The 68,462-nt window shown below is 34.9% G+C and overlaps 3 protein-coding genes across 6 annotated transcripts; 1 reads left to right on the top strand and 2 right to left on the bottom strand.

The window, feature by feature from the left end:
- Positions 1-8,040: 8,040 nt before the first annotated feature.
- Positions 8,041-11,587, bottom strand: LOC148652972 (G protein-coupled receptor 68-like). Its single transcript, XM_088647369.1, has 2 exons — positions 11,392-11,587; positions 8,041-9,452 (listed from the first exon to the last, which is right to left on the bottom strand). The coding sequence occupies exons 1-2, from the start codon at positions 11,453-11,455 to the stop codon at positions 8,440-8,442; spliced, it is 1,077 nt and encodes a 358-aa protein (XP_088503495.1). The 5' UTR covers positions 11,456-11,587; the 3' UTR covers positions 8,041-8,439.
- Positions 11,588-28,384: 16,797 nt separating this feature from the next.
- Positions 28,385-53,070, bottom strand: LOC148652971 (potassium channel subfamily K member 10-like). Its single transcript, XM_088647368.1, has 7 exons — positions 52,236-53,070; positions 47,957-48,279; positions 40,022-40,139; positions 38,916-39,076; positions 37,946-38,132; positions 36,284-36,426; positions 28,385-35,239 (listed from the first exon to the last, which is right to left on the bottom strand). Exons 1-7 carry the CDS (start codon positions 52,288-52,290, stop codon positions 34,622-34,624), a joined length of 1,605 nt encoding a protein of 534 aa, XP_088503494.1. The 5' UTR covers positions 52,291-53,070; the 3' UTR covers positions 28,385-34,621.
- A 3,711-nt stretch (positions 53,071-56,781) lies between these two features.
- spata7 (spermatogenesis associated 7) lies at positions 56,782-67,454 on the top strand. 4 transcript variants are annotated; one of them, XM_088647366.1, is made up of 13 exons: positions 56,786-57,008; positions 57,422-57,493; positions 58,167-58,198; positions 58,463-58,555; positions 59,048-59,095; positions 59,782-59,915; positions 60,911-61,392; positions 61,688-61,736; positions 63,276-63,403; positions 63,804-63,854; positions 64,393-64,470; positions 64,786-64,843; positions 66,252-67,454. In XM_088647366.1, the coding sequence occupies exons 4-13, from the start codon at positions 58,504-58,506 to the stop codon at positions 66,753-66,755; spliced, it is 1,584 nt and encodes a 527-aa protein (XP_088503492.1). In that variant the 5' UTR covers positions 56,786-57,008; positions 57,422-57,493; positions 58,167-58,198; positions 58,463-58,503; the 3' UTR covers positions 66,756-67,454. The 4 variants fall into 4 exon arrangements, with proteins under 4 accessions (XP_088503489.1, XP_088503492.1, XP_088503490.1 ...); XM_088647363.1 differs by lacking the exon at positions 58,167-58,198 and having other exon boundaries at positions 56,782-57,008; positions 57,422-57,505; XM_088647364.1 differs by lacking the exon at positions 58,167-58,198 and having other exon boundaries at positions 56,788-57,008.
- Positions 67,455-68,462: the final 1,008 nt, after the last annotated feature.

The raw sequence follows: 68,462 nt of genomic DNA, 5'->3' as shown, positions 1-68,462 counted from the left end.
GTTTGGCAAGTGATGTGTTCTTAAAATTATGTTTAATTCACCAATTAACTGTCTGGTTTCTTCAACTTTCACTCAGGAGAAAAAAAATCTGCCTTTAAACTTGAAAGAAATAATGATTTGACATTTATCGTGATAATTATCGATATCAACTGATATGAAATTTTTTATCGTGATAATGTTTTTGGCCATATCGCCCAGCCCTACGCAGGCGGGACTTGAAATTCAATAAATCTAGGAGCTTTTTTCATAGCAACATAAATTTATATTAAGTGAATCATAATAATAACGTTAATTTTGAGGGACAAGCAAGGAACGTCCATTACGGGATAGACAGGACACATACGAGTACATGACGGGACAGACACGCATGCTTCTCGCCGGCTGCCCGGGGCCCGTCTGCCTGTATTGCGGAGACTCAGAGGGCAGTCAGTGCCAGGCAGGCTGGGAGTGTACACGTTGCGAAAGTGTTAACACACTGTGTTTTACGAACTGCGGGATGAAGTCAAGCAGTTCATGGAGGTGAAGGGAAAACCTGTCAGGGAACTCAATGATAGCAAGTGGCTGTTTGATCGACTGGGCTCCAGACTGACCGACGCAAACCTGGAAAAGCAGTTGCGAGTAGCAACATCATCAATACCAGCTAACATCACACGCCTCACCAAAGAGAGGCAGTTCCAGCCATCACATTAGGGGTGAGTTAATTAAATGTTTGACCAAATATAGCAGGCTAATTTTTAAATTGATAATTTTTTATGGCCCGCGAATGATGTTATAAATATCCAAATGGCCCTTGGCAGAAAAAAGGTTCCCCACCCCTGATCTACATGCTGCAAAGGGCCTACTCACACCTGGACAAGGTTGGCAACACTGTAAGGATTATATTTTTCGAATTCAGCCCTTTCTTCAAAGGAGGAAGCTGGAGAAGGTGCAAGTTGGTGCCTCCATGATCTTGTGGATCACTGACTATCTGACTATCTGACAGGCAGACCACAGTCTGTGAGACTTCAGAACTGTGTGTCTGAACAGGTAGTAAGTAACACAGGGGCTCGTCAGGGGACAGTTCTTTCTCCATTCCTCTTCACACTCTATACTTTGGACTTTAAATACAACTCAAAGTCATGCCATCTGGAGAAGTTCTCAGATGACTCTGCAATTGTGGGATGTATCAAGGGTGGGCAGGAGGAAGAGTACAGAGGACTGGTGTGCAGCTTTGTGGAGTGGTGTGGGGATAACCAACTGCAATTGAATGTAACAAAGACGAAGGAACTGGTGGTAGATTTCAGGAGGAAAAGGGTCAAACCTACTCCTGTCTATATCCATGGGAGTAGCATGGAGATAGTGGACTCGTACAAGTACCTGGGAGTGCACATCGACGATAGACTGGAATGGTCTAAGAACATCGAGGTCATCTACAAGAAGGGTTAGAGCCAACTTTACTTCTTGCCCTCAATGGGAACTACTCGGGCTCAGGTCCTTCAATGTATGTAGTAAGATGCTACATATGTTCTATCAGTCGGTGGTGGCGAGTGCCATTTTCTACGCAGTGGTATGCTGGGGCTCTGGGATTAGAGCAGTGGATTCTAACAGGCTGAACAAGCTCATCAGAAGAGCAAGCTCCATCATTGGTTCTGGCCTGGACCCCCTGGAGGTAGTGGCCGAGAGGAGAATGGTGTCCAAACTAGAGGCCATCATGGACAACGTCTCCCATCCCCTCTATGACATGCTTGTAGAAATGAAGACCACGTTCAGCAATAGACTGATCCATCCACAGTGCGACAGGGAGCGCTACAGGAGGTCATTCTTGCCTTCTGCCATCAGACTGTACAACACATCCATGTTGCGTCTGGGCAGAGGCAACATTGACAGTGACCTGTTTCTGGACTAAACAGTAAACTGCTACATCTGTTCTTTTTCTTTTTCCCATTTAAAACCATTTTTGGGCAATATATGCCAGGGACCTGTGCAGTACATTTATATTTATATCTATATTGTGCAATACGACTTTTTTGTGTACTGTTCTGTTCTGGTTTGTTCTTTGTGTGTTCTGGACTGTGAGTAACTCTTCTTAGTGCACTTCTCACTGTACTGATTGTATTGCATGTATTGCATTATTATTATTGTATCATTCGTTACACTGTTGCTGTGTTGTCTGTGTTAAGCTGATGTTGCACTGCAATTTCCCTCACGGGATCAATAAAGTATCTATCTATTGACAGTAACAGCAGTTTCTTTCTGAAAGTGCAATGTTGTCAGAGTTTAGAAAATCTAAAATATCTAATCTCATTCAAGACAGAAATGATTGTAAATTAACAAAATTAATTTTGCAGTTTTGTTGGTGTTATTCATATTGAACACCAAGACTTCCTTGCTGATTTATATGGTGCTCTATGGTGCAGATAGTGCAAATATTTTACAAGAAAGGCTGGACATTACAAAATAGTTATCTACATAATTTTTAAAATGTCAGCTTGAATCTCATACTTTGTGTTTGGTGGCAAACAATGTATTTTAGAGGAAAAATCAATATTTATTGACAGATGAAGCCATGGAGAGATTCAGATACAGCAAGCATTCAAAGCTTTCTTGAAAAAATCTAAACAAATAAAAATATTTTAAGTTAGTACTGTCATGTGGTTAAATATTTGTATTTTATTTTGGTTTAATCTCTTCTTTTTGATTGACATATATATATATTGGCATCTTCAATAGTCGATATATCTTATATATATTTCTTATATCTTAACTACAACAGAACATATGAAAATGAACATTTTTGTCACAAAGTACTGTATATTACCATGGCTATTTATAATGAGAATGAAAAAAAGAATGAAATCAAAATGCTTGGAAACTTAAGTCAGATTTTTTTCAAAAAAGGCTGCAAGGTTAAATAATTCCTTATGAAGCAGCTGATCTGAACACCATAATGTTGCCAAAAGCAGTAAAACAATGTATCATATTTAAACTGGTTTGGACAGTCATGGAAGTCATAAAAGTAATGTAAAAAAAATTAGATTATGGCTTATTGTGTGTGTTACTGTACTGTATATAAATGGCTGAAGGAAATGAGTTGGCTGGCAGATTAAATGGCTCTGCATAAACATCATTCAACATAAAAAATCTCTTACATGTGCTTATTTTGTATTCCCGGAGAATGTTTCAATGTTCAAACCCTTCAAAACTGAGATTAGCTGTGTTTAATTACTGCTTGTCAAGTTACACTATTGATATTTTTTCTCACTTGCTAAAGAAAATTTGAATCCTAAAATAGCACTTTATAATTTTGCATTTCTTTAAATATAGGAGACTAGGGAATTTATCATCAAATGTAATCAAGAATGTATACCTGTACATCGATGCATGTAAATTCTTGCTGGTCTGATCCTGGTCTTTTTATTTTATTTCATGCTCTTTCTGTCATTGTGTTTTTGTTTAGAAGTGAATGCTAAACAATATTCCAGCACTTTAATGTTTTATTGATGGGGATAAATACAAATTCTTACTGATAAATTAGATTTTTTTTAAAATTTTGATTCATATTGAACCAGCAGTGCAATTAAATTGTGTGACATAAAGTATAACATTTAATTATTCTGGATTTTAAAGTAATGTCTTGTAGGAACATTGCTGTAAGAAATTCCTGCACTGGAACAATACATTTAAAATGTAAAATGCTTTGTAAATTACAATGTCTATATTTGTGCTTCATAGTTCAGAATAGTTCAGATTGTGAAGTTGTAAAAAAGGTAGCAAACCATTCACAGAGCACCTTTATCGTCAGTGAAAGGATCAGAGGCAGTGTGTGTAATCTTATTTACTGTGATCTGAGACATTTCTTCCTTTTTGTACCATTTCCACAAAGGGCTGGTTTACTGACCACCCAAGTACAGTCTGGTTATTTTTGAACTTTTCTCAATCTGCATGTCTGTCTCCATTGAGGATGCCACAAATGATCATATAAAAAATGTCCTGGTATATGATTCCAGTAACTAGCATTCCAGAATTTACATGGTTATGCATTAAAAATTTAAAAAGCAGATATTGGTAAAAGCAGCTTGTTTATCCCTGTTGTACACAAGAATAAAATCCAACAGCATATTTTTTACAACTGTACTGTATGTCACAGCTATAAACCTCTTGACTGCACATAAGGGAGAATGAAGACACCACTCATCATTTACCATGTCAGAGGCACCAGAGCCTCATGTGATTTCATGTTTTTTAGTTTGGAGGACTATCACCTTCCTCGCCTTCCTCACTGACAGCTCTACATGTCTGTAGGTGTGCTAAGGTTATAAGGGGCACATGTATTACAGAGATCCAAGACAGCCATGACTAACTAAACCATACTGTCCTTTGTGGCACTCCCAGTGTTGTGCACTGCCAAATAATGAAGGCCAGTCACAGGGGACATAACACAGGCTTGAACCCATGATCATCAACTTCAACCTGTGCTCAAGCAAGCACCTTTACAAGTTGAACCACTTTGAAGGTTTATGAACATTTATACCTTTAATTATAGGCTTATTGGTATAACTCAGGATTGCAGAAGAAACTAATAAAGCAAAGGATAGGCAATATATTGTTATAGCTTTAGGTGACTGAGAAGTGTGTCTTAGATTTTAGATAAAGTTTGTGACACTGGGAAGAGTAAACACTTCAAACTTCAAAGGTACTGTCCTGTTGATGTTGTCACTCTGACATAAATCCCAGAGTGCCAGAGAATTTGCTCAAATTTGAAAGAGAGTGACACAGCTGTACTGTATGCCACCTCAAACAAATTTGAACTGGAGAAATACAATGTTTTTTTTCAGTTATCACATTGTTTAATAGTTAGAAATATCACTTTGGTGCTACAAAAAATAATCAAATACATACTACAATAACATTATGTAGAGTATGAATTCAAGCAAACATTCAACAAATAAATAAAGAAAAAATAATGTTCCTTTTCGAGTATTCTAAAAACATTACAAAAAGTTAAATGATCCCATTGTATTTTATATCATTCCATAATTTGTGAGTTTAGTCAATAGACATTACTTATTAATTAAGACTTTTAGCACATTTAAAACTCTTGTTTTTTTATTGTGTATCCTTAGTAAAATAAATAGAAAAGGAATAAAAATAAATAGGATAAACTGTAGCCATGAGAATGAAATTCAATAGTTATTTAAGGCCAGCTAGGACTGGGGAGGAAGTCTGTTGCGTGACTATTAACAGCATTGGATGTTGACTTTTGAAATACACTGTACTCTGCTTGTTGTCTTCTGTTTGCATGGTGACGTACATTATTAATCAACATAACTCCATCTCTTGGTGTTATATTTAAATATTTCCAAGAACTAGAACTGATCTGCCTATGTTAAGTGAGACACATTTTAACATGAACAAATAGCTGTTTTAGGACAAACATTTACTCTTTGAGTAAATTAAAAAGTTTTCCAGTAACTAATGTATTATTAGCCCACACGTGAATGTTGTCTTTCCCATAAATGTGGGAGTGATTAAAACCCCCTTTAGTGATTATCGAGTCCTGCAGGTCTTCTACATTCTACTCCTATTTTAAATTTTAAATCTAATTTCTTCTGGGCACAAAGTGCTGTTGATAAACAGCTGACAGATATGGATTTTATGGTAGGTTGCAGACCTAAGTCTGTCACAATTAAAAAAAACAACATGAAGTCCCACGAAATGCCAACGGGAACATATACAATATTCTTTAAATATATTAAAATATACTTTTCATATATCCTTCACTATTTATTTGAATCTCCTAATTTATAACTTATCTGAAATAATTATGAAAAGAGCAAAGTGGGCATTTAGATTTTATACCACATAGCTTAATAGTTGTTGTGAGTACAGGTTATATTCTATATGTTTATATTTTAGAAGTATTTTGTAATTATTACTAGTGATTTGTACTAAATGTTCTTAATATGGGGCGGAGCGGTGGCTCTGTGGCTCTGTGGCTAAGGATCTGCACCTGTGACTGGAAGGTTGCCGGTTCAAATCCTGTGGCCGGCAGAGGAATCCTACTCCGTTGGGCCCCTGAGCAAGGCCCTTAACCCTAACTGCTCCAGGGGCGCCGTACAATGGCCGACCCTGCACTCTGACTCCAAGCTTCTCTCAATGTCTGTGTCTCCATGGAGAAAAGCTGGGGTATATGAAAAGACAAATTCCTAATGCAAGAAATTGTATAGGGCTAATAAAGAAACATTATTATTAATACCTCTATTAAATGCATTGTCCTTAGTAAATACCTTCAGGGTTTATGGATGATGGGGACTTTTGCACATATGATACACAGAAAACACAGAAAAGGTCTAGGGTTATTCCTGGAATTATTTAAATGATTATTTTTACCAGAAAACAAAATAAAAAGAACAAACTGAATGACTGTAAAGAACTACTGTACCTTTTCATTACCCATTGGTGACCTCTAGTGGTGAATTCATGTTCTCTGTGCTCTTCAGTCTAACTCAAATCAGGCAATTTGAGTTAGACCAGACCTAGTATCTGTGTCTATAACTATTATTAATTATTTCTGCTAATTATACCTCGATGGTGCTTAAACACAGTAAAGGCCCTGTGTGTTTGTTGATTTTTCTGTTTGACTATTTGTGGTTTTGAGTCCAGAGCCTCTTACGCAAGAAGCTATTCTTAATGGTTGTTCTCTTTTTAATATATTGTTATTAATAAATTGATTTACTGAATTAAAGCAACAAGATTAAAATTTCAATCTGTTTATTTTAAAAGGAAGAGCTTTTCAGATTAGTGGAGATTATTAGGAGGCCATGATTGGTAAGGGCCAATGGGAAATGTGGCCAGGATGCCGGGGTTACACCCCTACTCTTTTCAAGAAACACCCTGGGATTTTTAATGACCACAGAGAGTCAGGACCTCAGTTTTACATCTCATCCAAAGGATGGCACCTGTTTACAGTATAGTGTCCCCGTCACTATACTGGGGCATTAGGACCCACACAGACCGCAGGGTGAGCGCCCCCTGCTGGCCCCACTAACACCTCTTCCAGCACCAAACTTAGATTTTTCCCAGGAGGTCCCCCATCTAGGTACTGACCAGGCTCACACCTGCTGAGCTTCAGTGGGCTGCCAGTTGTGAGTTGCAGGGTGATCCCAGGTACTGCTTTTATGTTTCTTTTAAGCAGAAACATACTGACAAATATGTTTATAAATGCACAGTTCATAGCCCTATTACATTGACAAATATATTTGCATTTACAAACATATTACAAATTTCAAATTATCTATCACACTTTCAAAAGAAGCTTTAGTGAACTTGTTTAGGGTGCTATATCAGGAACAGCCTAATCACATGAAGAGAAATTAGAAAGACTGAACACCTCACAGGCAATTGAATCACAAAAATGTCCGTGTCCTTTTCATAAGGAGTGGGATTAGAGGTCAGAACAACAGGACCAAGAGTCCAGGTCCAGGGGTGGATCTTGTGTATACGCAGCTTCTATCTCATATGTCACTTTGTGAGCACAGTTTGAGCCCAGTGGTAACAAGGGATACGATCTTTGTGCAGTAATTCCTCACTTACAGTAAGTATTCTATTTCTCTGTGATTGTTATTGTTTTGGGCACCTTTACACAGCCTGTAGAGTGCTCTCTTCAGAATTTCTCCATGAATTATTTGAAGCCATATTTTCATAGACTTAGACTTAAAACATAGGAATGATTACAAATTATTAATAAGCCTTTTGATCTGAGGATCTCAAGCAGCCAATTGTTAAAGAAGATTAGCTTCAAGAATATGACTGGGTAGTCTGTGCCAGGCTCCCACATACCATACCATACCATACCATTTGTATAAACAAATGTTCAATGTTTTCCATTTGGAATACCCTTTCCATTAGTTTCAGGATGAATGTACAGTATTTGGCCCTTTAAACATACATGTTTGATGTACAGGATAACCAGTTGTCTATTCACTCTATATCCTCCTGTTTACAAACATTCTTATTCGCAGTCCACTTTTCCAAATTATTATATAAACCACAACTTTAGACTCAGCCTTATCATTTTAATGTATACATCAAATGTTACCATATTACAATAAAAAATACAATTTAATTTAGTATATTCAATTATAATTATATTAATTTATTTAGTTTATTTTATATACAGTATATAAGCCTGGCTATAGTAAGTAGGAAAAATGTGAATTTTTAATTTTTAACAATGTGACATTACAAAAAAAGGTATCAAAAACCATAATGAATAATAAAACACAACAAAGAGTTAAAAAAAAAAAAATTCAATGGACCAATTCAGTTGACCAACATTAGAGACCATGACAACAGTTTTATGATGTTTCAAAAGGGTTAAGGTACATTATACATTTTATACATTTTAATATAAATGACGCCTGACTTATTTTACAGAACATGAACAAAATAACATGCGTTTCAAGCTGTGGGCTCTAACTCTTTCCCTTGGCTTGAGAAAGAACATTTTTTCCTAAAGAGCACTATATTTAGAACTTCCATCCTGCCATGGGTGCTTACAAAACAGTAGAGAAAAGGATCAACAACACAGTTCAAGGCAGAGAGAGCCACAGAAATTTTGTGGGGATAAAACAGTATGTGGGCAAAATCACAGTTTTCTGGTTCCAGTGCACTACGGATCACCATAATTACATGAAATGGGGCAAAGCAGAACAAAAACATTATCATTATGCTGAAGAGCAACTTATTAATTTTTCTCTTTTCACAATCTACTGTGGCTCTGTTGCTTTTTACGGCTTTGTAAATTCCTTGGCAGCAGAACATTATCAGCAATGATGGTAAAAGGAAGCCTGCGAAGAATCGGATAAAATTAAATTTTGCTTTCCATGCAGGCAGAGGGTGTAAGTCAAAGCAAATTAAATAAAACTCTTCACAAGTATATGTCTCCTCAATATTCAAAATTAACACATTGCACAAGAGTCCTGTTGCCCAGATGATAACACTGATGTACCCCGCGTTTTTCACTGTCCTCAAAAAGAAATATCTCAGTGGGTGAACAACAGCCAGATATCTGTCTAATGAAATGCAACACAAAAAGGCTGCACTACTGTAGATATTGGTATACATCACAAATACACAAAGCTGACAAATGAAAATTCCATAACTCCAAACATCCTTCAGAGCAAAATCCACCCAAATTGGCAAAACCATTGTGTACATCAGGTCTGCCAGAGATAAATTAAGAAGATAGACCCCCAGTTCATTTTTTCTCTTAATTTGTTTGTAAGACACATACAATGAAAATAAGTTTGCTGGAATGCTAATCAGAATGATTGTAATATAAAAAGAAGAGAACAAGGCATTATTAAAATGATAATGAATAGTGCAACTGTTATAGGAGCTCGGAATCACAAAGCTGGAATTTCTTGTGAGGCATGGATTGTCCAGCCGGTTTTCTGTGTCATCTTGTGGAGCTAAAACAACAAAAGTAAGTATATCAGATTTGCATTATATATGAAGAAACTGTCATGACCGTAAACCCCTCCTCTTATGGACGCTCCAGCCCTTCCTAGTTTATTATTTATCTCCTGCTCCTGCCTCTGGTTCCAGCCCCCCTTCCTTAAAAGCCAGGCGTTTCTGCCAATCTGGGCTCAGCTTTGGAAGATGGATGCCCGGAAGTCCAGGAGTGACTCAAAGGCATAGGCTTCACAACGGCGTCCTGACCATCTGGGTCCGGGGATTGGAGTGTTTGGTCCCATAACCCCCTTTTATTCCCCCAACCCTTCGCCAGATCCTGCTCCGGCTTTTAACTGTTTGTCTGTGTCAGGATGGATCACCCGGATTTGGCATTGGCTTTCCCTGGATAATCTTATGGACTCTCTTGGACTTGTTTGCCCTGGACACCTCCCGAACACCAGCGCACCTTGGACATGCCCCCTGTTTGTCTTCCAGCCCCTAACCTAGTCTTTTTCCCTGTGTTTGTCTCACTCCCTTCCTGATTGTGCTGTCTGCATATGGTCCTGAAAGACGCTTTGTGACAGAAACATAAGAAAGACTGAAAATAAGAGTAAGTTTGGGCAGCACTGGAATTATTGTTGTATTTGCATTTTAAGTATTTCATTTAAGAAATTTAGAAAAATTTAAACAAAACTAACAATAATAAGAAATGTAAAAATGACAAAATTACATCAAAACACCTAAAAAAACAATGCAAAGAAAAAACAGCAGCCAGAGAAAGAACATACAGGTAAAAGTTGCTTATGTCTTTTTACAGTATTCTTGTTTAGATGAGAATAAAGTTAAAATCTAAGACAAAAATAATCACAGTATAATTGGATACACAAAATAATCAGGGATATGTACAATGTTCAGTTTTTTTTCAAAGCTTTCAAAAAAGGAAACCCAGATCCAATAAGGTGCCTGTCCTATAGAATGATTCTTCATTGTTGCAATTGTAAAGAATATATAATTGAGCCAGCTCTTGAAACAGGGCAAAGTTACAGAATTATATTCTTCAAGAATACTTTTTATGGCCTCAGCCATTCCAAACATCAGTGCTAATTATCGTTCCTTACTTAGTCTGAGAGTTGCCTCTGAATAACTTAAGAGGCTAGTTCAGGATCTGGGGGTACAGTGAATTTTACCCAAAAACTTGAGTACATTTTCATGTTAATTTGAAAAGTAATCTGGTAACCATTTTTTAGTTTCTCTTACTGGAAGTACCCGTCATTTCATTTATCCTTGTAACCAAGTATTGTTTTGATTTTTGTCTAAATTCTGACTTGGTGGAAAGTAAGAAATATGAGTCTTAAATACTTTACAGAAACATGATTCACCCTTTAAACATTATACAAAAACATTTTATTATGCTATATAGTTTATTTATAAACTGATAACACTTTGAAAGTTTATAGTAAATTTATCACTTTCACACTTTAATTTTAGACACTGTTTTAATGTTTCAGTTCCAGTTTGTTTCAGTGCCACAAATTGTTTTTGAAATTCTCCTTACAAAACCCTTCCCTATCGAAAGCATTTTCTATTTTAAACACAGATCTTTTGATAATTCATTTTGCATGTTCCTGATGATAAAAGCAACTTTAGTAAATGTTTATCCTTCTAGAACCCAAATTATTTGCGAGTTCAATTCTATTTAAATCATTAAATTGTTTCAAGAAAACAATTTCTAAATGATTTCTAGATATATAATTCATATATGCAGTATATACAGTATAAGTCACACAGGGTCAATTGCATTAAACAATATCAGTTATTTAGAGTAAACGTAGAAAACAAACCAAAATATTATAAAGCTTCAAAGAAAGATGGTAACTTTTTGACACAGCATGTACAACTCTTTTGATAAGCTCCTTGAAGCAAAGCACTGACAAACTGAACTCCAGCAACACTTACCTCCTTGAGTGAAAGACATCAGGAAATAGATATCTAGATTATGTTTTTGAACTTGTCTTTTCATATAAAACTGTTTTGACTATAGAGAATACAGTATAAATAAAGAAAAGAACTGTACAAAAAGTCTAACAAGGCAGTATTAAAGAACACGGAAGAGACTTGTACTGTATGTGATCAAGGATGTTTCCTGTGTGGTTATAAATGGTATCTCTCTTGAATAAGGAAATGATCATCTTCAAAAACATTTCACACGTATAAAGTTCTTAGCACATCAAATTGAGATTATTTCACCTCTGCAATGAATCTTTTGATCAGTTACTTCAATTCCCATCAGAGATTAGTAGATATTTCACACTCATTGAGGAATGGAGGATTTATTTGAATACAAAAACCCATTCTTCCCCTGTGAATCTGCAGTGTGCTATTGTGATTTGAGGATGTTTTGATGGCTTGTTCATCTTTTTATATATATATTTTCACTCAACTCTATGAGAATAAGTAAAAACTCCATATCTGTATCACATAGGATACTTTTGTACTGTAGCTGAGAAAATACTGTCCATTTTTGAGTTTGACAAGTGAAATACTCTAGCTTAGATGAAGAAGGCTTGAACTCAGGAATTCACAATTACTGTATTGAACTTGTAAATGGTAATTTGTGTGTTTAGATTGTACTTATGTTAAATTAAAAAGCCATTTATTTTTTAAGCCCACACCTCTTCATTCCACTGCAGTCATAAGGTGGCAGGAAAACAAAGACAAAAACCATGTGATACACTTGGTCCATTTTCATTCTTCACTGTGGGCTTTTTATCTTATATTGTAATATGTTATGTTGGATATTACACAACATTGGCAATCTCTTACAATATGCTAAAGCCTTGCGCAATACATAACATGTCTAGTTCAGACTGTTGTTGTTCCAGCTCACAGACTTGGCCCACATGTAAAACCTGTATGTCTTTCCGAGAAAAGAATGATAAAGATACAGCAAAGCCAGTATTCCAATGAAATAACACCCTCTTTAAAATCTTTATTGCAATTCAAAAATTGAGATTTTTTTCTTGGCTGAGGTAGGCTGCAGTGTTATAGTGATGTCTTGCTGCTTTTTTTTAACAGAAAATAACAACGTTTCAGGAGAGAGAAGGAAATAGTGTTTTCTGCCTAGAGGATAAATTAATTGTTGTTTTTATATATTATGTTAGCCTGTTAGCAACTCGGTTGTTACAATATGTATCCCTGTTCTGATTGTGAAACAAAAAGTAATGCAATACCCATCCTCTGAGTCATTAATGGATACATCTGATATACCACACCCTGAACAAAATTCTCTTCTTGTATTACAAAATATTAAAATTTACAATTAAAAGTATTTCTGCTGCGATGCTTTTAGATCACTTAAAATTATTCCATGTAAGTTTTTAACCTGTTAGTGGAGAAGACCCTTTTAGCCTATGTCCGCCTGGAATTTCCTCCCCTTAAACATTTTGTTATATCTCTGCAATAGAACATAGCAGGAGCCTGGTTCAGGTCTTTAATTGAAGCTAACCCCCTTGGCTTTGAGTGTGAACAGTTTCTTAATGTGTCCACTCAGCAGACAAACGTATGAAAAACAAACCCACAAAAACAGCAGGCGGAAAGTTTGTTTTGGTCTTCAGAGGTCAGAAGTTTCAATTCTAGGCCTGTCAGGTAGCTGGAAATGCTTTGAAAACCTTGTTCTTGTGTCTACTTGCTTGGATAAAAATCTGGGACAAATTGATCAATTTGAAAACATTCTATATAATGTTTTGTGAAGACTGGACCTGGAATGAAATTTCTCGCATATAATAAATAAAACAAAAATATTGAAATTAATAACAATAAAAACCATTGCAATTGCTATAAAAACCTTTAGACACTACTAGAGAGTTTTTTTCTGCTGTAAGGCATTGAAAAAAAAAACCTCAGAGTTGCCTTCTGGTGTGAAAAAAAGGAGCACTGATAAGAAACTGACTGATTACCCCTTCTGAGTCAATGATTGACAGCTAGAACGCAAGTGGCATGCAGGAAGTCTTACCCCCTAAGGGTTCTGAATGGCTGAAAATACAATGAATGACATCTACTACATAGTCAATAATCTATCAGTAGCCTCCAGGTCTGGAGGAGGGTTAGTCTAGGCTCTGTGAATATATATCGTGCTTCACAATAAGGTAAAAACATGGGATATTTTTTTTTTGCTGGTTTTTGCTTTTGCAGTCTTATTTTGCTGGCTTATTAGATAGATACTTTATTGATCACGTGAGGAAATTGGAGAACTTTTTATTGATTACCTTATCGATGCATTTTGGAAGTTTGGAATTGTATCATCAGATAAAAAGTGACTTTGTGATCGATCATCTTGTTTTTTAAAAATAAACTGTTTTTTTTAAAGCTCCGGTTGTCCTTTTTCAATTGATAACATGTTTTTGTGATTTTGTTGGTAAAAAACGATTACAAATGATGCAGGAATCAAAAGTAGGTATTGATTTACACAATGGACGCTTGTGATTACGCCAAGCATGGGATACGTAAGATTCTATGAACGTTTTTTCTTTTAGTTCTAATAAAGGTTTTGTGAAGCTCTAGTTGAACTTTTTTCGATTGATAAAATGTTTTCTGCAAAGGTTTTGTGGTTTTGGTGATGTAAAACAATTAAGTGAGACGCTCCTTTTGAGTCAAGTTTTTCTTAGAATGTAGGTGCTTGCATCCATGACCAGCATTAAGAGGACATTTCCCAGAATGATAATCAAGTAAATAAAATGGATTACAGCTATTTATCTTAACATGCCTGTAATTTAAACATGTTTATATTGCTGCAATGCAAACAATGTCTCACAGCTGGAACCTCTTCAGGAGCAAGAATACAAACTATACTTCACACCTGAAATATTGTGTGTTTGTCTCCATTGCTGGAGTAATTCCCATTGACTGGAAAACTAAGTTTCCAAAAATGTAGTGATCTTGTTACAGTCACTTCATGAGGACTTACACATTGCATCACAGACATCAAGCTTCAGGGCAATTGACAGCTGCCACTGGCATACAGTGGACTTTCTCCTAAGGAACCATCTCCCTTCGTCACACTAGCCTTAACCTTACCTCTGATTTCAATTTCAAACTCCTTCCTGAGTTTGTAACCCTGTTGATGTTCCCCACCCTTTAGAGGGTACTAGAGAGATGTCTCCAGTCTCAGACCCCTTTTAGGAAAGGGTTCTCTTTAGACTTCTCTTTAAACTTCCTGCAGCTACCTGGGTGTTACAAGCTACGTTTAACTGCTGGTGCCGTGATGGTGCCTTGCTGCTTCTTTTCCCTTGGTTTGCTTCAGAGTCACCCAGCTACTCAACTCTGCTTTCCTGAATATTTCTCAACCCAGTCTTCTAACCTGTAGAACCAAGACACGTTACCTAACTCCCCTTGAGCATGTTCTTTAAGACCTACAGTATGCTAATTCACGTTTATTACTCAAACTTCCTCCACCGTTTTTAATCTTAATTGTTTCTATTCCTCTGCCAGAAAACCTCAAATGCTCTTTGGGTTTTATAATCATTCAATATAAACCTATAACCAACATAAGTTACTTTGCTCCTTTTGGGGTAACCAAATCCCCTCCATGATTTAAAAAAAAATTGTTGACTGATGTTATTGTCCCCTTTCTGGGTACTAGAAAGAATCTGAACCTGTCCTCTGGAAGCAGTGCAAAACCTTACATGGTTGATTCTGTTTGGCCAGGTGCACTCTACCACAACCGTTATCTTACCGGCCAACGCGACACAGCAACAACTGAGTCTGCTGCTATGGTAAACCCTCATTATAATAACCTAATGTGGGAGAAGGAGTGTCTGATAAAAGTGGAAGTCCAGAGTATCTCAGAGGTGTCTAGCCTAGGGCTTGATAATTGTATGTGACCATGTTTTAATGTTAATATTGAATGCAGCATATTCAATAATTTAAAGGAAACTGCATGGTTGCTCAGTGTCTCTTGCACTAAGCTTACACTATGCACTATGTACACAATCTTACACATAATCTGGGTATAAATCAATTTACATATGTAATATTAAAACCACTATAATATATTAAGATTGTATTTTTATTCACTTGTATAACTTGAATACCGTATTGATCATACGGTAAGACATTGTGTTTAGTGATATAAAAAGCTATTTGTGTACAGTATGGTATTGCTTCACGTAAAAAAAAATAATATTTATAACATAACTTTACAGTACTATTTATGCAATACAATACATATAATTTATGTATTGGATATTGCCTTGAGAATGATCCAATTCAAATGAGCTATGTAAGAAAAAAATTGATTGACTGTTTGACTTGTGTTAAGATCTTTTTGCTCATCAAGACATTCTTTATTGTAAAAACATCCAACAATCTCAGTTGATAAAAATACTGTGTGAAGTTAGGAAAAGGCTTTATAGTAACATCTCCTTATGTCACAGTAAATATTGGTATTATACATTATTATTTAAATGCAACATTAGAAATTTGACAGGACCACTGATATAAAAAATGAACAAATGTGTACCTCTCATTACACTGCAAACCCAAGTTTCTGACAATTATTTTAAAAGCATACCATAAAGACTTACATTACGGTAAATTAAATGATGAGTATTCAGTTCAGAATTTACTTATGAAGAGAGTAGTTTCATCTCTTACTATGACGAGTATAGTTCTGTTATCAGAATATGCCACAGACTAAAGTAAGCCTTGCCACAGAGTCTGTATTTCCTGATGCTATAACTGATAGTGGTTAACAGCCAAGAAGAGAACTGCTTACGGAATGTTCATGAAATGTTTATACTTCCTGTTATTCCTGTTACTTTCTTAAATTTTCAGTAAGGTATAAGTATTTGTAATTTGTAAAGCTTGTGATATATTTAAAATATAAAATACAAAATACAAATTTAATCTACTTTTTAAGATTGAGAGATGTTTACTGAACTCAAATGTTAGTACCATAATATACTGTAACACAACAGGGAAAGTACTCTTTTTATTTTGAAATATCACTGCTTCATGTTATTAGTGCCATAATTATGAATTGTGAGATGTGGCAGGCATTTCTGGCAAGTGTGAAGCTCACTTTTATAATCTTCTCCTGAAATTTTTACTTTTTCTGTTCTTACCCTGCATCTGTATTGTGAGTATCATAACTACTGTATGTTGAATTACTTTCCTTACTCTGAGATATGATGAAAGGGAAATATTTGCAACAGTTGTTTCTTATTCTTCCTGTCAGCAATATTCCCAACACAAATCCCAGTAGTCTGAGGCAATCCCTAGACTTGTAAATTGATTTTACCTTGTATACTGTAAGTTCTTCAACATGATGTCCCAATGTAGGACTGAAGATCTTGTGAATACTAAGAACCATTTGACCTTTCATTTTATATCAATTATACTTGGGCATCTTAAAAGTTATGGTGATATGTTTTCGAATGATTTAATACACTAATGTGACTTCAGTTTTTGTTATCAAGTAAACTGTTCCTACCCTGTTCATGATCAGTTAAAGAAATACATTTATTGGAAACTCAGGAAAAGAATATGAAAATAGACTTTAAATTAGTCACAATTAACACTGATTGAAAGATTCTTGTAGAGGTAGTTATGTTCTAAAGGAAATTGTAGTCCATATCTTTAGGTTTGGTTGCAACAGTTTTTCACTTGGAAATAGTTTTTCCATATTTTTGTTTTGTGTTTTATCAATACAAAAATCTTCAAAAAAGTGTTTTTCTCAACAATGTCTTGTTTCTTCAAGTACACATTTGCACTTTTGAAGACTGCAAAGAATTGTTCTATCTGAGTTTCTGATCCCACAACACAACATTAACTCTTACACATTCATTACTAACATGTATCTTACTACATTAGAATAAGACTTGAATCTATATAATGGTTATATATTAACCATTGGCCCCTATACAGAATTAATTGAAATAGAAACTTGAATGACAATATAATGTGTAATGTTAAGTAAGTGGTCTTAGTTTTATTAGTATTAACTAATATTTCAGGTGAAATTGTTGTTCCATCTCCCATCTTCAGCCCCCTGTTTAGGATTGATTGATTGGAATTTGCCATTTTCTTGGGAGTGCTCTCCCTGCTCTGAGCCCATGAGTGTCATGGATGTTGGAAGGGCAAGCCGTGGAATTGCCAGGAGAGCAGTAGAGACCCTATGCGTAGCGGTAAAAAGGGGGCAACATGGAGGTTAGCCCAGGCTCAGGAGGTCAGACGATGTAGGTATAGAAACCTGTGCCCTCAGGCCACGGACGTGGGACGACCTGGTGCTAAGCGGGTCTCAGGAACGAGGAGCAGAGCAGACACAGAAAGTAAATAGCCTACACAACAAGACACACCGGAAAGACATGAATAATCATAGGGAACTAGGAGCAGGACAGAAGTAGAGCGCCCTCTAGGTGTACAGGATGTGATTATGAGAACCATAAGCAAATCCCAACAGGGGCAAAACTGCATCTGTCATGCTTTGCAAAACTTTGCATCTTGAATGGAAAAGATACATACACTTTTAAATTGTGATTTTTCTGATTATTTTTATTTGAAAGATTACATAACCAACTCTTTAAAGGTGGAACTATCCTCCTTATAGGAACAGAAAAGCCTTTCTGACTCCAGTCAGATATTTGGCTCTATCTAGTGGTTGCATCTGAGAATGCAGCATATGATTTATATTGGCACTCTCTACTGTTTCCAGATTGTTGAAATGCTCAGAAGTACATCTGTCATGTTATGCGTTTTTATGTTTAGTTTCTGTTCTATTTTTAATTAAGGAAACCTTTACCCCTTAAAACATTACACCAAGCAAATCAAGGATTGGAGTTTGCAAAGAATACATTAAGAGGTGTTTTTAAGGGCACCAGGTAATAAACAGTGTAATTTTGTGAATGACAATATAATTATAATTTCTTTAACTCTATAAATCAGAACTGCAATAAGTCATTATTGTTATATATTTGAAATTTCTAGTTTCTTTGTGAATAAAACCTACATTCACAAATTGTGCTTTGTTAAAGTAGTATTTCTTTTACACTTATTTTTTGTCATGTCAGAAAGGGAAAGAAAATAGCATACTTGTTTACTGATGTGAATTTTAAGATAATTTGTAATTAAAAGTGTATACTGCCTGAAATATTGCAGAGAGTTAAGAATCCCCAGTGTTCTGGTAAACCATTGGAGATGGAACAGGGGGCTCATCCCAGTTGATAGCAAGGTTGTGTAGGACCTCACATGCTAAGTGACAGTGTTGGCTCTTAATGGACTTGTACGCAGACAAGCAAAATGTGGTTTTAAAATTCCAAAGGCTCACAAGTTCAGAGAAACGGCAATGACCTTAAAAGATCGGTTACAGAAGTCTCCTATGCTTACCTATTTAGCTGCAAATGTATTTTGTTTTTTACTTATAGATGAATTCCACTCCAATGTACCAGCACCTTATATTATTGTTAATTGTGCTTAGCAACTATTTCTTAATTCTACTAGGCATTAGCTGGTGCTTTTGTAATGATTCGCTAACTCTGCTGTAAGGAATATGCAGTACAAACCATTGTGTTCTGACCAATACTATTGTTCAAATTCATAATTTTGTGATTAATTCTAAATTTGTAAACTTTGGCTATATTGTCAATGAATTTTTGTTACTGAGATTTCATACCTGGTCTGAGAAATTGGGATTGCAATTCCCCTTTAAAGATATCTAATTTTAATTGGCGAGGTATTTGTCCATGCAATAATTTCATTACTTGTGTCAGCTGGGTATGAAATACTGGATCAGCAAAGATAGCAATATGTATCATTCAATGGTTCTGCATAGAAGTAGAAGAAATACAAATAACACACTGATTGTCTAAGACCACAGTTTGGAAGCCCCTGTTTATAATACAACAAGACACTGCAATTATATACGGTATCTTGAAGCATCTTGTCAAGATATAAGGTATAAAACTTTTAATTTCTGATGTGAAGAATACCCAACATATTTTTTAATATATAATATGACAGTACAGACTTGGTCCATTCCATCTGAATTGAACACAAAGTTAATACTCACATTTTGAAATTATTTGCCAGTATGAAATATAAGTAACAAGAAAGGACTTTTAAATACAAAGTGACAGTGGCTGCACCAAAAAAGACTTGATTATTCTTTCACTTTGTAAGGCACACATCTATTTTCACCCCACACAGTAGAATATGGACCAGCTGCTATCTGCAGTACACATCTAAAATTGTGGTCAAAGTTAAATTAAGTAATATTTCAAAGTTAGAGCTCCTTCTGCTTTTTTGTAATTCAAGCTGACAGCAACTTGACACGAGGTTCAATAAAGGATATTTATAATCATGTTGCTGCTGAAAATCAGATTTGTTGCCTGACAGTGTATGGCAAGTTTAATTACCTTTAGATCTCATCCTCATGCACTTTTTCTTCCTGACAACATCCAAAATTCTTGCTTTTAATGACAGAGCTGGATTCCAGACTGGGAAGAGTAGTGTCAGCCCATAGGGATCAGATGTCAGCTTTTCTCAGTGTCAATCATTGCTTACTGCATCCCAGAAGAATTTATAATCTCACCACTGCCCCCAGGTGTTCACAAAAAGTCAGAGATATTTGAGTTTTTCTGAGAAACTAGAGTGATTGCTAAACATTTCTTTGTGGTAATCAGAGAAGAAGATAATGTCCTCAAAAAAAGTTTGCATGTTCTGTTGGTGTAGGTTTCTCCTGGATGATCTGGTTTCCTCTTACCTTTCAAAAGCATATTGAGAAGGTTATTTGGTGTCTGAATTGTTCGTGTATGCTTGAAGTTCTCTGAGTTTCTGTCCAGGGCTACTCAAATGTTTGTCCCAGGTATTTTAACCTTTAGAAAATTTGTCAAGTCTTTCAGCAAGTGAAAAAAAATGAAAACAGAAATTCTACTCTCATACAAATGGGGTAAAAAATAGTCATCTTTAACTGTATGTGAGAATGTCCAAAGCAACTGTTAGCCTTAATAATGTATTTATGTGAGATGCAATGGATACAGCAGTATTTCTAATGCACAGAACTATGACTTTTCTCCCCATGAACCATTTTCATTCCTCTGATGGTTTTAATGGAGGGCAGTCTTAGAAATTTATTTTATGGTGTCTAATTTCTGTCTCCTTCTGAAATAGAGAAACCTTTAAATTAAAAAAAAACTCATGCTATAGAATTTAATGTAGTATTTCACAGAACTGTAAAAAGTGTATTTCTGACAGTGAAACAGAGTAATAGAAGAGCAGTCTCAGCTGTCCAGTCAGCCCTACATATCATAATGGGAATAATAAGATTATAATTGACTTTTTAGTTTCCCCCTTGAACTATTGAATACTACTACGTTTCTAAATGTTATGTTTCCATAACACTGCATTTCTCAGCAGAAGAACATCGTGTTTTAAGGTTTGAAATCATGAATGTTAAATAAAGCAGCATTAATTTGAATACATTCTTACCCATTAGATTGTAATGATTTTCCTTTTGAAGGTCGATTGTGCAAAAGCCCCTTTCAGTATACTATACATTTCTAAGAGTAGAGGCTTCTATATTTGGCAATATTCTGCTGTCCTGATGCCTTCATTAAATGTACTTACAGAATGTCAAGCTTCCATTTAAATTGGCCATATTTGATCCTGCTAACCATACAGAATTCAGCCATGACTACACACCCTTTATTACAAGCTGATCTTCTGAATCAATGCTCTGTATTTTTATTTTTAGCACTTCAGATTCATTCTTGTATGGCTACTCCGTTGTTCCGATGCTCTGGAAGACATCTTGCCTGGTGCCAGAACCCAAAAAGGGGCACTCTAAAGTCTTGAATGACTACAGACCAGTGGCAAGGGGCACCCTAAAGTCTTGAATGACTACAGACCAGTGGCATTGACATCACACCTAATGAAAACTCTGGAAAGGCTTGTACTAGACCACCTCAGAACCCTGGTGAGTACAGCACTGTACCCCCTGCAGTTGGCCTACCGGTCACACGTGGGAGTGGAGGATGCAGTCATCTATCTGCTACACAGAGCTAACTCTCACCTGGAGAAGACGGGGAGCATTGTGAGAGTTATGTTCTTTGACTTCTCCAGTGCCTTTAACACCATCCATCCACCTTTACTGAGAGATAAGCTTAGGGTGGCGCAGGTGGACACTCCCCTGGTGTCCTGGATTATAGACTATCTGACCTGCAGGCCACAGTATGTACGGCTACAGAGCTGTGTGTCCTAACAGGTTGTTAGCAGTACTGGGGCTGGATGATAAACTGGAGTGGTCTGGTAACTTTGATGCCCTGTACAAGAAAGGTCAGAGCCAACTCTATTTTCTTAGGAGGCTCAGGTCCTTTGGTGTGTGTGGAACACTGCTGAACATCTTTTATGAATCAGTGCTGGCAGCGGCCATCTTCTACGCTGTTGTGTGCTGGGGTAGCAGCATCATGACAAAAGATGCAAATAGGCTCAATAAACTTATCAAGAAGGCTGGCTCTGTGTTGGGGATGAGCCTTGACCCCATGGAGGTGGTGGCTGAGAGGAGAATGCTGACCAAGCTCACAGCCATCATGAACAACACCTCTCATCCGCTTCATGGGACTGTTACTGGGCAGTGGAGCAACACACCTATGTATTTATTTTTTATTTATTTATTTTTATTTATTTTGTTGTCTTTTGTTTTATAACTATTCTGAAGTCTGTTTTTGCTTGTCTTGGGCTGGACTGCTGTAACACATCAATTTCCGGACAGGATTAATAAAGTCTTATCTATCTATCTACTCTGTCAACCCTTTGTTTAAGTCTGTACTTTTTGCTCCAAATATAATGGTATAATGTTAAAATATACATTCAAAATATTGTCTGTTATTTTTGCTGTGCAAAAGATGTACTTCGACTATATGTGAGCGATGATGGATACATAAAAGAGCAACACTGTTTCACAGCTGATTCCTTTTTTTACAATCAATTGTTTACCTTAGAAAAATGTTAGCAAACTCAATATTATTTATTGTTTTTAAGGTTTGGAACTTGAAGTGAGAAATCTCATTTTGCACAAATCAATTTTGTACAAGTTAATAGAAATCTCAGGAAAGACCTCCATCGGTCAGAATACATTACTTTATATCAGCAAACCAGAATATGGAGGAAAAAATAGAGGGTTGTGTTTTATCCATCCATCTAGTTTCAGGAGCTACTGTAACTTTAAAGAGTCATGGTGAGTCAGAGCCTAACATTGCAAAGCCAGGGTCAGGGTTAACCCTATCCACACTTACACATGGAGAAAGATATTGCTGGATTGTGGGCACAATGCTTAAACTGAGAGAGTGTATAAAATCCACACTGACATTCTAGTTGCTCATGAGCCAAGAGCAGTAATGCTAAAGTGCTAACTAAATATAATTATTGGAACAAACACAATCTAATTTTTGTATTATAAAATGCTTCTTGACAAAAAATTGTCAAAATCATCCTGGAATTTAATTTTACTTCATGTGTGAAACTAGGAAACCATATAGTATTAAAAAAAACAATATTGTGTGGGGATAATAAGCAGTTTTATACCTTTAACAAAATATTTTCCCAGCTGATAAATAACAAGACATTGATATTGTATTGTTATCATTATAATAAGATATTTGCAAATGTTGCAAAGCCTAAAGACTATCTGGACTAAGAAATAAACCATTTGATCCAATTACTGATCCATTTTTAATATTTGCTCCCAATGTTAATTTTCTACATACATCTTATCTGTTAATACTTTATCTTCACAAATCTTTTATGCAGCAACATTTCAAATTAAGTGTGTCAGATATAGATATGGTTAGGGTTATGGTTATACTGTATACTGCCAACAATAGAAAATCTATGTGAAGTATTTTTTATAATAATTTATTTTCATAATCTGCATTAATACTGCACTTGTAAGATAAATGCCTGTATTGTAAATTGTATGATCATTTAAGATAGTTTCTATGGAAACTGCTCCCTGCTCTGTGAAAGATCCTACAATTCACTATCACATTTCCAAGGACTTTATTGTGACCTCTGTGTTTTCTGCCAAGAGTCTTTGTATGACTAATTTTGCATCTGTTAATATAATAAAACTAATACATTGCAGAAAGTAATGAATGTAAGATATTGAAACAGGCTCCGTATGATTTATTTTTTACAATAATCTATGACAGAATGAATTGTCAAGGAGTTTATAGGATGCACACTAATAACCTCTATTCGGAAAAAGGAAGAGAGAAAACACAACGTTTAGGCCGTGGAGTCTTCTTCAGGTGTGAGAGAGACAAGGCAGTAGGCAAAGGCAATGTAGCAGGAGAACAAAGGCTGGGAGGGAGGAGGAGTGAGAGGCGGGAGCAGGGGACAGAAAGAGAGGCCAATCAAGAGGTGTGAAGTCAGAATAGGTGTAGAGAGGTGTGAAATGAAACCCTCCAATGAATGGAGAAAATTTAAAAGAAGAGTAGTCTGTCATTAAGAGATGGGGGAATGTGTGATCCTAGCTGCAGGATAAGTTTGGTTTCGGTAGTCTTTCTATTGTATGAGTTAGGAAAACCGTCTTTGAGAACACAGACGGAGAGATTAGAGTGGTCGTGGCCGTCAGAGGTGAAATGGGAAACAATGGGCTTGGAGAACTCTTTAATCTTCACAGCCCTGACATCTTCTCTGAAGCGGTCTCCAAGTCTCCTTCCTGTTTCTCCAACGTAGATGGCTGGGCACAAGTGACGGCACCGACGCAGTCATCAATATATTGCTTGTAGAGGTCAGGGACATAGCCAGTGTAGGAAGCGAAGAAACGTTCTTCTACCCAGCCGACAAAAATATTGGCATAGCTGGGTCCCATTCTGGTGCCCATGGCAACTCCACTCACCTGTTGGTACAAAATGGTCAACATACAGTTTCCCTCAGCCTTACAGCCTTGTTGGCCTAGTCCAGCAGCCATATCACCCTGCAGCTCACCACTGGTAGCCCACTGAAGCTAAGCAGGTGTGAGCCTGGTCAGTACCTGGATGGGAGACATACTGGGAAAAACTAAGGTTGCTGCTGGAAGAGGTGTTAGTGGGACTAGCAGGGGGCGCTCACCTTGCGGTCCATGTGGGTCCTAATGCCCCAGTATAGTGACGAGGACACTATACTGTAAAACAGGCGCCGTCCTTCGAATGAGACGTAAAACCGAGGTCCTGACTCTCTGTGGTCATTAAAAATCCCAGGGCGTTTCTCGAAAAGAGTAGGGGTGTAACCCCGGCATCCTGGCCAAATTTCCCAATGGCCCTTACTGATCATGGCCTCCTAATAATCCCCCTCTATGAATTGGCTACATAACTCTGCTCTCCTCCCCACTGATAGCTGATGTGTGGTGAGCGTTCTGGCGCACTATGGCTGCCGTCGCATCATCCAGGTGGATGCTGCACATTGGTGGTGGTGGAGGGGAGTCCCCATTACTTGTAAAGCGCTTTGAGTGGAGTGTCCAGAAAAGCGCTATATAAGTGTAAGCAATTATTAGTGCGGAATGGTGAGTGTGTTGTAAAAAACATCAAGGAGGATGAAACCCTGCTTTCAATTTATCCACAAGGTTTTCATATCAGGTGAAGGTTGGTATTAGCTACTAGAATGAGATGTTTATATTTCAGACTTTTGAGTGGGAAGCTGCATCAGTGTGCGTAGGCTGAAAAGGAGCAAGTAAAGGTTAATTACATGTTGAACATTCATAAGGTTTAAAAAAAACACAACAACTAACACCTGAAGAAGCATATGAATAATAAAAACCAATGGGCCCAAGACTGAACCCTGTGGCACAATATGATTGACTGAGGCCATGGGAGGTTTATGAGGAAACAAAATGGAGGATTACATCATACAATTGAAAGATCCCAATTGTGACATGGCGTAAGTCTGGTGTTCCTCCAGACGTTCTGGAAGTCAAACAGAAGGAAAAAAATAAAAATTAACACATTCGATTATATATTAAATTTGTGGAGTAACCAAAGTTTTGTGTTGCATACTTGGTGTATATGAACTGTATGACAGAATCCAAGCTATAAGACTGTACACAAGGGAATATCGTGAGATACAAGTTTTTTAAGACTGTCAAACATTGAGGGCCTATGAGCAACAACACCATGTTTCTTTTTCATCAGTTCCTGAAAAAATAAGGTTACTATCAATCTCAGATTAAACATCAAGATACATTTTGTTTATGATGTTAAAAATATTGTGCTCAGGCAGGTAATGGGTATGTGGAGAAGGGGGTAGTGAGCTGCTGTTTTTTTATATATGAAGTATGTAAGTATCCTATGGAATGGAAAAGGTAGAGAAGTTATACACAATCTATAAAAAAAGAGGAAAAAGATTTTTATCTAAAAAAATCTGCACCACATCCGATCGTAAGGCACTACAGCGGGTGGTCAAAACTGCCCAACACATCATCGGCAGTGCCTTACCATCCATCCAGGAAATATACAACACCAGGAGTCTGAAAAAAGCCACCAAAATTATGTCTGACCCCACTCACCCCAGTCATAACTTGTTTGTTCCCCTACCATCTGGCAGAAGGTTCCGGTCACTCCAGTCGCACACAACTAGACTCCAAAATAGCTTCTTCCCCAGAGCTGTCAAGTTGGTGACGCCCCCACCCCCTCCCACCATATTATGATCTCTCCTAACGTCTTCCTGTACCCACAATGACTGTACTCCTACACCACTACACACACATGTAAGCCGAAATTGTACTGTCCCCTCGATAGCCCAGTAAAACTGTACCGGTCGTAATAATATTTAATATTTATTAATTAACCATACTATTTTTAACCATACTTTTTTTGCACTGTTCCAAGAATTACCTTGCACTGTTTTTGTCCTGTTATATTTTCTCTGTTTGCGGAATTTTGCACAGTTTTGATTACTTGATTACATGTTATTTATGTTATGTTATTATTATTATTTATGTTACTGTTTTTGCTATTGTGTTACTGTCTATTGTCTTATCTTTTGTCCTATTTATATAATGAGCAGTGACTAATGAGAAACACTTTTCATTATACTATGCATCTGTGCAAGTTTAATGACAATAAAGTTGAATTGAATTGAAAAATATAAAAATATATACTGAATACTTTATTTTGTTAGAGTTTAACAATTTACTGGAAAACATTACTTTTCCCAGAACATTTGGCTATATAGTTTTGGAAAATTGCTTCATTTATTAATTTATTATCATATCCACCTGACATTCCTTATTATCCTCTTGTACTACAGTGACACTACAGTCAATATGTTGATTGTCCACTTAAGCTTTCATGTCTTTTTTTCAGTGGACTGCCATCTTGCCTCTTCTCCACTCCTTTGGGATCTTCCTATTGTGGTGTGGCTGCTGCTGTATGGTGTGAGGCTGTGGCACAGCAGTCTCTATTTACTACTATGGTGTGGCACCGTAGCAGATGCATGGGGCTATCACAAGATAGGCACAAATGACTATGGAATCTGAAGACTTGCAGACATTTTAATATTGCACATTGTATTGCTCAATACTGTAAGTTCAAAATAAACAAAAAAATGTTCCTGCCTCAGGTATCTTTTATAACTCCCTTCAAGGAAACCAGGATAAAAAAACAAAAAGGATGAAATAAATCAACAAACTAACTGTCTGGAATGATGGTCCCATCATAACTGTGCTGGCGTTGCCACTGACAACAAGCACATTCGCACATGGTCTCAATCCCAATCTGAAGCCATATGAACTCAGTCTGGACGTGTTTCCAGACAGCCATCCTTTTTTCAACTGGGCAGCCAATAATTAAATTATCTGTTGCAGGAGCAGACTATTTAAGGCTTTCTCTCTGTTCACCTCACTGCTCTGAGTTTGAGTGAGCTGCAGCATCAGCAACACTTCTTCAGTGAACTGCACCTCAAGCCTCTTGTCCTAGATCCCTGAATGAGCAGGTATTTTTCCCCTGCTGAATTTTTTCCTTCTTTTATTTCTGGTTATTTCTGACTCCTGCAGTCGTCTTATCAGATTTGATTCGCCAACCTTTCTCCATTCACGGAGGAAAGGCAGTTTTTTACTCTCCCCTGCCCACTTCTTGCTAATAGCTTTCCCTTCTTATTCACACCTGCCTCATCCATCGGCCACTTAGCTGATCCAAAGATCCTGACGCTGCTCCAAGACCCTTTGTGTGGAGCTCGGCTTGCTGTTTGTCACAGCCCTGATTCTCAGAACTGCAGGACCACAAAAGCTGTTGCTGCGTGGCTCAGTGGCCTGGCAGGACAGTTTTGCCATGGTTACATAGCCTGAAAGTTGGGCACTTTTTTCACAACCTAAGGCTACTCCTGTGACATATACTTATATCAGAATTTACAGATGTGCTCTAACTCAAAGTACCTACGGTACATAAAAATGGTACATTTTATTTCAATTAAATACTTACGAATGACCGTGTCTGACTGAAATCAAAACTATGTTTAAGTGAAAAATATAACTGTTCAATGTCTAAAATTTATTTTTCTTAAGAGTTCTTCACTTTATGAATTTTTGCAATCAGTCTGGGGAGAAACAAAATTCATTCAGTAATCCTATGCACCTTTATGATTTAGTTTAACAGAAGAAATAATATATATTCTATTAAATCCATATTATGGATCAACATAACTGGTACAGATGTACTGTAATTCATTTTATTTACAATGTGAAGATTCTATTATGAAGTTAATTTTTCACCATCAAAAAATGCTGAATTGAGATAGCAGTGATAGGGTGGTAGACTGTGCTTCCAGTGCTGAACTAGCTCTTCACACCAAACTCTTTTATACCCAGTCCTTTATATTTTTGTAGCCATAGAGCCAATACATGTCTAACAAAATTAATATACACTATTCAGTATACTTGTGGATCTGGGAATTGTTATGGGTAGAAGCACACTAATACAGTATCTAAAAAATATTTACACTTGTTTTTTTTATTAACCAAAAGACACCTTAAAAAATCCAAATATACATTCCACTAAAATTGTTAAGCTCATGTTTTGATGATCAAATAAATCTCTACACCCAGTTCAGAAGAAACTGAAGTTTGTTTTCTTACTCTCAGATACCTCTTAAGTCTTAAAGTACATTTTTCAAAAACAGCAGAGAAAGATACATCCAGGCAGCACTACACTCACTTAACATCTGTTTCTTAAAAAGAAGACACTTTGAAAGAAGATTGCATGTTGCACAGTAAATGGTTAAAAATAAAGGAGATTAATGGGTCAAAATTCAGGATAAAATGAACAGTCAGATGTAGCATATCATGTCACTAAAAAAAAACACTGTGAATGTGATCATGTCCCACAGTACAATAAATATGAAAGGAGTTGGGCCAGTTGTATACTGGCATTGCCTCATGCAGAACTGACACTGTCATAGATCACATGCAAGCACTGCTAAATTTTCCCATTTATCATATTTATTTCCAAAAGGCACTCAATACATTTAAATGTAATGGTTGCACAAGTAATATTTTGAACAACACAAAGAGTAAGCGTGTGTGGCCCACTTTAATGATTAAAAACCTTTCAAGGCAAACTTGATCTCTTTTAGCTTGTGGATACAATTAATACCATAGTAACATTTTAGCAGAATAGCATGCTATATTTCCATTTCTTTATTTTTTTTTGTATTTTTGTTTTTGTCTTGTATATGCATTGTTAACCAATATTTAACACATGTTAATCAATATTTGCTGCATTCACACTATGCTTTTGCCATGTAGCTATATAGGCTATACGACTACAGCTTGGCAGATTGTTCAAAAGCTGTAATAACTTCAGAGCTTTTGATCTAGGTATGGCTTTGAATTCTTTTTCCACATGTGAAAATCTAAAAAAAAAAGAACACATAATAGTTATAAACCTGTACATCAGCAAAGGAGCAACAATATGCCAGTTAGACAGTTAAAAACCGTAGTATTTACTTTAAATGAGGCCTGCAATGAAAATCCAGGAAGAGTACAAGTCTCCATTCAACAAATTACTTCTTTCACCAGATAAATAAGAGATTTCAGCCTTTGCCTCCTGGTGTTTTCAACTCAGCAACCTTCCAATTTGCCCTTGTTGCATCGTTTTGGCTTAGCCACCTCCATTTGGCCAGGCTGTCAGGATGTCCTAGGGAGTTAAAGTCATTAATACATTTTCCTTATTAATTTGTAGATACATAACCAAGCCCTCAGCACAACAAATCATGTGACTTTTGAGATTCTGTCAGTACAATTGACACCTACTGTATAAAATCTCTTCAAAACTGTGGATACTGAATCAGATCAGATCTTAGTAGAACATTGATAAATTGATTTAACTCCAGTTGTTTTCTTTTAGCAAGCAGTTTTTTTGGATGTGCCAGTACATTGGGATCTTCAAAAGCAACTTTTTTTATCACAATCCATCCTCTTTTATTTCTGTCTGTCTGTTATTTCATTGCATAAAAAATGAATGGCAATGAGCCAAACAGGAAAAAGTCCATACACTGTAAACAAAACTAAAGTTTTGTATTTTATTTTTAATAAAGTCAATTTAGTTCTTTTTTATTTTGAAAGAGCAAAAGTATTGAAAAAAATTAGATTACATGGGTCTCTTGCTAGTAAAGTGTTTCTTGTTTTGCTTTGACCTCAGTGCTTGGAGTCCATTGTTGAAAGTCATAACAAAAGCCAAAGAATTGTTAAAGAAAAACAGGCAATGTTAAGATGATAAGATAAAGAAAATAAAACCTCATTCAGAGTTCTAGCATAAAAACCGGGCATACCAAAATCAATTATTTGGAATATGCTGAAGAAGAAGAAATTACCAATCAGACAAAACCAGATTTTTGGTAAAAAATGTTGATGTTGGTAACAGATAAATTATCAAAGCTGTCAACGAAAACCTTAACAAAACTCAAGTTATCAAAATCTACTTTAAAGACCGAAACAGCAGAATTAGAATGAAAAGACAGATTCGAATTTGTTCAGAAATACAAAAATGAGGCAGTAGAGGGTATCAAGAGATTTATGGATAGAGGAGACCATACTGTATGTGACTTCGATCACACAATGCATAAGGGAGAACTCAAAGTTTTGACACAGTGTATCATATAATTCCACAAAGAGTCTGGGTCATAGACCTCACGCAGTTATTGACTCAAATGGATATGCAAACAGCTACTGACTTTTACACTCTGAAATTTTCTGAAATTTAATTTGTTCCATTAAAAACTATTGAAACGCACACATGAACATAAACTAAAAATGAAATGCATATTATTTTTTAATTATTTTATATTTTAAGTATTCATATTAATCTTATAATTACTTAGTATCTGCATTGTATATAGTATCATAAGGAATATAAAAAAATAACTGTGTGAAATAAATTCAAGATAAATTTAAATTAAACTTTTTAAGTGTAATTATTAATTAGTCTAGTAATTCCATTGTTTTCCATTCAAGAATAAAATATTGTACATACACACATATAACATACATAAAACACATGTTTTCTCTATTGAACATCTCGACATCAGGGACAAACTTCCTAGTCAGGTGGTTGCAGGTCACAGTCTGGACACTTATAAAGCAATGTGTGACCACAGAAAAAAATCATTTTAACTAAACCAAAATACTTAAGTCATTTCACGTATCTGACAGAGGTCTTTGCACAAACATATGACATAAATACAGAGCGTGTGATAAGGTACGTTTAGATTTTTAGAAGGTGTTTGTTCAATCATCTTAAAAGATTAATCTCCCTACATAGAGTTAGGCATTCATGGAAATGCATGTGTTTGGATGAAGAACAGATTAATTGATAGGAAACAGAGTGTACAAATTTGAGATGATTCCTCAAATTTGAAGTGATTAGTGGAGTACCATAGACATCTGTATGAGCACCACTGCTCTTCTTGATTTTTGAATGATCAAGATTGTGTTGTGCTTAGGAAAATAGACAAAACTATAAGGATTAGCAAACTGTAGAAGCAAAAACAAAATTCAGAAACAAAATGGTAAATACTTGGCAGGTGACATTTAATGTAAACAAGTTTGAAGTGTTACATGAAGGTAGAAGAAACATAAATTATAAGTATAAGATGGGAAACACTGAGCATGAAGAAAGTTCCTATGATAAAGACTTTTTTGTTCATTGTGGTATATCACTTTCATCTTCAAGACATTGTGGTGAACAATAAAAAGGCAAATCATAGAATAGATATAAAAAAAACTTGTACATTAGATTAAGTCTAAGATTAATGTTAAGTCCAAGTGAAATATTTTGTACCACTTTGTTTGCTACATTACAAAAGAGATCAGTCACTCATATCATCACTGAAATCAGTCCAGAGAGGAGCAGCAAGATACATTCCAGGCTTAAAGGAATGTCCTACTATGGCAGTTTGACTGAAACGTTTTGCTATTGTACAAAGAAGAGTATTTCAAATACTCAAAATATTTAAAGTTTTGTCAAAGGCAGCCCAAATAGATTTCAACACTGAAGAACCATGCTCCAAAGGACACAAGAATGAACTACAGGAAATGCATTTTAAGAACAGAGGCACAATTTAATATAAATTGCTATGGGTATGTAGTACATGCTAACGAGCCATGTTGATGAAATTCTTACCCTAGCATCCTTTAAAAAACGTCTGGAGGCTGGATGAGATCCCTGTATCCAATGCTAACTTTCACATGTACCATTTCATGTTATTATGAATTTAACATTCTGGAATACAGGAATGTTTTATCGGAAACCAACTGTAACCCAGAGAGCACATTTGAAGATTGGTTTGTCCAGTTCTTTTACTTTGTATTATAATACTAATTTGCATTATATACATAACCTTCATGGTATTTACAGCTTCAGAACCACGTTTTCTTAACCCAACTAACAATGCTGTTTGGGGAAACTATCATTTTCATGGAAAACTTTACATTTAGGACTTTAATATTTATTTTAAAGTAATTTTTTTCCTTTGCATGCATTTAAATATTTAAGCGTGTTTCACAAGGTCTATAAATGTATACAAAAGCACAATTCTAAAATCTTAGTTTTACAGGTGGGGAAATTATGTGAAAATATGTTGAGGCATGTTCCAATTCATTCTGATACTCAAAGTTTTACTTTCAAGATACCAGCTGTTTTCAAAAGCAACTTTATATGATTATAATGCCATTACACTTTTTTATATTTTTACCCCAAATCTCAACTCGGCCTGAATGTTAGAGGACTGCTGGATCTTATACAGATCTTTGAAAGACATACGTGGTGTTCATCAGATCTGTAATAGTATAGCACAAATAAAAAATACATATTGACCACTGGAACAAGAGTTGTGTGTGGTTGCAAATAAAAATGTTTCTACACATGGATAATTTATAACAGAGTAAAAACCAATCATTAATGATAACTTGGTTTATCAAATTTAACAGCCAGCTAGAATGTGTGTATCCAAACAGAAATAACATGGGATCCCTATTAACGTTTTATTTATTTTAATGACTTTTCCATAGGTTTAGTAAAGAAGCATGTTATAAATTTACCTATAGCACTTTTTTCCTAAACTAGTTAGAGATTATCCAGATAATGATACAATACACTATATAGTAATATCTACTACTCGATTAAAAGAAAAACAAAATCACATAAACATCCATTAACAATTCTGTTGTACTGTACTGTAGATGGTCACAATGATGTGAATGTTTGACAAGTATCCATAGCTTTCTAAACCGCTGTTTATTTCCCCCCTAACTACATATGTTTGTGGCAATGGGAAAACTTATTAAAAAATAAAGTAAAAAATTGATTGTTTAATGATTATGTATTATAAGGCTTGATCCAAGGCTATATCAACCTATCGCTTAGAGGCTGCAAGACTAAACTGCTTCTAGAAGTACACGTTGTGTTATCTATTAAGTTATTTAAACTCTGCAAGTATTAAACTCATCACACAAGAGATGAAGTATTAAGCATGATACCTGAAAACACTCCACTCCATGAAATTAATATACCCTTCACATACTTTTTTATGCATAAACACACAATTGTTGTTTTCACATGTGTTTTAAAATCAGTCTCAGAAACAGGTAAGAACCCATCTCCAAATTAAAATTAGATGTCTTGGTGTCTGACAGTCAACAAATTCTACCGTATCCAATTCAAACTTAGCTATACAGCTTCTTTTCACCTTTTAAAAAGTCCCTTTTTTCATTTTTTTAAAGAAAGTGTAAAACAAATTGAGCAAGGAACATTGTGTCTATATCTGTGTAACATCACTGATTATTTGTTTTCCAGAACTGTTTCGTTTTAATAGGATAAAACACATATTAACACACCTTTTTAAATATATGGCTTATCTCTTACATACTACTGTTTAAGGAAGGAATCCCTTTTACATTTAAAAAAGCCTATCCACAATCTGCCAAACTCAGTTATTCAGTGTGAATGCAGCATGTTTCAGACAAGCATATTCAAACACAACAGTAGGACAAAAAGCCCTGAGATTTTATTCTCATAATCATAAGATTGATAGCTTTTGGATATACTTAATGAGTCAGGTTTCAAAGACCATGCACAATGTTTTTTGCCCTTTTTCTGTTTAAGTTTTGTTATAAGTTCCTAGAATTCATACTGCTTTAATCAATGTAATGGAAGTTTCCAATAGATGTCTTTGTCGTCTTTCAGCACAAATTCAAATAATTTCAAAATCTTCGGGTATTTATGATCATCTATTGTTCGTAAAATTGTTTATCCAGGTTTTTTTCTGTCTTCCTGTACAAATCCACAATTAAACAGTGATTAATTCAAGGGTCAGGATTTTGATAGTAAAGCAGGCATGCTTATAGGAATCATAAGTCTTAACACACGTCATATGGTCTTGCTACTCTATGTTGCAAAATGCATGGCTGGCATAGCTATGCTCTTTAAATTTCTTCTTCTAAACATTTATTGTGACAGCTATCAAATAATAAAATATTTTGGCAGCTACTATCTGTCATAGCTTTGATGTCAAGTTAAACAACTCATTTTTGGCAATTGAAACTTAAGTCATTAGGGCACAGTGAACAATTATTTAGTATGCTGTAGACTAATGTCAACCCCAAGTCTACGTATGAAGGATAAGGCACATTTTGAGATGTTAAAAAACCTTTTCTGCATCATCCCCTCTAAGGGCTTGTCTGTTGGTCCTTTTCCTCAAGTAATTGTTTGCTCTCTTTTTCTTTGGTTTGAATAGGTATACTTCCATTTTCCAGCTTGGGGCTTTCTGGGTACTCGGGTAAATTTGATAGACTTGTGTTGCACTCATTTTCCCCTTCTTCTTCTTTCTTCTCTGCATCCATCGGGTTGCAACCAAAGGTGTCATAGATTTTCCGAATATCTTCTGGAATGTTCTTCTTCAGATCCTTGTTTTTGTTTCGTTTAGCCAGTTTTGTCACGGAGCCAAACCTGTTGAACAGGTTGTCATCTGATGAAGTTTGCTCATGCTTGTCGTACTGCTCTGCCTTGAGGCGCAGGTTGTTCAGTTTGGAATCAATGCTCTCTTGCGAGGATGTTTTGAAGCGGTTAGTGTCCAAACTTGCAAACATGGCTCTCTTTTCTGGAGACAGCATGTCAAGGGAATGGGCTCTTTGCTCCAAGCCTAGTCTCCTGCGTTCCATGCTTCGAATAGTTGCAGCTCTCTGAAGCTTGTCGTGTATCTCAACACTCAGTCGTCTTCGGGTTTCCCTGAACTCAGCTCTCACATTGGCCTTCCACTCAGCTGCATGAGCTTTTATTTCTTCAACCTGTCAAAGACACAAGACAAAAGCATTTACATCAAGATCTATCAAAAATGAGTTTATGTTCCTACATTTTCTGAAAAGACATACAGTAAGATGCAGTTTGTAGTAATGTACTTGAACTTAAACCCAGTTTAGGTAGATGGTGATGTTGTATGTCCAGAATTTAGATATGACAGTAATATCATATAATGGTCCTTGAGCTACTTTTGTAATGTGTTTATATAATATAGCAAGCCAAAATCCAAGACAGAGATGGAGTCATTCTTATTGTTGACCTTATCCCTCATTTCCTGTTTTTTCTTCCTCTTCTTCTTATTTCTTTCACCTATTAAATTACATTTTTATGATATACAGGTAAGGTATGAAATTTCAAGAAATATAGGTATTTAAAAGCTGTAAATTTAAAATTGAAATCAGACATTTCTGTAGTTTGTTTTTAGAGATTCAGGCTTTCTATTTGATCCTGCTTTAGTGGAATTCAAATTACTTTTTCAAAAAACTACTTGCATGTCTCAGTTTTTTTTATTTTTCATCCCTATCGTTGAGAAAGTGAAAAACAGAAAGAGATGGTCTGTCATGGAGATAAGTGAAAATATTTCATTTACCGTTGGAAAAATGTTAGATTTATTCATATTAATTCCCATAATCCATCACAAATACATTCCCTTGAAAAAAGACACCATAGCCCTTTAAAGTCTGTAACAATCTTATATATATATAAATATATATACTGTATACTGTACATACCTTTTTTCTGGTCTGAGTTAGCTGTTACGCTAATGAGCTACAATTAGAGCTATTATAAGGACTGCAGACTTTAACTTGATATATGCATATATGCAAGTGGCATTAGAAGTACAATATATTTAGATGGTTCTAACTCAGAATTTTGAAAATGCAAGGAGCTCAGTTTTAAGTAATAATATTAATAATGTATTAATAATTGCCATAGTGTAAAGACAAATATGTGTAATAACTATGTGTAATAGTACTATTAGTAAAGATAAAGTTTACTCCATAAGCATTTGTTACTTAGCTCACTCCCACCTCTTCTTTAGTCTTCTTGGATATGACTCTCAGCCAGTCCCCAATCATGCTCAACACAGCTGCAAAGTAGGCAAGACCCACAAGAATCCAAAACCAAACCAGTGGCTTGTACCAGTCCTTATATGGAATTGTTCGGTTACCACCTGGGGACATGGTGTAAATAATACATTAAATAGTAAAAAGCACTTTTAAAACACTAATGTCAGGACTGATGTAACGTTACCATATGCAACACAAACTGTTTCAATTTCAATTTAGTTACTATTCACTATAGTTACTACAGTGTCTCTGCTGATCCAACTCAGTTTGTTGATCCTTGTTAAAAAATGTATTTGTTCCCAACATATAATTTCTGTGGCTATAAAGTTAGCCTGTTTTCAAGCACACATAAATCTAGATATTGTGGTTTTGTGAATAAAAAAAATGAAACATTAATTAAAAAAAAACTGCATTAATAATAATTAAAATACACACAAACCAATGTCTTATTTTAATTCAGTAGATACTGTAATTAGCAATAGAAATTATGTTTGACATACAGCTTTAGCTCTGAATATTACTTCAGTACCATAGAAAAATATAGGGTGTCGGCTATTCAGTGGTTTATGAAAGTATTTAACCCCTTCCCATAATGTTCCAATTTTTTTAATTATAAATGATTCATATGCATCTGTGTTAAAGTGAAGATTTTTACTCATGACTTAAAAGCTGTGTGACTGGGATATTACTGACTTGTGGACATTTTCTCCCATCTCTCTCACTAGTGCTAATCAGCAGCTCCTTCAAAGCTGTCATTGGCCTCACATTTGCATCTCAGACCTGTTTTCTCCTTTCCAGACTAATCCTGTTGATAGGCAGTGTCTAGATAGTATATTGCATCTTCCAGTTCTTAATGATGAACTTCACTAGCTCATAGAGACATTCTGTTTCTTTAAAAGCTCATAATCTTCTCCTGATCTGCGTCTTTCTATAAGCTGTGTTTTTGAGTAGTTTTGAAAGTTCCTTGGTCTCTACAGTTCAATCTTTGCTTGAAATTCACTACTTGATGAAAGGACATAATGGAGACAAATATAATTTTTGTGACATCATGAGAATCACTGTTCTTGTACACAAAGATGTAAATCAGCTAATCTGTGACTTGTCAGTGTTATTTTTTTGCACCTGAACTAGTTTAGGTTTGCCAAAGCAAAGAGCAAGAATATTTATGGAAAACAATCTATTGATTTTTCTTGACAATGTTTGCAAAAATTTAACTTCTTTCTCCCTTTAAAATGTTCAATGAGTATTCAAATTAAAATAAACATTGTGTTAAAAAAATAATATTAGTGTGTTATGTCAATTTTAATTAAGGAATGTAGGACATCATTAGAAGGATATGAATACTTTTACAAGGCACTCTTAAGTATCTGTTTCTAAACAGTGAAATTTCACTCAGTGAATTCAAATAAGTTACTGCTGTTTCAATATATCTATTGCACCTCTAAAGTTTTTCTTAACAGCCTATAGTGCATGTATAAATGTCTTTGTGATTTATTGATGTGATTGACTGTCACATTAGTCTATTTAGTGACATTCCATTCAATACTAGATGACACTGACATGTAGTTGGAAAATTTAAAGAGTACAGAAAACTATTCTCAAAATATTCAATGATTTACTTACCTGCCACATAATCTCCAATTCCTACAGTTGTCAGGGTGATTACTACAAAATAGATAGCCTCTAATGCCGTCCATTTCTCAATGTGTTTGAAAATCACAGCTGGAATAGTGACAAATACTATGCAGCCTGCCAGGATGAACAGGATTGTGGAAATCACTCGTATTTTGGTTTGACTTATCTGCTTGTGCTGAAAACAGAGGAAAAGCAGTGTCAGTATTGGTCAGTAACAGGAAAAACAATCCACACTTTCAGTTTTGTCTCCATTTCGCCATATACTCAGGATAAAGCTGTGGTTTCAGAACAATAGAAGGAAATGTACAGTATGTAGTCTTGACATATTTTACAAAGCTGAAAGGTTAGCTAAGGAACAGGTGAACATGCTCAGAGCTGAGTTTTCAACAGTATGTTTTCTAAAGAACACAACACTATAGTCGTGGCTTTCCTCCTTTATTTAATCTTCAACATATACCTCTTGTCCATGTTAGCGTCCTCCTCCATAGTTTACAATATTGAAAATGTGCTGAGAGATTCAACCAAGAGGCTTTAACATTTCAATTTTTTTTCTTAAAAATGTCATTTTGACCATTATTAGAGGTTTTATTACTAGGGTAAATGCTCTACATATCTTGAAAGATCTGAAAGCTTAACAGTCTGATTGGAATTTATTCTTTTTTAGGTTTACTTTTCTAAGGAACTCAAATCTTCTGTTAAATATTCTGTCTTTAATAGAAACTTCAAAATAATGTACTTTATGGCAATTTAACACTTAATGGTTAAAAATATTATATTATATATTATATTAAAACTATCAGGTGAGGTGGTAATAAACATTTATTTCTTTTTATGAATGACATCTCATATATTTCAAATGTATTCAATCTATGTACTGTACTATATATACAGTAGCTGTATGTAACTACCACATACAAGGAAATAAAGTCATAATAACTTTAAATGAAGTTTAACTTACCCTTAATACCTTTTCTACCTTTGCTATGCTTTTCACAAATATTGTTCCAAGCTGGTCTCCTATTCCAGCCAAAAGAAACCCAAACAGAGGTATTCCAAACAAGGCATATAAAATGCAGAATATTTTGCCTCCTTCGGTACTTGGAGCAATGTTTCCATATCCTTGTGTAGAAAGAGAAGAAAATTGATTCAAATTGATTAAGAAAAGAAACAAATATAGCTCCTTCTGAAGCATTTCAGCTTCAGAGCTGAATTTGCTCCTAAATTGATTAAAGAAAATAAGATACCAAAAATATAGATAAAATAAGAATAAAAAAATAAAATTAATGTTTTCAGTTAAATATAAAGAATTCAAGTGGATTCTATTTTGTGAGAAAAAAGCGTATTTTGCTTGAGACAAATGACGTCTCAATCATCTCTCTTTAGATGATTTGAATATGTATTGCACTGAATAGCAATCTGACAGCCACATGGCTGAATTGAAACTCATTACTTTAAGCTCATCCATGGACCTAACAGTGTAAAGTGTCCACCTGTATACTGCAGTAGCTTCATATTGTAGTATTAATTTGGACACAGTTCTACCTATATGACTACTTACATAAACAATAAAATAAATGAACTTTTTAATTAATGCTTGGGAGGATTAACAACAACATAATTTCCCATCATCTTTGCTTCTCTAATTTGTAACCCTGCCACTTCCCAAAATACCCTAAAAAATCACAATAGGTTCTTCACCTCTTCACATTTCTTTTTCTTGTGCATACCCCTTCCAACCCATCTCCCTCTTTGCAATCTTTGGTTCATTTCAGTCAGCTTGAAGGACCCAATTTCCTTATTATTTGGGTAGCTAAAACTAAGCAAATTAAACCAATGTTCTTTAAGCCTACCATTAGGCTAAAAACAATAAACGTTTATAATGTGTTTACTGATTGGTTATCATTATTCTTCAAGAAATACAGTAGGATTATAAACAATAGCACTAAAAGCACTGCACTATCTCTTGTAACTGTAGGCAGGTTGGACGTAGCAATACGAAACTAGTAATAGGTGGCCTTTACAAACAGGGTCTTAGACCAACAGAACTGAGTTTTTTAAGAGTACCTATTGTGGTTATCACTGTCCCTGCAAAGAAAAAGGCACTCCCAAGATCCCAGTAGCTTGAATTGTTAGATGTTTCTCCAATAGGACTAACTCCTGCACTGACAGCGTCAATGGCATGCTGAAAAAGAAGACAAATTAAAAATTAGTTTACCAATACTCAATCAAATCCTAACATATCCAGAACAGAACAGTCTTTGTTTCTCATGTTAATTTGAAAAAAATCCTATTAATCTTAATCACTTTTGATAAGATAATGATGTGATTATAATACGGCAGTGTACATGTTCCTTAGGATTGGGAAGTAAATTCCAATTAGTAAACATATCTGGCATAAAATATGTTTTAAGATCACTTTATTGGCCATATACAGTTTCTTGTATTAGGAATTTGTCTTTTTGCATACCCCAACTTGCTCTCCATGAGACACACAGAGAGGGAGAGAAGCTTGGGGTCAGAGTACAGGGTCAGCCATTTATACAGGTCCCCTGGAGCAGCTGGGGTTAAGGGCCTTGCTCAGGGGCCCAACGGAGTAGGATTCCTCCGCCAGCCACAGGATATGAACCGGCAACCTTCCAGCCACAGGTGCAGATCCTGAGCCACCGCACTGCCCTATACATTAATTCCCTGACTGAGAATCGAACCCAGGCTGCGACTGTGAGAGCACCGAATCCTAACCCTAACATTGCTAAATGTTTTATAATAATGAACAAAGACTTCAGCGGATTTAAAACAAAACAATATTAACCTTCTGTAAGGCTTTACAGGGCTCTGGTGCTCTTTTCACTACTCATTCATAGATTCTCCTGTTTTATTACTCACTTTGTACTACAGCATCTAACCTTCTAATGTCTAAACAATGGCTATTTTGAAGTCAAAGCTTTTTGTCTATGTAATACTGATAATTTTGTAAATCCACAAAGCTGTTTTAAATAAGTAGAACATATTATGTTAGACCCAACACATAACATACTATTATGTGTTGGGTCTCACCAACAAATGTGGAAGTTGGTTATTTTTTGTCCCTCATCTTGATTAACGTGTCTGGCTGTTGAGGAGAGTGTGTCTGTTAAGGTGTTTTTGGATACCATTTTATTGTATAAGTAACACCATCTTCAGACCAAATAGCGTGAGTATTAATAAGCATTACTGAACCTCTTCAGCCTTTACAGATATCCGTTCCTCACATAACAGTAACAACTGTATTGTGTGATGCTTCATTATGACAAAAAACTTTTGTTTCCTGAAATATTAAACTTGATTTTTGTAACATATATGATTAAACTACTTACTGTAAATCTATTCTGTAAATATTTTTTTCTACGAGCTGCAGGCATACAAAAGGATATGCTGCTGAATGTCCCATTCAAGTAAGAAACGTAAGATCAAGCAGCAGGATTTCCTGTGAACAGATGGACATTCTGTGTGTGGATAACAGTCGATGATACTGCCAGATCCTGATGTATATTTCAGGTTTCAAAGTTATGTGATTATGTTAATGTATTATGAAGAAATAGAGGGAAATCAAAGTGTAGTCAAGTAGTATAAACTGTAACACAGGGTTTACCACATTTGAGAAGCAACTTTGAAATTAACCCCTGTTCTTCTGCAAATATCTTTTGAAAATGGTATGAGACGATTCAGTCCATTTAGGTCCTTTGGTTGAAAATACATACAGTAAATGATCTGAAGACCTCAAACATTTCTTCAAAGAAGCCATAGTTTCAACATTGAAAACATAATTGGGTATCTTATTGCAAAATCCCATTAAGTGCCTCCTGTTTTCAGTTTCAAACATACTTTAGTTACTAAACTTTGTCAAAGCTTTTTCTCAATGCAACATTTTGAATATTGGAATCTAGTTTCCTTTCAGTTATCTTTGCCTGTCAGAGTAGGAAATTATTTTGAATACTGGTATTTACGTGGTTGCTTTTCTCTAAACCGATTCCAGAGCAGCAATAGTTTTTTATAGCATATTCACAACCTTGCCCTGTATTCAGCATTATAAATTAGATACATTGTACACTTTTAACTTTACACCTCTTGATTAAAACTTGACACTATTAATCAATAGCTAAATGTTAAAAGAGTGTGACAAAAATAATTGACACTCAATCTGATATATCCTTGCTAAATCTTACAGCTGAGAAATGTTTGCTTTCACTCATTTGTGTTAAACAAAGTAACTTTTATTAGTCTAAGAATGATAATAAAAATACATTTTAAAATGAAATTAATTCATGATAATTCATAAATTTACTCATTTAGTACTCATAAGTTTTATTAAGTGTAGCACTGACTCATTGCTAGAAAGCCCAGATAAATAGGAAATAAATAGGCGAGTCTGACATGATTACAGTGTGAAGACAGTAATTAGGGGACATACATACAGGAAAAGCATTTTCCTTATGATTCCTTTCTTCTATTTGGGTCCAAGGCTCAAGTAAGATTGTATATTACACAACTGAAAGACCCTGTGTAATGTTTACAAGACATTATGAATTAAACAAATTTCCTACATTTGAATTATTTCTGGATTCTGGTTGTGTAGATGATTTAAATGTAAATAAAATACCCTTATTAAGAATGAAACCTATGATATATATGTAAATGTATTACTTTTTAGTCGTTTCTCCATTTTACACATTGGTGATCCCTGGAAATGAAAGAGTGGTTTATTAACCTGCTAGGAACATTTACAGCCATACAGCATTGTATGATACTTGTTTACTGAAGTCCTAGGCTTTCAGCCTGTGTGTCCCAATGCTGCATTGTTCTGAGGCCTGGGGTGAGAGCTTATAGATAGAGGATTCTCTCCTTGCTCTCTAGTGTTTCTCTCACAGTCATGCATCCTTACAGCAGTGCGTTGCTGGGCGAGGAGCCTTGTTGAGGACAGATGAACCACATCAGTGTGTATCAGTATACCTCTTAGCACTTCAACCACATCACTTTACTGATAGGAAAGCACTCAACCCTGCAATGAATAATTGATTTCTCTATGAACATTCTGGAATCACAATAAAGATTTGATTTCAGAATTCAGAAAGATTTTATTGTGAAAACTGGAGGGTTTTGTTATACCTAGACTTTGTGGTTTTCTGTTTATTCTTCAAAAAAGTACATGAACAGAAAAGTGTTAAGCTACATTTCCTTGAACTCTAAAATGCCCAGTTTTTTCACTCATCCTTCTTCTGTTACACAGAACTCTTGCTTTATAAAGCTGTCCCAGGAGACTGATTGACACATGTTATTTTCAAAAAGAAGCCTGGTGCATGAATTATACAGTACATTGAACTTATATTAAATGTACAGTATTAGAACTTTTAATTAATTATCATTACATAATGATAATTATCACTACACAAATCAGTTATTGTTGTTTATATAAAATGTAACCTTTATGTATGATGTTTTAAATATTTAAAAAGATATGGAATACATAAAAAAACACCTACTGTAACAATTGTTTTGTATAAAGTGATAAAAACAACAAATATTCTGCAAAGAGAATCAGTGTTTTCCAAGATCTCCAATATATAATTTTCCATTTTTTATCATTTCCATTTCCATTTCAAATCATTATTGTGCATTTTCCAGTCCAGACAAAATTAATACGGTGATATTCTAAATTGTTGCTACAAAGGAATAATTATTGAATTCACACACATAACACATCCACTTTTTCTAAAACAATAATCTTGATACCAGTTAATCTTGATCCAAAAATTGATATATTCACAGACTGAACATCAAAAGAAATTTGCCACACTATACATATATTGTTTTTCTAAATAAATATACTATTTTTTTGGTGCCATTTTCATCAATTTATGAATTCATCCTAATCATGATAACAGAAAAGAGGACAGAAAAGAGTCCATATGCACCACTTATCAAGAGAACAATGCCTTCACGCCATCTGTATGTTGAAGGCTGGACTACCAAATGTTCTATAGTAATGAATTAAGATTTTGTGTTGACTACCCAGATGGACATCAGTGAGTGAGGCACAAACTTGTAGAACGAAACATAATTGTTGCATACCAAAGACCAATTGATAGAGAGGTTTAAGTGTGATGCTCTGGACAGAGGTATCTTGTTCACATAGAACTCCACATTTAGTGATTGATGGTCTGCATGGCACTACTCTGATCAAGCCTTAGGACCTCCCTTCCTGCCCTTGCTGTAGGATCATCCTAATGTGACAGTATTTCAACAGGACAACATATGCTCACATGCAGCCTGTGTTACTGTCACACCTGGGTTGGTGGCAGCTCACAATTTTCTAAACCACAACATTCACATGAGTGCTTGCACACTTCCTAAATAAATGTTGGGACATGGTGGGATCACCATTCACCTTGCACCCTTTCCCCTGTCAATCACTCACACAATCAGCTAATCAAACCTCAAGTTGAACTGCCTTTTTAATCCTCGGTGCAACATTGGAGTGATGCTCTGACACTGAGTTACTGTACTGTAGGTACAGCTGTGATGAGCTGTGCTCTGAAAAATGTATAATCCTGAAATCCAATGATCCTGAACACTTGAACAAATACCAAACCTCAGCATCTTGATATCATGGGTGCTCTATTTGTCAGAATTGAACCCAATTGAACAATTGTATAATAAGCCAAATTTAGAGAACAGAGACCAGTGAGCAGGCACTTGTTTGTCCAGGTACAATGAAAGGACAGGGACAGAATCCTATAGGCCATATATATACAGATGATCTGTTCTATAAAATGTCTGCCCACATGCTATAATAGAGGTTTTCTATTATTTACCTATAATACCTTTGCAACTTAATTGCTGTTTCAGGACACAAATGTCTTTCAATGACCTGTATATTGTAAAAGTGCTGTTTTTGTAAAGTATTGGAATAGAACGTATCAGCATGAATTCTTATGTAGCTGAACGAAAACTTTGATGCAGTGGTTGAAGTAAAATGTGTTGCTCTGCAGAGTGGCCCTTCCAAAAGTGTGATTTCCTTGGAAACTCAGAGTAGACATGTTATGCCACAGTTAGTTCCCAGATAATCAATAGGTTAATGAATAGGCTGGGGAGACAACTACATAAAATACGTGCCTTCAATGTCCAGCATGAGTTGCACCAAGCAAGAATAGCCAGTGCAAGACAGCAGAGTAAGCAACAAGGGCACACTACAGCATGTAAAACACGTGTCATGTCATGCAAGATTGCCACACTAACAGATGTAGAGTCACATAGGGAGGTAATTTATGGCACATCTAAACATCCCCCAAGAAATACGGTAGCATGCATACAGACTTGGTACACATGGGTTTTGATCAATTTATTGAGTTAATTTGTCCAATTACACTAAATTATGAAAGGCCAGTTGTAGTCATTAAGACATACATGATGTTGATATTTTCATTTCAAATGATCTTTAAACTATTTCATTAAAAACAATCACCAGCTTCAGTGCCCCAGGCATTTAGATATTGTTGAGTTAAAAGTGGCCTGTACCATTTGCTGGAGTATGGCTCTCCAGAAGCAGGGGTGACCACTCCAGTTTATTTTGTAATTGCACAGATAAAGGATTGGTTCCTCATGGACTTCCAAATAAAATTAATAAAACTTTCTTAATACTAAGATTCCTTTAAGAAGGTTAAGCCTTTTCTACTGTTTTCTTACCTAATCATTTGTGAATAATGGTTCCAAAAATGGTTCCATCTTAATAAATCCATTCGTCCATTTTTAATTGTTTTATCCAATACTGGGTTGTGAGAGAGCCATACAGTAGTTTACAGTCAATTTTAATTAAAATGTTTATACATTTTAAATAAAATTATTTTTACATTATTTTATTTAATGTTTGTAAGTCAAAAAAAGGAAATATTAATCTGAAATGCTTAAAGTCCACCATTTAAGAAAAGACAAATATTTAGCATGATGATAAATTGAGTTCATCACAATAAATATGTCAATGTTCAAATTATATAATTTAGTGTTAAACTAGCTTATGAATTTTAGCTTTTCCAGCTCAAATATAAAGAAAATGTAATACCAATTTATCCTTGGTATTTGTAAATACAGTATGTTATGTAAAACAAGAAAACATTAATCTTTTGTTTTGTTCCCTAAAAAAATTGTAGGAAAGAACATAAAACAGCCTTGATGCTTCACTAGGAAGGTTGAATAAAACAGCATAACTGTTTACCAAGTCTAGCTTGTTTCATCACTAATGTCTGGGATCGTACTGTACATACGTACTGCAGCAGAAAACCAGCTCAATGTGCGGCAGATTCCTCAGTTCACATAACATCGTGTTTCTGGATTGCCAGTCTGTTACCCATCTAGCTCCACACGCTGATAAGCTGATAGCAGATGGTAACACACAGAATGCCAGCCCGCTTAAAGCAGCAGTGCCCCTGTCTCATGTTCAGTTACACAGAAATAGAATAATAATCCACATTATTCTTTCATATTTGCAATAACCTAATTTCTCTAATGTGAATTTAGCCTGTCAGAACTGAGAAAAATACTAAACTGCTACATTTTCATAAACCTTACACTAAAAGGGATTATTCAAATGTTATTTTTTTAATTTCTTTATTATTCCTTAATTATTCTTAATTATTCCTGTACAGTTTAAAGTTTCAATTTTGTACTATAGAAATCACGTTAAATATCATATGATCATTATACTGAATATATTTGCTGGAAACTTAAAAATGGACAGGTAATGAAACTTGTCCAATAGTGTGTTATTATGTGAACAAAACATACTACTTGTTTCTGAACTTCAAGGCTTGTTGAAAGAGTGCACACAGCAGCATAAAAACTGTCCAAACGTTTAAGTGAACTATTTTTTCTTGTGATTATGAAAGTTTCAGATTTGCTCATGTCTCTAACGAACTAAGGCTGTGCTGTCCATTGCAGCATGTTTTTCAGGATACTCTTGCTTTAGTGGCACAGCCAATCTGAACACCTAAGGGTCAAGAACAAGGTTTCTTTTTAAATCACTAACAAAGCGTCCATGGCATTGACAATTGTGGAAATAATTTCAAAATTATCAAAAGACATTTATGAATTAAAGGATACCTAGATGTACACTCAGAACCTAGACTGATCTAATGCATAACAAATATTGAGGAATTATTTCCTTGAAACACCAAAAAAAGAATAAAACTTCAGTTAAATAAAATACACGATACCTATTTATGTTTCCAGTAACCATATACATAGACTTCCTATTAAATGTTACAGAAAAATGTACTGTAGCAGTTTAAATGCTGTGCCAACATTCATCACTAAACATTTCATAATTTAAAAAAAGGGAAATAATGGAATATTCAGAAAGTCTAATTTATTTAGTTTCAATTTTAGAAATGACAGTGGAATGCTCTATAACATCACCAATGGCTCCCTCTTCTCCCGACACTTTGTTCTATTGTTTAGCTGTGATACCTGTACTAGTATGTAACTATATACTGTCAGAGGTTGTAGTACAGTACGTTCAGACCTTACAAAGATTCAAGCCTCACTACATGAGAAACTGATCTCAAGGAAAAGCTGTGGTTTTTTATTGATACAGGAATCCATTGTTTCATTATACTGCTGTTCAGTATGTCACTGTAGATTAAAACTATATGAAAGATCATTATGTATTAAAAGTAGAGAAATATGAATATGTGTTAAACAGCTTGAAGAAAGCAACATAAGAACTTAATCTGAAAACAAAGACTGCTCTTGCACAACGAATGTAGCCAACAATTCAGCTGTGTATGAACCAGACTACAAGTCATGATGAGTCCTGGTACACCATGATGACACATCTGCCATGATGAGACATATGGATAGCAGGACATTCTCAGCCTGCCACATGACCAATCAAGAGAACCACAGCATTCATACTCATTCACTTCTAAACAGCTAAAATTGACAACAGCACTTTGTTAACTTTTACTTTACCTGTATAAGCTTGTCCAGTTGCTCACGTGTGACACAACTATGATTTTGAAGGAATTCTGATTTCTCCAGTATAATCGTATTCTTCTGGCTACTTTCAAAGGGCTGTTCCAGAGCACTGAACACCAGACCTCCAATTACCAGGTATACCACCACCACCACGAAAATGGCCAGCACTGTTTTCCACTTCATTACTGTCTGGAGGTAGGGAGTACTACTGTCAATACTGGCGACTACTGTAGCCCTAGATGATATGGACAGCCGTGGACGAGGAGAGGGACCGTTGGGCTTCACATCACTTGCAGAGGAGCTGGACTGAACTGCCGCTGCAGAAAAAATAAATAGTCATAGATAATAAATAAAACCATTCCAAATGGTAAATGTCATCAAGTCTACATCAAAATATGTTTTAAGATCCTATACTACAAGTTCATACACAAAATGTCAATACAATGTGACTGAGTAAAGATGATAATATTAAAATCTTGTAATTGTTAAGGTATTGCTGAATAAAGCAATTCATTTTATACTAGTTTCTGACAGTTTGCTTTAAGAGCTTTTCCATATTTCTTTAAGTCCCATTTATAATATTGGAAAGCATTAAAGAAATATTTTTTAAATCTACATATTCTGATTTAGTAAACAGGGGAAATGCAGCAATCAATAATAAAAAATAAATTGCTAATAAATTGTAGGAGACACAAAAATCAATGGGAACAGATGGAAAGAGTGACTAATAAGGTTCAAGTCATATTCAATGGAACAAAAGCAAGTGCACAAACAGTGGATCTAAGAAATGAAAGACTTTGTGTATAAAGTTATTGTTTAAATAGATTTTGAGATACTTTTGTAAACTACTGTATGTACTGCTGTAGAAGACAGCAAATTAAGGAATTGCTAAAGAAAATAAGCCCAGTGTATTGAAAGACTTTAGAAGAAAGACAACTTAAAAGCAGAAAAGTGAAGACAGAGAACAATGTATTATGCCTTTTTTGGGGTTTTCTAGACCATAAATTTGTACCACTCCTAGATGTATGAGAAAAACAACAAATTATGTGTCATCCATATTTAAGTAATCGTTAAATGACTGCTGTTTTCTGTTTCAAAAAACTTTAAATAAAAACCAACCACTTGATTTCCTTATTAGCAATACAAGCCTGTACTGTTTGGTAAGTTTAATTCATTCCAGAGCACAGTTTTATGATGCTAAGTGAAATGAAATATCAAGCAGCAACAGATGGTGTATTCAAGTGCAAAGTTGATGGTGTCCCCGAGTGACATCACTCTCCAGAAACCACACACAGCATTATAGCCCTTCCAAGCCCCAAAGAAACTCTCTCTTTCACTTTAGAAAGTATTTAAATATGTAATGGTAGCAATACAACCGTTGCTTACTCAAACCATACACTTCATTAAAAGTACAGCTAGCTATAAAAGTATTTTGGATAAGATATTACAGTTCTTAGGTAATTAAATACTGTAAAAAATAATTGAGCGCTCAGGTGCAATTAAAACAAAAAAACACTGGAAATTGCATTTAGTACTAATAGCTTAAAAGTTGATAAAGTATACAGTACATTTGAATAAGTAGCATAAATACTGTATATTAAGTAATAGAATGTTGCTCATGGTAGTATTTCTGCTGTGTTATAATCATATTTAAACAACATAAGACCCTAGAGCTGTATTCCTGTACCTTCAAAATAAAGTAGCAGAATCAGGTAAAGGTCAGGTGACAGGTCATTGAATTGTCAGAAACTGCTGAATGAGTTCACAACCAAAGACATCTGAAGGAGACCATAGAATTACTGAGACATTCACACCAGCAGCAACACACAAAATAGCTTATTTTCCTCCTACTCTGAGATGGAATTACTGCTTTACAGCTGACATGGATGGGCAGACAATGAAATGAGAATTGTTACTTTGAATCATTTATTTTCTAATGGGCTATGTAATTACTTATAAAGTTCAAGGCATCATTGAATCTGAAAGGCAAACCAAGGATCTGACAACATACAAGCATTTAAAAAAAATGTTCATTTTAAAAAGAAGAAACATAATGTTTTATCTGTTCAGCCTTCTTCAGTGTACTTGTTCCTCTGCAGCCAATACATGCTGCTCCAGCATAGACTGTTACTCATTATGTATTGCACAATACCTACTTTTATTTGCAAAAGTCAAAAACAAGCAAACATAAAGGCAAGCCTACACTTTGATACTGTTCGTAGGTAATTCAAGAAATTTCCCAGCCTCTTTCATGTCCACTATTTTTTTGCTGCCTTTCTTCTTTTAAAGGCCTGCTTGAACAAATGTTATTAGTTTGTTGTTCATAGCAGATTTCAACGATATTCCTCATGGATCCATGTATATTCTAATATGTTTAATGCATATCACATTTACTTTATGATTTAAATATTTTAGAAGACAAAGGACACTCATAAGTCCGTTTTTTATATTAGAATAATACAAACATTAATGGCTGCACAACATGCTGCTAAAATCCTCTTGTCCTAAGACTGCTCTATCATCAAGATGCTAACAGAAAGACAATAAATGGGAAAGGCTTGACCTATGTTAAGAACATGGAGTAAATAAATACAAAGAGTTAAAAATATACCTGTAAGGTCAGGTGATTTTCTGTATTTTTTATTCAAAAGATAGTAACATTTTGTTCAGTTAAAATTCTGTATATATTATAGTAGCCTATACTGTATATGTATGGGTTTTATATCAATATACAGTAAATCTGTTTAGGTGGTTCACCTTTGAAGCATTGTGAAATAGAGAGACTTGATATTCATTCCTATAATTCATATTAGTTGCTCTTAAAAGACAAATATTAAACTGAAACTGTCTCTTCCTATATGAATTAATATATACTGTATGAAACAATGAAGACTACACTGTTTTAACACACACCCTAACCTGTAATGGTGTTTTGTTCTAAGATATCCAACAATTCCATTTCATATTCCATTCTCATTCACAAGTACCTGTGTTATTATGCATCACTGATAAGGAACATGTTGGGGTGTTTCAACTCATCACTTACAAATATTAAATATAGGAGTAGCAAAAGTTCTGTTCACTGACTGTGTAAAAACCTATAAGAAGGAAAATAATAACTTAATTTTACTGAAGAATTACATGAGTAGTTGGCTGATATGGCACCCACATTGTTTTGTATCTATGAGTGAAAAAATGTTCTGTACATGGCCAGGTCTGCCCTGTGCTCAGGCTACAAAGAGATCAAGTTATGTAATTCCCGGCTTTCCTCGATCAACATAAGCTACTAATCATTGTTAAAGTGTAAAACATTTGGTTACAGCTGGAAAAATGAAAATGAGTTCTAACTCCACTAAAATAATTGTAAAATAGCTTACATCTGGGCATTATTTTTTATGAGTGCACTAGGAAATACCCCTCAATCATTACATTTAACATGTTTAGATATATTTTTTGTGAATTTGAAATCGCTTTGCATTATCTCACAAAATGGATTCTAGGAATTATTTAACGATTACCAATGTATTGTATACTGTACATTGTATTGTATGTATTGTAGCAATTATATGTTTATTAGCAACAGTCGAAATTAAATTTAACCTGTTACATGCGTATAGACAAGAACTGATACCACGACTACGAAATTAACCGTCCCGAGCTGTGTTTGGGAAGGATTTTATACGCATGCAAATACAATAAACCCAATTTAATTGTAAATCTACCCGGCTAGTCGGTCTCATCTCAGTTCTTTATCTGTACACGCTCTTGTCGCCGTGTTTGTCCTTCCTTTCCCCGGCAGTCTACTCCCAGATATCCCCCCTGAGACCATTGAAGCACACAGACATCTGAGCCCACGGAATACACCCACTTCAAGTCAGGACTTTAAAGGGTTTTAGGACGGCTTTGTTTAACTGGACAATTGTAAAAAAAATACGAAGACAATAATACCACATAGTATCATGGTTAGACATACCTCATTTTCATTCAAAGGATATTAGAAGGCATCATGCAGAGCTCAGCTCACTATTAGATACCCAAAATATCCTAATTGAATTTCAAAATGTAATGAATTAAATGAATTATTTTTGCTTTAATTATTGAATTATAATTTTGTCTGTTGTGTATAAGGGTATCCAATTTGCATTTTCATGTCCGCAATACAATAAACGACAAATACGCAAACAAAAACAAATGGATAAAAAACAGAAAACACCACGCAGCTTAGAATAAATGTCCTAATAATGTTAATGTGAAAAAATATTCATGAACTAACCTTGTTGAGGATCCCAGTTCACTTGCTTTCTTGGATTTTCAATGGGAAATTTCATCTTGATGTTTCGCTTAAAATTCAAAAAAGAAAATCTCTTGCCACTGTTTCTTCCAGAAATTAATTTCTAAGATTACTGAGGCTGCGCCCTTTTACCAGATCTTCTATTTTGCACATCGGAAAACGAAATGAAGGGAAACGTCTATAAAGCATCATTCGTAGTTTCCTTGCTCCCAGTGGTCGAAAGAGTGTGCTGAACCCTCGGGCGAAGCGATCGCAATGAGCGCTCTTCGCTCCGGGGATGCGTTAAGAGCACCCATGCACAACTGCTTCTGTGCACTGCACCATATTTCCCACGTCGTTTATTTCCTTTAACAGTAAACAAGAAAGGTACAGGAACAAAAATCGTTACAAAGAATAGCAGCAATGTTTAACTTCACGCCAATAGGAAACCATCTATGAAGGCATCACTACACCGCTCTGGCCGCCGCATTACAGCTCTGAGCTAGTCATCTACAGATCCTATCATTACACAGCTGTCTCCAATGCAGCAGCAGTTTTTTTTATTCCCCTGACTTTTTTGTGTTGGTTTAGATTAAGTATTTCATAGTGTTGTAGAACAAACACCAAATTAAAAATCGAAGATAAGAACCAATCCTTCAGGATTCTAAACAAGAGCAATTTTATTTTTTTATACGTCAATGGAATTTCGTTTTGTTTTTGTAAAATATGCTTTAAAATCTAGATCCGTATATATATATATTCCTCATTATACTCGACACATTCAGTTTGTCCAGACCAACACCTTTGTCTGTGTAGTGGGGTGAGGGATGTTGTTTCCAGCACCTCGTTGCTAGGTGGGGCTGAAGTCAGGAAACACGCTCCAGTGACCAGCAGCTGCAGCACACGGCAATCCTGAAACTCCCTGCGGCACAGATCCTCATTTGCAATTCCTTCAGTTACCAACTAACGGCACTTCACAGGGATGTGATATTTTGCTTACACTACAGAACCATGCAGATCTCTATTTCATTCTTTACAATTACGTTACCTAGTAAAAATATCGTCATATACCTCCTTTTTTTAGGTAGTACATTTTTTCTGTCATTTCCCTGTACAGACCACAAACCTCACACTTACAGCTCTGTAAATGTCCTTCCTTTGAGGGGCTAATTCAAGCAGCCTACATTGAATGTGATGACCAGAAAATGATAGAATGGTAGTTTATTGAATCTGGTGAATGCATTGAAAAGAAAACATCAACTGATCTTTTTCAAGAGATTTTGCAAATGTATTGAGGTTATTCATTTAACATCGAGTCATAAATCACTGAACTGATTTACTTTTCATGGTTTTCCAAATCTAACTCAATTTCCCACTTTATTAAAAGAAAAAGATGTATAATTTCTATATAGGATAAATATTCATGATTAATTTCTGGAAAAGCTTTTGATGCTACTTCAAAGAATAAAGTGACATCAAAAACAAATATTCATGTAGGTAGCTGCATCAGCATGCATAGACAAAGGAACAAGTGAAGGTTTATTCCATCTGAAAAGAAAAGAGACCCAACGTTTCGGCTGTGGGGCCTTCTTTGAGTGTGATCTGTTGTCTTCATGTGTCACACGAAACACAGTGTCTCTTGGAATAAACATGGAATAAACTTTTACTAGTTCCTATGCATGTCTTATACATGTGTTTATGGAATACTATGTAGTATTTCTTTGGACACTGAAATGACAACCTTCTTTTAAATAAACTGATTTTTTAATTATGCTTCCTATAATGTGGGCATATGTTTAAGCGCTTAAATAAACACCTTTTTCTTTATGAAATCAAAAATCCAACATGGGTTTGGATTCTCTGTTCACAGGAAGGTTAAGGAGCATGTTGTACATTTATCTAAAAATAGAAAATCTTAAGAGGATGAGAAGGGTACAACCGAGAGGAGCCATTTGGCCCATTTGGGTCATTTGGTAGTGAGAAGCTTATTGATTCAAGGATCATATCCAGCTCATTTCTGTAGGAAGGCAAAGTATCATCTTCAATCTTAAGTGGTTTAACCAAACCCATCTACAAAATACAAACAAATGAATGAATTTCTTGTTTCCTTCACTTTTACTAAGATCTAATCATTAAAAATTTCAAAAGCCTAAACCAGACTCATGACTTTAGGAAAATCACTTTATAATCTTTGAGAATTAAAAACACCTAATCTAGGAATCAGGTTATCTTTTTTTTTAACTTTGGCATTAGTTACAAGTCTGTAGAATACGATAATGTGTATTTGTGAATCTGTTCCCTGGTGTAATAATCATTATTACCTATTAGATTTACTTTTGTAGTGTTTTGTTTCAATAGATTGAGTAATTTTAATTTGAAATCTGACAAAGTGACATAGGAAAAGAAACCGGATACAAAACAAAGGACACATTTTTGAAATTATGGATATTAGAAGTAGATCCCACAATACTATTTAAGGTTTTACACCTGTAAAAGATGTGTAAGTATCTATAAGATCTGTAATAAATACAGCACCTGATTTTGCCCAGTTTCCAGAACATGATAAATTTTGACTAGATTATTACATTCTTTATGATTTAAATTTATCAAAATACTAAATATTTGCTATGTTCAGAAATTTCCCTTTTTTAAATTAAGATTTGTTGTAAGTCGCCAAGTTATTGGATAAACACATAAAAGCGAATTCTATCCCCTTATACTAATTATGTATAAAATAGCTTATGCTTCATGGACCAATTATAAAGTTGATGACTCATTATAGCATGGATAGACAATTCATACAGAAGCACTCATACCATCATCTAAAATTATTTTAAAAACAAGATAGTGAATGAAAGGTGGTGCAGTGATTAGCCTTGCCGCCTCACAGCATTGGGGTCTAATGGGACTCAGTTCCTGGGGTGCTGTATGCACGGAGGATATATGTTTTTCTGTATTTGTGTGGGTTTCCTCCAGGTGCTCTGGTTTCCTCCCACAGTCCAAAGACATGCTGGTAGGTTAATTGGCATCTAGGAAAAGTGGCCCTAGTGTCAGTGTGTGTATCTCTGTGTTTGTGTCTGTGTCTGCCCTGCGATAGACAGGCATCTCATCCAGGGTGTATCCTGTCTTGTGCCCGTTTGATGGGATAGGCTCTGGTTCCCCTGTGACCCTGTTTTGGATTAAATGGTTAGACAATGGATGGATGGATTTTTCCAAAATATAAACATACTTTAAATAGTCATACGCCAAGGGGTTAATACTCAAACAATGTACAGTAATGTACTGTAATCTAGTCTAAAGGTCTAAATTTTGGTATGGTTAATTAAACAGTCGCATGTTTAATTATACAAAGATTATACAAAGCAGGAAATGTTGTAAAGGTTGCGAATGAAATTCTAAAGAATTTGTATGAAATTCAAGTTTTGCCCAACACTACGAAGATACGTTTCTATAATTTAATATTTACGTTTGTCTTTGCCACTAAATACTAAAAATGCGTTTTTATTTTTCCATAATTGTTTCTTTCAAATTAAGTAAAGAAGCAGTCTTCGTTTTATGTATGGTTTTACACATGAGAAGCGTTTGAGCCTGTATTGTGTAGAGCTTTCTGTCACTTTTATTCTACTGCAGTCAGGAGGTGTACTGGGCAGGGAAGTCAGTGCGCTGAAACACTCAAACATGGGCTGAATTTTAATAAGTTGAACAGATGACGTGGCAGCATAAACAACGGTCGATATTCAAGCGATATTGAAATGACCAGACGAACATATCTTCTTCAGGTTTTAGAATTTATACAATGTAGCCGATTATTCTGTGCATTGAATGTGGTTCTGTGTACGTATGAGACTTGGAAAGATAAACTCCTTTCAGGACCGCGGACAGGTCATTTTTGTTAAAACTCGCAAACATTTTGTACACGTAAGTGACGAGAAGGGTCTTAAGTTAAAATTTAGGGATAAAAAGTTAAAATCTCATAATAGACTAATTAATTAAATATTAAAACGACTAAATCTAATAACTAAACATGTCCCTTTAAAAATAAATGCGTGACCGGGATTTTGTGCACATGGTTGTATTGATACATCGGTGAGCTCGTAGAAAAGACATTTCATTGCCAGCAACTACTGCTGCATGCTGTATTGTTGTGCATTTGATAAATAAACTTTGATTTGATTTGATTTTGATTTTGATTTTGATTGATATTAAAATGTGCATGTACTCCAAACCATGATGTGCTTTCTGGAAAGCGATAAAATGAAGCAATGTATTAATTAGTATTCAAAATTAGTGAATTCAAAATTCACATTTAGAGTTTTTTGTCTTATTTTTAGTTTCATACTAACCCTAACATATTTACTGTTATACATGACTACAACCATTAAGATGATTCGGTAAACCAATACCGAAAGAAAACAGAAGACTGGTGCAGGGTCTTTTCGATGTAGCGAAAGGGATGCCTAGGGCTTTTCCGCGTAAACTCCTCCCTCGACTGCAGAAACCCATCCGGGCACGTAGCCTCCACAGTGCAGGAGAGAACGCGTGTTCTGCATTCAGAGAACAAGCTGCCCTCTTTACGCACCAGCCGCGTTTGGTGTGGAACGTAGTGACGTCCGCGTAGCAACCTGCGTGGAGACGAGGAAGTTTTAGTTTGTCAGGAAAGATCAGAAATGGCACATAACCGTAGACAGAAAACCGTAACAGACAAATAAATGGTTCGTAACGAAGATAACAGGAAAAGCATGGGATATATCCACTGCACCATGGAGACGACGAAAGGTGTGTTACTACAATTTCAACAGCATCTTTTAAGACTGTACCGAGTCGCATACATGAATCACAATCGAAACGTTGCACTGTAATGCGATACATCTTGTACTTCACAGATCATGTCTAATCCCAGCGGTACAGGAAAAACTAATTCAAGAAAAAAACACACGAGATATTTAGGTTGCTTCAATTTTAGGTTACTGTATGAAGTGCACTAGAACGTACATAATATTAGTTATTCGTAAATGCATTCTGTCGAACTCAGTTCTTACGTTACTTTAGAGGAATGAATTACAGCAGGCCTACTCATTTCTCTGGTCTTCTCTGATCAGCATGTTCTTTTATAAATCCAAATGTATGTTAATCACATTCAGCGATATTGTATAAGACAACTTATTATGTGTATGTTGTTTGTGTTTCAGTAAACGTGACACCAGTCCCACGGTATTCTCTCGCAGGACCTTTTAAGGGACACATGAGTATAAAAAGCAGCCGTAAGTCAGCAGGTTCGAGAGGAGGGCGATTCTGTTTTATTCTGTGATTCTGTAATGGGAAGATTTATGTGCACGTTTTACAATTTAGTCTTAATAATAATAATAATAATAATAATAATAATAATAATAATAATATAATAATAATAATAATACACTATTTTATATAGCGCCTTTAAAGGTGGCTTCTCAAAGCGCTTTACAGGATGACAATAACAATAAATAAGAAGACTACAACAATAATTAAGAAGATTTCACAAGATAGGACACAATTATAATTACAACAATACAACAATAACAATAGAGGAGACCGTGGAAGGTGGTATTAAGAAGAGCAGAGGGGTGAAGAATGGAACCAGTTAAGTAAAGGCTTTTCTGAAGAAGAAGGTTTTGAATCTAGATTTGAAGGAGTTTAGAGAAGGTGACTCTCTGATATCCTTGGGCAAAGAGTTCCAGAGCTTGGGGGCATAACAGGAGAAGGCCCTGTCACCCATACAATGTAGACGGGCTTGGGGGACAGTAAGGAGGGCAGAATTTGAAGAGTGGAGGTTGCGAGGTGGGGAGTAGGGCGATAAAAGTTCAGACAGGTATTGAGGTGCCAAGCCATGTAAAGCCTTATAGGTGAATAAGGCTTTATTCACCTATAATATTTATTCACCTTTCCTTCTTTTTGTAGAAGGAAAATAAAGAAGCACATTTTAACACGGGGTCAGTTTTAAATACTATTTTCATACTATGGTATACTTGAGCTTAGGTGTTTATTGCTCTGTGTGTCTTGAACATCTTTTATTACAATTATCCTAGGAAATTATAATTTTGATAATATTTGTACAGGTTTATTTAAAGTAGCTAGTACATTTTTTGTACAAGATCACCAGAATATTAGACATTATTTATATTATATTATATTAGACATTATTTCTGTTCTTTCTTTTGATGTGTTTTTGATACCCAAATCTGTATGCATTCTAGCCTACTGCCCTGGATCTTCAAACAAACTTACTAACCAATACATGATTCAGGATCATATGATGTTCCACTACAAAAAAGTACTCTCAGCCAAAGGTAAGATCATGTCAAATGAAATTAATGCAGAAACGCAGCTCAGAAAAATATCAGTAAAATTAAATATAAGATCTGAATGTGGTACAAGATTTCATGTTTGTTTCTTGGATTTGAAATGATATTGGTTAGAATGTTCAGTTATAGCGATTAATTTCTAAACTTTTCTAAAATCTCAGTTTTTGATAGCATTTTGGAATGTATTAGTCTTAGTCTTTATTTTGTAGTTAATACATAGGTTAAACAGTGAGGTATAGGATATATTGCTGAGAAGTTTCAGGATCTTTAGTTTTAATCAGGTTCTTTTAAATTACAAAAAAGCTTTTAATTTTTTAGATGTATCCATTTTTATATCAATGTATTGTAAACATTTTGAACTGATAGCCCAATCAAATAAATCTTAAGTGTTATACATTTATTTGTCTTAAGCTTGTTTGATATGTTATACAGTATGTAGCTCTAAATTATTTTGCTGTTTCTATGCACTTTTTTCAGCTGCAGTGGACTCAACAGCACCAAAAAGCTTGCTGAGCAGTGTTAAATGTATGTATGGGATTAATATTTTAAATGAGCAAATATTGAACTTTAAATAGTTAAATCACGGTTTGCTGCATAGTTTTTAGAAATAGACTCTAACTGTTGTCTGTTTTAATCATTTAGTTATATTGAATATAATTTTTTTTACTTAATGTTTTTCCCAAAATAATGCTTATCATAGGTATTGTATAACTAGACATCAAATCCTTATCCATGACCATTGCTAAATTTTTGCTGGGTTTCATGGCATTAACTATTTTTTAATTTAATATTTTTGTTTATACAATTTATAAAATGTTTTGTTAATGTTATATATAAACAAAAACATTGATTAATTGAGGGAATATTCAATTTATTTTTACATAGCACCTTTCACTACAAAGCACCTAACAGTGCTGTGTGACAGTGCATGACATTACAATCCAGAAAGAGAAAAAGCCAGAAGACAATGGAGGAGAGGAACCAAAAACTCCTCTGTAAGGAGAAAAAAAACTTCTAGGGGTCCAAGGTCAACTGGCTGCCCAACCCCTCTAGGCATGCTAACGTATGAATTTGAATATTTTTATATTTGCATTACTGTTTTTGTCAGTGTAGTTTACAAAATGATTGGAAGAATAAAAGTACCTTGATTTTTACAGCATTCCTATGACTTCTGCTGTTATGTAATATGACATAGTCTTGTATGACTGCAGATAGTGACCAACAGCGAAGGGAACGCTTGAAGAAGAAGGTTAGCCAATGTGAGAGCAAGGTGCTTTCAGCCCAGACAGGATTACAGAAGACTTCTACAAATAACACCAGGCCTTCTTCTGCTGATATTGTTCAGGTATTATTCTTTTTACAATTATTTTATTCAAATTAGTAATTCTAATTAGTTCAGGTGGGTAGCTGTGTCAGCTTGTGTAGGCTGCGAAGGAACAAGTTAAAGGTTTTTTCCATGCTGAAAAGAGAAGAAAGAAAATGCAACGTTTCGGCTGTGGAGCCTTCCTCGGGTGTCAATTTAGGGTCGTTATTCTAATAACCCTAATTATTCTTTTAAACCTTCTTGTCTCACTCTGTCTTGTGACATGTTTGTTTGGCAAGATCTATAGAAACATTTTTTCTTGTAGATGTTCTGGATTAAAGGATAAGAAAGCACTCATCATTGTCCATTTCAAGCTGTTGTATAAAAAAAGAGCAGAGTAACCAATCACCTCTAAAATTAAAAATTGTAAGGAATCTATGGAGGGTAAGGAATGAGAGGAGAGAGTGTAATCTGAACATTGTCAGATGACAAATGCTTTAACGGGATGTTTACATGACTGAAGTTTAAAATTGAATATAAGGGTGTAGAATTAACGTTTGATTCTGTGTTGCGCCAAAATGTTTAAACCCAAGCTTCTCAGGTATGTGAACCATCATTCGGCTCTGACATTTGCTGTATTAAATTGCTAATGCCTAATATCTAGCACACTGCTGTAATATGTTCAACATGTTCTTTCCTCATGGCTGTAGGTAAAAAATAATCATTAGAGATTAACTAGATCAGGTTTTTTCTTTTTTATGAAGCGTGTTCCTATTCTTTAATAGTATTCTAATTTGCAAATAGTTCATTCAACAACAACAAAAAACATTTTAAATTCTAATCATTCTGTTCACCTGTTTTAGGAGAATGAAGTTTTAAGCGCTAATACACATTCATATTTGAAGAATATCTCAAATGTGGCACATCTAAGCAGTGCTTAAATACCGTTTATTTGTCAATATGATGAAAGCATCAGATGTTATTCATTAAAGCCTTATAAGTTTAACATTTTTATTATTTGTTTTCTCTCTTTGTAGAGCTGTGCATCCTTGCAAGGCAATGATGAGGGGGATTGTTTTCATTACCTGGAAAGTCACCTGATTTCATCACCCAGATTTGCAGCATCATGCCATTCATCACAATTTTTGTGTCAATCTAGCAGGAGCGGGCAGAACGCTACAAAGCCTTTTTACCGCTCTTCTTCAGAATTAGGTTTTAGAAGTCCCTTTACTAGAAGAGAACATTCAACACAATCTTATACTTCTTCCAGTGGCATTTTCAAATCTAAGATTTCATACAAGTCTTTTCATGATCCAAATCAAAAGACGTATAGTGGTGACCTTTTACAAAAACATTCTCATTGCTTTACTGAAGACAAACCCTTCACTCCAAAGACACTGAAAAAAGAGACTAAGTCTTCTCTTTCACAGTACAGGTATTACACTCCTCCTAGGAGAAAACCTGCAAAACACAGAACTCCTTTAATGGTAAATCAGGACACGCAAACGGATAATAATAGGTAAGTCCATGAAAATATCTTTTACAAAAAAAATGTGTTCATTTTGTTTGTCATACACTTGCGAAATGATTTAATGGAAAAATAATATTTCCTAAAGTACAAAATTAAGTACAATATATTAGGTTTCTCTCTAATATGTATTTAATATGAATATACTGTAAATTACTGTATATGTACTGTAAAATATTGTCCTAGCACAAGAATTATGCTTATTTAAAAAATAAGGTGTTTCACATTTGTGCATATGCCAATGGGTTTTATTTCTAACATCTGATTTTTTTTCTTATATTTCTAGTTTTTCTGATAATGTGGGCTCACCTCAAGAAAAATCGATTTTACCCCAGGTAAGCTGTGTATTCTTCTCCAATTATTTATAATTGATTTGTTTAACTATGTTTTCTTATATTTGCAGATAGTTTCCTAAGTTTTAATTTGTACTTTTATTTTTAAAAAATCAGGTGTAAAATCCAGTTGTAACATTTACATGCTACATCATCTAGAGGCTATAAGCACTCAAGGTTTTACATACCTTGTATTGCAGGAAGTATGTGTTCCTCTTGGATGTCTGCCACAGTACAGGATTTATTCTACAAACGGTGAAATAGGATCATGGCAAACTGCAGCTTCTGACAATAATCATACTGTTCCTATATAGATTTAGGAACTCTTATTTGCAGAAAATAGGCCACATTGATTGCTTTATTAATCTTTATTAAAATAATAATAATTTTAAAAAATGCATTGAACTTTTATTTCCTTTAATCAGTCCTTTGTATAGCCTGGCATTACTTATATTACTTCACTGAGTGAAATGTTTTATTTTAAAACTTCTATTAATTGGATATGATATAGTCTGTTGGATTGAACACATAATTTGCTGACTTTAATTAAATATAGAATCTCTGTGAGAAGTTACATGGAAATTATGTTGATGTGTTGGAGGTATAACCCCACACTTTGAACAGACAAACATCTCTTCTGTGTTTCTATAAAAAACTTCTAGAAAAAAAATATCAAGGGTTTCAGAGCATCCTTTTCAGTCAAGTGTTATTGATGTTTAGCATTTCAACTTCTCCTGAATCTGCACAAAACTGAAACTGTTACAACTGGCTTGTCTTGTGTGACCCACAGGCATGGTCACATCTGGTACAGCTGACAGTAGACAAAACTAGAGACATGAATGACAGATGGATTGCAGCTCAGTCTCCATTCTCCGCTTTTTAGGCTATTTCTTTAATTTTATCATGATCTTTTTTTCAGGAGAGTATTATGATTAAGCCCTAACAGGTCCTACTAGCAGAAACTTCTGATGGGAGATAGGCACATAGGTCATGAACCAAAAGCTTGAAGAAATTGTGGATTTTTTTGTATTTTAAAGTTGCAAAACTTAGGCAAGCTCACCCGAAAAAAGAAAAAAAAACTCTTATTAACAGATGTGAATACCATACAAAATAACAATGAAAACAATAATATAGCAGAAGGATGAAGCCAGGGAACATAAACACACAATAATTCAGAAGCTAAGGATCTCAAGACTTTTACTGTCACTGGGGTTTTTACACAATATTACCATTAAAAGAAAATAAAAGCATCATGCTCTTTCAGTAATCTTAAATTGATCATTACATTAAAGGGAGGACATCTACTGATGATTTGAGCAGTTCCAACATATTTAACTAGGGAAAAGTCAAATTATCTGTAAGATTGTGTAGGGCCTATAGCACCCATATTGTGCTTGCATGCAACTATGCAAATCTAATAACTAACTATGCAAGTAATACTGGTAACTTTGAAAATAGATCATTATCTAAGCTGTTGTAACACTTTTATACTTTAAGATGCCCAACTTTCAGAAACTACAAATGTCATTTTAAATTACACAGGATTCCTTTACTGATCATGAATGGTCAGTTGAAGAGCATCTTATTGAAGACCACTTGTCTTATGAAAATCTCAGCAAAATACAAAATACTGGAATGGGCAATACTGATCAGTTATATTCTTTATCAAGGTATGTTTTGAATTTAACGGGCAAAGAGGTATTGGTATACAGTATGTGCTGTTAAAACTATAGGGCATGTTGTCTTATTAATGAGTTCCTAGCCATAAAAGCTATGCAAACATTTGAATATTGTCAAAAATAAATATTGGGAAGTCAGCAGTTTAGCTAGCTAAAAATCGGGCAAATTTTATGAACATGCTTTGAATACTGTGACATTAAAAAGTATCTAGAAAATAATCTAAACAAGGTTTATTTTCTTCTTCAAAATTATATAATATATTCATTTAATATATAATCACATACAATATCCATGATTATATATACTGTAACATATATTATGATCATAGTACATAGTTCTATATTTTAAGAGGGATTTTAAGGATACATTTGAGACTGCATTTCATTTCAGGATTCCTCCAGAAAGGATGAAATCCCCAACCATGAGAAAGGTCACTGCTGAGTAAGAATAAATGTTTGCATTCTGATTTTCTGTTTTACATTTTATTGTAACAAGCATCTAAAAATGTTTTTATACAGTATATATACAGTATTTTATACAGTTTTATTCAGTATTTTGTGTGCAATATTATAAAATTGTTTTAGACATTTTTCACTCCATCATTTATTTTTCCTACAGTAGTTCACTGTTATTTGCAGTATCCAAGCTGTTTGAATTGGGCTGATACACCTATGTGTGCAGCAAGATTAACTGCCCCTCCTATCTGGAGTAGAGTGCATATATTTCTCCAATGAAATACATTTTCTTAGTACAGGTATGTCTATGATTAGCTTAAAAGTTGTTTTTATTAAATGGTGTTGTGTAATAAACAGATGTCTTAATAATGTGTTCTAGGGCAGCTTCTAATTACCTGTACAAAAAATGACATCAGTAGTTACATATATATTAGATAATTCCTTCAAATTGTATTGATTATTTTTTTATATTTGAAAAAAAAAATTAAACCAAAAAAGAAGCTAGTATATTGTTTTTTTTTCAGGGAAGAAGAGCTGAGGTACCTTGAATTTATTGCAGATGTAACAAATGAAATCTTGACAATGGGATTGTATTCAAATAGGTATTTTGCATCTTTAGTCATTGATTCTATATATATAACAAAACCGAATAGAAAAATATGTTGTAATTGCATTTTGCCTTTTAAAATAATTCTCTCTTTCAAAAAAATATTTGTATTTGGGATGGAAAGTAAGGCTAAATGCATAATATAGTCTGCCATGGTTAGTTTTCCAGTACAAAATAGTTTCAGGACTGGTAACTTAAATTTGAACATTTGAAAGACTATACTTGGATATCCAGATACATGCTAATTTGAATAACTTTCTATTTTTGTTCTTGTAATCTATTTTCTGTTAATTCTTTATTACTTCTTAAGGGTTTTAGAGCGTGTTTTTGAGCGGCACTTTGAAATGAACAAACATCGATTGGATAACGTAAGTATAATATAAATGAAATAAAATCCTTGCTGTAATGCAGTCATTTGTTTTCTGACAGTGGTAATGATACATGACGCTTTGGTCTCTCTTACTATTTGTCAGTGTATTTGTAAACATTAGGCTACCAGTATTTGTTTTCTCTGATTCTCAATTATGTCAAGTGCTTTTACTTTTCTCCCTCCATTGAAAACCTTTTTTCATGCATAGTTTTACAATATAAGTATATATTAATTAATATATAATATATCATTCATATATATTCATATAATGTATATATACATTAATATATATATATAGACAATAATACTGTAATGTTATACTGTATATTACAATATCATATAGATAGTAGCCAGCAGCCATATCATCCTATAGCTCACAACTGGTAACCACTGAAGTTAAGCAGGTGTGAGCCTGGTCAGTACCTGGATGAGAGACCTCCTGGGAAAAAATGAAAGTTGTTGCTGGAAGTGGTGTTACTGGGGCCAGTAGGGGGTGCTCACCCTGCAGTCTGTGTGGGTCCAGAGTGACAGTTATTCAGGTCATCAGTGTTTACACCACTGCTCTTACAAACTTAATGCTAATGACCAAGTAATTTGGTTTAGCATAGCATTGAAAGAACAACACCTTTTACAGCACAGTGTCATGCACTCTTCGGGTCTCTTTTTTAATTGAAGGTGGAAATGTTGCTTAGAAATCTAAAGCTTGAACATTATACTGTAATAGCATGAATAAATGATGCAGTTTAGAAAATACTGATTCTCCTGCTGTTGTTCTCACAATGGAATTCACAATGGAATACATGTGCTGAAATTTGGTGTCTAAAAGGGTGGTCTACTGTAAATTCCTTGTTCACACTTTGAAACGTCACTGAAAATGACAAGATTTGTGTATGGCAACAATTGCAATAGGGTTCATGAAAGTTTAATGCGAAACATGTTATGCTGTTTCCACAGTAATAAAGTACCTATTAGCCCACATGTGCACCAACTCTGAAATGAATGCAAAGTGTATTTATTAACATATATCTTTGTTATGCCGGACAGAAATATTGTCAGGTTCTGATCAAATCTTAGAAGCAGTAAGTAGGGCTGGGCCTCGTCAGCCATGGGCTCAGGAAAGTTTTAAGTAATATCAGGTTGCTGCTGTAAATGATGTTGATGAATCAGTAGGTAGTATTTATCTCTGTAGACCAGAATTTTATAGCCAGTACTTTATTATGGCAATAGGAGATACTGATGTAGGATGGGCCATTCTGGGAATTAAACTGAAATCCTGACCACATGTGGTCATTACATAAACTCTATATACTGATGTATGTATATAAAGAGGACCTATATACATCAAGATTTCTGTTTAAACTGTACTGAAGCAAACCATACTCATGTCTTTTTTTAAATTTCTTTAGGATAAAATGCGCCATCTTCTGGATGTGCTGAGGCATGACCTTGGTTATACATCTGATTCCGTAGGGGTCATTGTGGGCAAGACCAAGAGCCGTAATGTTTTGTTTTCCAAACATGTGCAGTCCAATGAACAAGACACAACCAATATGAAAAAAAGTGAAAATCATACATTAGTTGTAGATTTATCAAAGGAAGACTGTGGGGGTACTGATGACTTAAACTGTTCTACCTGCACACCGTTAGAATGTGAAGAACAGTCTTGCAGCACTGATTTACCACAACCAGTAAATGGAACTCAAGAATTTGAAGAGGCAGGTGCTAATAAGACTGAGAGTGAATTAATCCCAGGAGCGGTTGACAAACTGAGTACCTGTGAAAATGACTTCAAAAACCCAAGGCAAGAGATAACAAGAGATATAGAAGATCTTGAAAAGAATTTAGCAACATCCTTGTTTGTATCCAATGAAAACAATTCTTGCTGTGTCACAGACGACTCTTGCACATGAGATGTTAAGAGGAATTGCTAGTTATCTGACAAAGAGTTATAGTTTTAAACAGCGAGAAGTTAACAGTATGACTTAAAATATCAGATTGTTGTTACCTATGGTCTGAGACACTGTCCCCTCCATTGGTATTCTACAGTTTTGTATTAGGTATTTTACAGTTGATTGCACAGGATTTAATACTGTTTACAATTTGCACATTAATTTCATTCAGGATAACCACACATTTGACTGTGTGGAAAAGTTTGTATTACTAAAAATACACATTACAGCATAAAAAATTCTTTATTGTTTACAGGCTACTATTTTTAAAAACTTGACCTACACACTGTATCCTTGCATTGCAATATACTAATGTCCTTTTTTAGAAATGAATAGCTGCTTGTGTTACAACAAATATTTGCTGGATTTTTTATCATTCTTAAAGCAATAATCTTTATTATAATGTTGAGATAGTAATATAAAGTTAACATCTGTTTTCCTTTTTATAAGGATCAAACCAAAGATTATTCTAGTGTATATTAAAAATCTGAAAAGGGGAAACCCACTTTTCTTAAAATTACTAACAATTCTCTATCCACATATTCCAAGAAACTGACTTAAACCAAACAGAGTTACATAAAAATGTTTCTTTAGTGCAATATTTTTCAATGCACAATGTACTGCCAGTCAGCTATCAAACAATAAAAATCTAACCTTTTATGTGTGCTTTGTTTTTCTTTCTCTTTCAAAAGTTATGATTACTTACAAAAATGAAAAATGTATTACATTTAGCAAAGTCAAGAACCTAAAGCCATATTTAAATCAAAATCAGGGTTGCTGAGAAGCAACATCTTCAACACAGGTACATCTTAAGTAGAATGAGAAAAAATACTTCATATACTTTTAAAATCTAAAATACAGAATCATTAAAAAAGTCCACTGATTAAGTTTCCAGTAAGTGTAAGTATTAAAAAAATAAGATTAGTTTATAATAAGCAATTGTAGGAAGCACAAGATTTGTCCTTTGAAGGTAACAATCTGAGGCAAATTACTATTTTGAATATGCAGTAAGAGCTTCATTCACAGTAACAGCTTCACTATAATTGCCCGCACAATTGCAATACAATCAAATGAAGCAAATACTAGAATGTTTTCTGTCATTAATGATGGGTGTGCTCTGTCATCTTTCCTTGAGATCATCTGAAAGGCCAGAATCGAGAGGAGATGATCCAGGCTGTTGTAGTACTCCAGGGCCTCCCAGTCCTGGTTCTGGGAGCCCAAACAGCTCTGGACTTTCATTCCAGCTGAGCTTACTTACCTAACTGAAACCTTAATTGAAGTAAGAAGGTTCTTGTTTGGAATATTTGCAAGCTTTTTTCTACAGAAAAGTTTGGGATTTTAAATTATAGACCTGTTTAAGATCTCAAAACAGGCAAACAGTACAACTTAATCCCATTATTAAGTCACATTAGGATTCAATAGTGTAACTATTGCTTGTCAACAAGAACCACGATGCTAACAGCAATTGTGTGAACATTGTGTGAACATCCAGGACCAGGATGTAGTGGAATAAACTCCCTATAAATCCCAGTGAGGGAATAGAAAATCACACCCAACAAGTATCTGGGAGGTGGGAAAAATTTGGGCATGTGTTGAAAACCACATGAACATGAAAAAGCAGTATTAAGTCCATACAGTCTGGGATCGGACACAGGTCCCTGGACTGAT

The sequence above is a fragment of the Lepisosteus platostomus genome, chromosome 10 (assembly GCF_059453375.1).
Source record: "Lepisosteus platostomus isolate fLepPlt1 chromosome 10, fLepPlt1.hap1, whole genome shotgun sequence".
Taxonomy (NCBI): domain Eukaryota; kingdom Metazoa; phylum Chordata; class Actinopteri; order Semionotiformes; family Lepisosteidae; genus Lepisosteus; species Lepisosteus platostomus.
This window is presented reverse-complemented; position numbering and strand designations above follow the sequence as displayed.

Bases quoted from the DNA above. Each gene is read 5' to 3' on its own strand.
- LOC148652972 (XM_088647369.1), bottom strand. From the start codon at position 11,455: ATGAAAAGACAAGTTCAAAAACATAATCTAGATATCTATTTCCTGATG. The intron at 9,453-11,391 runs GTAAGTGTTGCT...TTGTTGTTTTAG, and splicing joins GATGTCTTTCACTCAAGGAG to CTCCACAAGATGACACAGAA.
- LOC148652971 (XM_088647368.1), bottom strand. From the start codon at position 52,290: ATGAAATTTCCCATTGAAAATCCAAGAAAGCAAGTGAACTGGGATCCT. The intron at 40,140-47,956 runs GTAAAGTAAAAG...CTTCTTTTTCAG, and splicing joins AACTGGACAAGCTTATACAG to CATGCCATTGACGCTGTCAG. The intron at 35,240-36,283 runs GTGGGAGTGAGC...TGTCTTTGACAG, and splicing joins CCAAGAAGACTAAAGAAGAG to GTTGAAGAAATAAAAGCTCA.
- spata7 (XM_088647363.1), top strand. From the start codon at position 56,942: ATGGTTCGTAACGAAGATAACAGGAAAAGCATGGGATATATCCACTGC. The intron at 57,506-58,462 runs GTTCGAGAGGAG...TATGCATTCTAG, and splicing joins AAGCAGCCGTAAGTCAGCAG to CCTACTGCCCTGGATCTTCA. The intron at 63,855-64,392 runs GTAAGAATAAAT...TTTTTTTTTCAG, and splicing joins ATGAGAAAGGTCACTGCTGA to GGAAGAAGAGCTGAGGTACC.